The 72,089-nt window shown below is 46.1% G+C and overlaps 2 protein-coding genes and 1 pseudogene across 2 annotated transcripts; all 3 read right to left on the bottom strand.

Annotated features, from left to right (window-relative positions):
- Nucleotides 1-18,889: 18,889 nt before the first annotated feature.
- LOC123064603 (LEAF RUST 10 DISEASE-RESISTANCE LOCUS RECEPTOR-LIKE PROTEIN KINASE-like 2.1) lies at nucleotides 18,890-20,654 on the bottom strand. Its single transcript, XM_044488050.1, is given in 4 exon segments — nucleotides 18,890-18,995; nucleotides 19,097-20,215; nucleotides 20,451-20,522; nucleotides 20,524-20,654. Coding segments are annotated over 4 exon segments (1,428 nt in total).
- Nucleotides 20,655-23,606: 2,952 nt separating this feature from the next.
- LOC123067237 (LEAF RUST 10 DISEASE-RESISTANCE LOCUS RECEPTOR-LIKE PROTEIN KINASE-like 1.2) lies at nucleotides 23,607-24,365 on the bottom strand. The gene has a single exon (XM_044490127.1). The coding sequence runs from the start codon at nucleotides 24,363-24,365 to the stop codon at nucleotides 23,607-23,609; it is 759 nt and encodes a 252-aa protein (XP_044346062.1).
- A 30,377-nt stretch (nucleotides 24,366-54,742) lies between these two features.
- On the bottom strand, nucleotides 54,743-63,543 carry LOC123067236 (LEAF RUST 10 DISEASE-RESISTANCE LOCUS RECEPTOR-LIKE PROTEIN KINASE-like 2.4; annotated as a pseudogene).
- Between the last annotated feature and the right edge of the window lie 8,546 nt (nucleotides 63,544-72,089).

Below are 72,089 nucleotides of genomic sequence, written 5' to 3'. Positions count from 1 at the left end.
GACAATCTGAGCACAAGCTCAACGATTGAGCTTTTCTCCCTTAGTTTGCCGGCTAAGAAAATCGTCGGAGGTCTTATACCTCTTGACGTGGGCACAAGCCTGAAATCCCAATTTTAGCCCTCGAAACATCTCATATGTTCCGCGACGTTTCAAAAACGTCTTTGGTGCCTCTACTCTAAACCATTTAACTGAACTATCATGTAGTTATCAAAACGTGTATGTCCGATGTTCGCAACATCCACAGACGACGTTTGGGGTTCTGCACACTGAGCGGTGCATTAAGGACATAAGCTTTCTACTGATCGCATAATCGCTACTATCAACTTTCAACTAATATTTTCTCTAGGAACATATCTAAAACAGTAGAACTAAAGAGCGAGCTATGACATAATTTGCAAAGATCTTTTGACTATTTTCAGGATAATTAAGTTCATCTCATGAACTCCCACTCACATAGACATCCCTCTAGTCATCTAAGTGATTACATGATCCGAGTCAACTAGGCCGTGTCCGATCATCACGTGAGACGGACTAGTCATCATCGGTGAACATCTTCATGTTGATCGTATCTACTATACGACTCATGCTCGACCTTTTGGTCTGTTGTGTTCCGAGGCCATGTCTATACATGCTAGCCTCGTCAAGTTAACCTAAGTGTTTCGCGTGTGTAAATCTGGCTTACACCCATTGTATGTGAACGTAAGAATCTATCACACCCGATCATCACGTGGTGCTTCGAAATGACGAACTTTCGCAACGGTGCACAGTTAGGGGGAACACTTTCTTAAAATTTTAATAAGGGATCATCTTATTTACTACCGTCGTTCTAAGCAAATAAGATGCATAAACATGATAAACATCACATGCAATCAAATAGTGACATGATATGGCCAATATCATTTTGCTCCTTTTAATCTCCATCTTCGGGGCTCCATGATCATCGTCGTCACCGGCATGACACCATGATCTTCATCATCGTGCCTCCATGAAGTTGTCTCGCCAAATTATTACTTCTACTACTATGGCTACCGGTTAGCAATAAAGTAAAGTAATTACATGGCGTTGTTCAATGACACGCAGGTCATACAATAAATAAAGACAACTCCTATGGCTCCTGCCGGTTGTCATACTCATCGACATGCAAGTCGTGATTCCTATTACAAGAACAAGATCAATCTCATACATCACATATCATTCATCACATTCTTCTTGGCCATATCACATCACATAGCATACCCTGCAAAAACAAGTTAAACGTCCTCTAATTGTTGTTTGCATGTTTTACGTGGCTGCTATGGGTTTCTAGCAAGAACGTTTCTTACCTACGCAAAACCACAACGTGATATGCCAATTGCTATTTACCCTTCATAAGGACCCTTTTCATCGAATCCGTTCCGTCTAAAGTGGGAGAGACTGGCACCCGCTAGCCACCTTATGCACCAAGTGCATGTCAGTCGGTGGAACCTGTCTCACGTAAGTGTACGTGTAAGGTCGGTCCGGGCCGCTTCATCCCACAATGTCGCCGAATCAAGATTGGACTAGTAACAGTAAGCATATTGAACAAAATCAACGCCCACAACTACTTTGTGTTCTACTCCTGCAAAGAATCTACGCAATAGACCTAGCTCTGATACCACTGTTGGGGAACGTAGCAGATATTCAAAAAATTTCCTACGAGTCACCAAGATCTATCCATGGAGAGACTAGCAACGAGGGGAAGGAGAGTGCATCTACATACCCTTGTAGATCGCTAAGTGGAAGCGTTCAAGAGAACGGGGTTGAAGGAGTCATACTCGTCGTGATCCAAATCACCGGAGATCCTAGTGCCGAACGGACGGCACCTCCGCGTTCAATACACGTACAGCCCGGTGACGTCTCCCATGCCTTGATCCAGCAAGGAGAGAGGGAGAGGTTGAGGAAGACTCCATCCAGCAGCAGCACAACGGTGTGGTGGTGATGGAGGAGCGTGGCAATCCTACAGGGCTTCGCCAAGCACCGCGGGAGAGGAGGACGAAGAGAGGTAGGGCTGCGCCAAGAGGGAGAGAAACTCATGTGTTGGCAGCCCTCAAGACCTCAACTACATATAGGGGAGAGGGAGGGGGTGCGCCCCCTCTAGATTTTCCACCCCAAAGGGTGCGACTACCCCCAATCCCATCTAGGGTGGCAGCCAACGGGGTGAGAGGGGAAACTTGCCCCCCAAGTTAGGTGGGTGCGCCCCCTCCCCCAACCCTAGGCGCCTTGGGCCCTTGTGGGGGGGCGCACTAGCCCACCTGGGGCTGGTCCCCTCCCACACTTGGCCAATGCAGCCCTCCGGGGCCGGTGGCCCCACTTGGTGGACCTCCGGGACCCTCCCGGTGGTCCCGGTACGTTACCGATAAAACCCGAAACTTTTCCGGTGACCAAAACAGGACTTCCGATATATAAATCTTTACCTCCGGACCATTCCGGAACTCCTCGTGATGTCCGGGATCTCATCCGGGACTCCGAACAACATTCGGTAACCACATACAAACTTCCTTTATAACCCTAGCGTCATCGAACCTTAAGTGTGTAGACCCGTAGGGTTCGGGAATCATGCAGACATGACCGAGACGTTCTCCGGTCAATAACCAACAGCGGGATCTGGATACCCATGTTGGCTCCCACATGTTCCACGATGATCTCATCGGATGAACCACGATGTCAAGGACTCAATCGATCCCGTATACAATTCCCTTTGTCTAGCGGTATTGCACTTGCCCGAGATTCGATCGTTGGTATGCCGATACCTTGTTCAATCTCGTTACCGGCAAGTCTCTTTACTCGTTCCATAACACATCATCCTGCGATCAACTCTTTGATCACATTGTGCACATTATGATGATGTCCTACCGAGTGGGGCCAGAGATACCTCTCCATCACACGGAGTGACAAATCCCAGTCTCGATTCATGCCAACCCAACAGACACTTTCGGAGATACCTGTAGTGCACCTTTATAGTCACCCAGTTACGTTATGACGTTTGGTACACCCAAAGCATTCCTACGGTATCCGGGAGTTGCACAATCTCATGGAAGGAAAAGATACTTGACATTAGAAAAGCTTTAGCATACGAACTACACGATCTCTATGCTAGGCTTAGGATTGGGTCTTGCCCATCACATCATTCTCCTAATGATGTGATTCCGTCATCAATGACATCCAATATCCATGGTCAGGAAACCGTAACCATTTATTGATCAACGAGCTAGTCAACTAGAGGCTTACTAGGGACATGGTGTTGTCTATGTATCCACACATGTATCTGAGTTTCCTATCAATACAATTATAGCATGGATAATAAACGATTATCATGAACAAGGAAATATAATAATAACTAATTTATTATTGCCTCTAGGGTATATTTCCAATAGAAAGAAATGCGGGAGTTAAACTTAGGGGTCCACCAACTCGGTCCCGGCGGTTACAGAGTGGCGGAGCCTATATGGGACAAGGAGGACGCGGAGCGTGCCGAGCAAGGCCTACCGCCCTGCTTCGAGAAATACCGTGACAATCAGTTCAGGAACTATGTCAGGGCCCGGTACAAGGAGTACCCGGTAACAAAGGAGCTTACCACGGATCCGAAGACCAAGGCGCTTGAGCGTGTTCTGGTAAGGAATACACCCCCGCGTAATTACCTCCATATGGTTGCATTCTAATTAATGAAGCCAAATATCTAAATGGTTCACATTCCTTCCGCAGGAGACTGAAAGCAGTAGCGCGGGGTCGTCTCAGAGCTCCCCTTGGAACAACACTCTAAATAGAGCGTTGAACATAATGAAAAACAAGGATAAGCTCAGTAAGCTATCGTTAGTTGGTCGTGTGGCGGGCAAAGGCTTGTCCACAAAATGGTCGTCATACTACATCGCTCGTGGGCGAAAGGAGAGAAAGACCAGCTCGGAAAGCCAGTCGCGCGAGGTTCAAGAACTCAAGGCACAAGTGGCGCGGATTCCGGAGATTATCCAAGAGCAAGTGCAACAACAACTGGGAACGACGCTCACCGCCATTGTGCCTACCTTGATTCAGTGGCTGACGACGTGGATTGCGGGCGGCCAACAGGGGCCGCCCCCGGTTCCCAGCTTCACGGCTAGCAACTCGCACAACGCGCACGCGACACCATTGCTGTCTCCAGCGGAGGCGGTATTCGTGTTTCCGGCGCAGGCACGAGCATTGGAGCTTAATGTACCCGGGTGTACACCGGCCGACACCTAGCACTAGTAGAAAAGGGGGCAATTGTCCAGGCCAGGTCAGCCCATTGGTCCCGGTTCAATCCAGAACCGGGACCAATGGGGGCATTGGACCCGGTTCGTGAGCCCCGGGGGCCGGCCGGGCCACGTGGGCCATTGGTCCTTGTTCGTCTGGACCTTTTGGTCCCGGTTGGTGGGACGAACCGGGACCAATGGTCCTCGCTCCTGGCCCACCACTGTTGGTCCCGGTTGGAGGCATGAACCGGGACCAAAGGGTTGGTCCTCGTTGGGCCAGAGTTTAGTCCCACCTCGCCAACCGAAGGGGGCTCACACCTGTTTATAAGCCCCTCCCTCAAAATGAAAATAGATGCCCTTATACGGGGAATTTGACCTAAATTCATACTGAATTTCTCTGAAGTTAGTAGAAATTTATTATGAATTTAGGTTGAATTTTCTCTATAAGCGCATCTATGCTCATTTTTTTAGTAAAGTTAATCACAACTATTTTTTCTTCTATTTATTTCTGAGTAGTTTTTTATATAGTTTTTTTTCTTTTTTGTTATATTTATTTTTGCTATTTATTTCTTTGTGGTAATAAGTCATTAAAAATAAGCATCTATGCTCACTTTTTTAGTAAAGTTAATCACAACTATTTTTTCTTCTATTTATTTCTGAGTAGTTTTTTATATAGTTTTTTTTTCTTATCTGCTATATTTATTTTTTCTATTTATTTCTATGTGGTAATAAGTCATTAAAAATAAAAAAGAGGCGCAATGCTAGTTAATTCGCTTCAAGCCTTTCGGAATAGTGTAAACTACACTTCACATAGCTCCGTGCAGTCTACCCTATTCCTCAAGGCTTGAAGCGAACCAACGTGCAGGTGAGCATTGAGCCTCTTCTTCATCGTCTCTGCACTCAGGGCTTATAAACAGCTGCGAGTGCCTCTCGCTTGGCAAGGTGGGACTAAAAAAATAGCTGCAGAAAGAATCAACTAAAAAACAGCTGCACAAAATAAATAAGTAATTAGACGGGTCCATTGGTACCGGTTGGTGGCTCCAACCGAGACCAATGCCCCTCTTTAGTCCCGGTTATTGGCACCAACCGGGACCAATGCCCCTCTTTAGTCCCGGGTGGTGGCACCAATCGGAACCAAAGGTCTTTGTTTCCCGCCCTTTGGGCTGCTGAAAAGTGGCCTTTGGTCCCGGTTGGTGCCACCAACCGGGACTAAAGGGGGCATTGGTCCCGGTTTGTGCCACGAACCGGGACCAAAGTCTTTGCTATATAAGTAGCACTTAGGAAAATTTCAGAACCGCATCCCCACTTTGATCTCTCCTCCTCTCTCCCGACGCCGCGGGCCGTCCCCTGCCGCCACCTCGCCGTCGCCGCCCCGCCCCGACGCCGTCGCCGCCCCGCCCCGCCCCGACGCCGTCGCCGCCCCGCCCCACCCCGCCCCGACGTCGTCGCCGCCCCGCCCCGCCCTGCCGCTCCGACGTTGCCGCCCCGACGAGCGCCGCCCCGCGCCGCATCTCGCCGTCGCCGTCGCCGTCGCTGTCGACCTCGCCGTGAGCAACTTTTTTTTATTTTTGTTAGATTTTTTTTGTAGCCGCGCCGCACCTCGCCGTCGCCGTCGACGTCGCTGGCGACCTCGCCGTGAGCAACTTTTTTTTATTTTTGTTAGATTTTTTTGTTAGATTAGATGTGTAGTAATTTAGATATGTAGTTCATAGTATGTTAATTTAGATTGTGTAATTAATTTGTTCATATTGTGTTAGATTTTTTTTTTGTTAATAGATTTTTTTGGTGATATTATTGTTGAATATGCATGTTTGGTGATATTATTGTTAATAGATTTTTTGGTGATATTTAGATTGTGTAATTAATTTTGTTCATAGAATTTTGATGAATTTTTTGTTCATAGTATTTAGAAAAAGGAAAAAAATAAGAACAGAAAGTGTTTAATATAATTAGTTAGAAAAATACTAGTTTATTTTTAGTAAGTACTATTTTATTTTATTTATAGTAAGTGCTTCATATATAGTTGAACTAGCTAGTTGATTTAATAAACTATTTTTTTTAACTATATATCGAAGTAGTTTGTTGTAAGTGCTACTTTATTTATTTATAGTAAGTGCTACTTTATTTATTTATAGTAAGTGCTACTTTGTTTTTAATAAGTACTACTTTATTTATTTATAGTAAGTGCTTAGTAGTTGAACTAGATAGTTGATTTAATTAATAAAACTACTTTATTTAACTATATATAGAAGTAGTTCCCGCATCGACGTCAGCGATGCCTATCCTGCATCCTCGTCGTCGTCGACTCGGTGGTGGAGGCCTACTTGATCATGGCCATGCTCGGGACTGGGCTCCGCCGGGCTGGTATTGGGAGGTGCTACCTTCCGGGGGACGTATGTTGGTGAGGAGGCAGCCCGTTGTTGACCCGATCCTTGTTTGGTAGCGGTCGCGTGTGCCAGTGACGGTGCTGAGGCTTCTAGACACCGCGGAGGTGGTACGTCACCGTGTCAGCGAGGAGGACGAGCACATCCGTCGCTACATGGTTGCATTGGAGGGCAGGTTCGATAATACCTGGCAGGTTCTTCAGGGATCTCAATGGAGCTATGATCCTGTGATGGTTTCTTATCTTTGGGTGTCCACTGCCCGCGACGATATTCGTCGGACGCTACGGTTCTAGTTATATTAGTGATGCTAAATTAGTGATAATATTCGACGATGTACGGACACCAAGAGATGATGTACTTTTGCTTATAATTATTGAATGCATGCTAATTTGAATACTACTTTATTTTATGATTTGGTTTTGCTTATTGAATGCTTATATTGGATAAGTTCTCCTTCATTCCTGTGTGCTACACAATTTGGTGTAATAATGCACTCGGGAATGAAAGGAGGAGCTACGTACATCACCGATAGTCAACCCGTGATTAATAATAATGATCTAGTTTAATATTTGAATTATGAACATAGGCCGGAAATGTCGTACTCGGACGACGAAAACCGTCCGGGGGAGTGCGACTGGTGCCACGACGACCGAGGTATGTGCGACAGGTTCATTGGGCTGGACGAAGATTGGCGCTTCAGCATTAAGCTCGAGGAGACCTTCGATGTTCATACAGTACGCAACGACGACAATAGTTTTTTTCATAATTAAGCACGACTTCAACTATTTTAACGTGTATTTTTCATCTTTTCCAATTCGACTAGCTTATCACATGCTTTGCTAGACGCTATGTCTTGGAGAGGATGGGTTTTGAAGATCATGAAAGTATGGAAACCAAAACAATTATCCTAAGTACCCATCATGGTGTGGATTTTCAAGTAAAGTTGTACAATGCTCAGAGTGTAACCCATTTTGGTTACAAAAATTGGGAAGCACTTTGCAAGATGTATGGTTTTGATGAGGGTATGCTTGTCACCATGGATTCTGGTGATCCTACAATCGAGTAAGAGAGACCTTCGATTTGCGTCCTTGTGGATACACCTCCAATTCTTCCCCCATGTGAGCTTAGCATAGTTATTAAGTAATTTATATTGTTTATTTCAAAATAGTTGACAACTTATTTCCATTGACAGCTTATTTTCATTCTTCAAAGAATGTGCGGAATATGATAGACAAAACCTACTACACCGAAGGCTCCGAATTAACTTATCAGGAGAAAAATCATCTGGTCGCATTTTGTACTGATCTTGAGAATTACAATATCTACAATCAAACTCCTCAACATTATGGTCAATACGTGCCACTAGTGCACGTGTTGAACTACGGTAACTACCATGGAGATACCCTGGTAAGATTTTTTACTATTACGATATCCGTGCATCTTTTTGCACACTTCTAAAACTAGTACATCATTGCTAACTATGAAGTTATTACTATGTTTTTCAATAGATAATCCCGAATGATTGTGTGTCTCATCTGATGTATACGCACGGTACCCTTCATGTTTTGAACATACAACCAGGTCTTCCTACGAATCTCAACTGTCCATACCAGGTTTCTAAAAGAAGTGGAGACATGACAATCAAAGAATGAAAAAAATATATGGACAATTGTAAGGAGCTTCTTGGAAGCAAAAAGCAGCGAAGGGCAAGAATTGGAGACAGGATGATCGTCATTCTTCATAACGGAGAGTCAGGGTCTATATGGTTTTATGCTATTTTACCTTAAGGGTGTTTAGGTCCTACCTGATACTGATGATCATGTGCTAACAACAATTATGTAGGGATGGGTTCGATGACTATGAGGATGATGATCATATCACTTATTATTAATAACGAGTAGAAGTTGTATAATGATGCATGATTAGTAGGACTTGTTATTATATATGATTATGTATGATGCGAGTATGCATGAGTTATTATATCAACGGGGGAAATGAACATATATCGCAGCAGCGTTGGTAAACCAAGGATGAAGATATAAGAGAGGACACTTCTCTCTATTAGCTAGCTAATAACAACCTAAAAATAACCCCCAAAAAACCCTAAAGCAACCACTTTTCTAAAAATAACATGGACTTTTGGTCCTGGTTGGTGGCACCAACCGGGACCAAAGGCCCCCTGACTGGGCTCGGCGCACAGGCCACGTGGAGGCACATTGGTCCCGGTTCGTGTTTGAACTGGGACTAATGGGTGGAGGTATTAGTAACGACCCATTAGTCCCGCTTCATGAACCAGGACTAAAGGCCCTTACCGGGACTATTAGGTGTTTTTCTACTAGTGTAGGCAGCAAGCGGCCCCTTCGTCAGTTGCACGCCCGCCGTGGCAGTGCCTCGACATTAGCCGAGCTCGACGCCATCACGGTAACTAAGCCTCTCGGCCGATGACTTCATCTCCTTGCCTTTGACTGGGAATCCCTTACGCCCTACATGTTTTCGCAGGGCGCCGCCGATGTTCCATGCACTCTCCTGCACTTTGTGGGCGGCGAGTTGATCGATGTCGCCAAGGGAAAAATCGTTCAACCGGGCAACCCCGTGTTCCACGGTACTCCGATGCCACCCACCGTGTATAGGGTTGAGCTGGTTCGGGTGCTGCCAGGCTACGACGAGTTGTTACCTCCGATTCGACCCGCTGGGGCGACGAAGATGATGTGATAACCCTCAGTGCCTGCGTAAGCTGGCCCCTGCTTTGGCCGAAGAGCCGGATTCGTTTGGAGGCAGGGGACACCAACCCACAGACAACACCGCCAGTCGTGCCGGCGCCAAGCCATGGCTAGACCGCCGCAACGCTACCGGACATGCCGGACATCCCTATGGCACAGGATCCGGACATGCATATGGCACAGGATCCGGATGACGACAACAACGACGATGGTACATTTACCAACGTGGATAAGTACTTTGCCGAACATGGGTACGGTGACGAATTCTTGGGGCCTCCTTCTCAAGAACCCAACCCTGAAAAAGACGACCTCGATCTAACTGGTATCGCAGAGAAACCCAATTGCAACAGGCATCGTCTGGCGTTGAGTTCTCAGGAGATGCCTCCAGCTGTCGCCTTCACCGAGCCTCAGATAGCCGAGGTGCGAAATATTATCAGCCCAACACACTCAAGAAGGCGGTCTCTGAGCAGAACTCGATCCCATTACAGCAGATGAAGAAGAAGGGACAGAAACGTAAGAATAACAAGGGCGGTGCGAGCTAGCCGGCACCGAGTACAATCCGTGATGCACGACGGGCCACCTTCACCTAAGGATATCTCGAGGAGGATGCATGTGGCGGGTAGGGCGATGCTACCGACTAATCTGCTCAATGCTGCAACCGGTGCTATGCGGAGTATGCATGACAGTGTTCTTTCTTTGGAGAAGCGGCGTCTCTCCCAGAATGATGTCGCATACCCGGTTTTCGTGGCCAAGGTGCCAGAGGGCAAGGGCTTTGTGGATAACGCCATCGGGGGTACGATCATCCTGCGGTTTGATGATATCTTCGCTATGTTTAACCTTCATCCGCTGCACTACACCTTCGTTCGGCTGTTTTCGCTGAGTATGGAGATGCGGATCATTAGAGAAAAGACCCCGGACATTGTGATAGTCGACCCCTTCTACATGCGTGCCAAGATCTTGGGCAGCGCTGGGGACCGGCAAGTCGCGAGTTCCCACCTCGAAGGCGTCATTCTGGCAAATCCAGATAAGGATAACTTCCTCGTGCCTTACTTTCCCGAGTAAGTTATCCCCTCACCGCCCCGTAACATATGATTTCTTAGATTTTGATTGTTCTTTTTTTCTTCTGACATTCCGTGTTTTGTGCAATGACACACATTGCACACTCATCCTCTTAAGCCCGAAATATTCCATGGTCCACGTATTTTGACCCGGACCGAGAGTCGGAGGTAGACTACAAAAATATCAAGAAAGTTCTTGATGATGCTCTCCCCGGCTACGCCAAATCTGGAGGCACCTTCAAGAGGTCAGTTCGTAGGTACGGCAAGCACGTGTTCACCCACAATACGACGTTCCCCTACGTCAAGCAGCCGCCTAGCAGTCAGAAGGATGCCTACTACGCCCTCCATCACATGCGGGCGATCGTACGGGACCATAATCACCTTCTGCTACCAAATAATCTCAAAGATTGGACCACAAGCTTGTCGACAATCCAGGACACGGACATCAGACAAGAATTCTTTCGCATCCAGTCGGAGTTTGCGGAAATCATCCATCAAGATGTCCTTCGTACCTCGGGACAGTTCTACCTCAGATCTCAACCGTCCAACAGTGAGATAGAAACAACGCTACAAATGCAGGCTGACAACGCCCGTGATTTCATGACCATCACGAAAGACGACGGCTTCATCCACGCTCCGGTCCCTGAGTCGAGTCGCAAGTAGTGATGCTATGTAGTTCTGAAATGTCGATTGGCTCATGTTGTAATATTAAACTTTAATGAACTTGTATGTCTCTTTGCTTTGGACAGTCGTTCAACTTATATGTAATCGATGCTATCTATTAGTAGGACCATGAATCGTGCTATTAATGTGTTGCTTTTCTCTTCCGATCCTTTTGTTGCATACTTATATATTGCTTATGTATTGTTTGTGAATCGTTACTAACGTTTTGTTTGGCTACTGCATAGAGATGTCGTCGTATGTCGTATACAAGGGTAAGGTTTCCGGAGTCTACGACGACTGGGACGAGTGTCGGAGACAGGTTCGCCGTTTCAGCGTAATAGGTACAAAGGGTATACCACTAGGGCGGAGGCAAAAGTTAGATATGCGCGCTATCTAGCGGGAGAGAGGAGGGAGCGTTGGAGGAACCGGATGAAGACCAGTTTCATCGCGATTATGCTCATCATGATGACCGCAGCTCTCTTCTATGTGATGGTAGATTAGATGATCGATGTCGACTTGTAATGTGAAGACAAACTCGCTACTCGCGGTTTCAATACTTGTAATGTTCTAACTTTGTTCGGTATTTTAAATTCGGACATTAATATGATGAATTGTATTCGAAGACTAATCTTCTATTGTATTCGATAAATCTGTTGTTTATATGTTGTGCTCTTTATATTCTGTGTTGTAATATGTTTTGTAACCTGTGCAAATATGAGAAAAGAAAAGAAAATAATCCTGAATATTCATACTAATGGCGCACCACTCAGCACACTAATGACGCACTGCAAAAAGGACACTAATGACGCATCACCCACTAGTACGTCATTAGTAAGCCAAAGCACATGGATAAATATGGCCACCTGGAGGCATATTAATGGCACACTGTAAGCTATACTAATGACACACTGCCTGATGCGCCATAAGTAAAAAATTCTAATGACGTGGTGCTTGTGACGCACCTGTAGTACGTCATTAGTAGGCAAAACAGGTGCGCCACTAGCAGGCGTTTTCCTAGTAGTGGGCTCAAGGCTGGAGCTGTTGCGGGTAGCGCTGCACGCGTCCGGTGCACCCAATTAGCCGAGGCCTAAGCTGTGGCAGCTGCTCCCATGACCCATGCTGCTGTTTCCGCCGGTGTCAACCCGCTCCCTGGGTGAAGCCGGAACGGAAGCGCCTGTTGGTGGTATGCTGGTACGCCGAGATATGGTACGAGCTCGCGCAGGTGCACTTGTGGGAGCTCGATGCAAGCTCCACAAGCAGAGCAGCAGAGGTGAGTGCTATTTCATCTACACATGTACCAGCTCAAGTGGTAGAAACAGAGGATCAGAGAGTATGCACGTATTGAAGTTTGATGTCCAGCTTCACCTATCAACTATTCTTAGTTTTCAAACACACGAGCGCAAGGGAAAATGCAAATTAGGTTTAGCCTTTTTGTAGAGTGATCATTTGTATTTCCACCTGCCTCGCCCACATTTGTGGTCTTATGGTCTAAACATCATAAAAATTAACATACACTAATTAGTTCTATTGCTACTTGCTAATATTAACTATTAAAAAAGTATGTTCGTCGTAGATTGTCTCCTCCATATGATAGTACTCCTAGTTTGCAGATTCAAGGCCCAACAACATGCATGTGTAAGAGGAAGTACGAGGATACCCTAGGTCGATGGCTCGCAACGCATCCCCAGGTTCAACGCCATCTAAACCGCCAGTCACGGCACCCCCCCCCCCCCCCCCGCCTTCCGGACGGCAAGCTCACAACGCCGTCGCTGAGGCATTTCTAGCAAATGTCGACGAGCTCGTAGCACCTGCCTGCCCTCGGCCGGTTGGGCTCACTAAGTTGTCGAGCAGGCTCGCATCATGTTTCTCCCCTTGTCACAGGGCCAGCATCATCATTGCCGCCCTCACTAAAACATCCTGGTCGTTATCGGTCTTCACATCTCTGCCTTGTCAGTTGCAGCATCGAGCGCCTATGTTGTACTTCGTTGTTGGGTTCAAAAAAAACAAACAACATGCATCAAATTCATCTACAAAATATAAAGTTGAAGCAATACAAACCTTGCAAGCGTTTTGTCAAACACCTTGTGGGCGCAGAGCTGCACACGGCCGTCGGGCGCTGTTCGTCGGAGGAATGGTGTGCTCGAGGGACGGTGGCGAGGAGAGGAAGTGGAGGAAGCAGTGGTGGCGCACGGGGATAGGAGGGGGAAGTGCCAACGGGTCGCCAAAGCAAACGGGGAAGGTATAGGCGGCAGCGCCGGCGCCTGGAGGTCTCAGATCCGGCAGTTGGTCAAGTCGCGCGCGAACCATCGCTGCCCATCGCGCGGGAGCGGATGCAACAAGTACACCGCGTGCGATGACGTTTTTCTCCGCGCGCTCAACCAAGTTTACCGCACGTGTGATTATTGCGCGGCTGCTGGAGCGTCCGTTTCGGCTCCGCGCGCGCAAAAAAGCGGTTTTCTTCAGCGAAGGATAATGTATGGTCTCGGATGAAGGGAGGTGCAAAAAGCTATGGATGCCGTGACCTCCGGGGCAGGCGCATATACTAGCGCAGTTCCAGCCGGATCAGATCATTTCCAGCCGCTGAGCGAGAACGGTGACCTTTCGGCGTGCAGGTTGTGCAGCAGGAATAAGCATGCGTGTGCTGCTAGGGCGGAGATCAGTGCTCGTGGCAACGGGGGATGCATCGTGGGTGGCCGTGGTGTTGCGTTGCGTTGCGTGGAACAAGGCACGTCGGCGGGGTTGTGTTGGTCATTTGGTTTCGTGCGTGCGTGCTGATTAGCTAGCCCAATGGTTTGCGTGATTTTCTCGTCAGAAGATTGAGCAGTGCTAGGTGAGTGAGCCGCTTCGTAGGATTGACTTTGGACCAGAAAAATTGGAGACGAAAATCATCTTTTTCACAAAATCAAGTATGGAGAAGGGAAAATTCACGTGGGCTAACACTTTGCAAAACCCAACGTATGAGAAGCTAGATAGAGTCCTAGCAAGCGTTGAGTGGGAACAGAAATTCCCCCTGGTTACAGTACAAGCATTATCCCGCGGTATCTCAGACCACACACCTCTGTAGTGGATTCTGGGGAGGCAACGCATGTGGGTAACAAAAATACTTTCTCTTTCGAACTTGCGTGGTTTGAAAGAGAAGGGTTCCTGGATCTGATAGCCAGAGAATGGGCGAAAGATGCAGGAGGAAGATCTCCAATTGAGAGATGGCAGAATAAGATTAGGAACTTGAGAAGTTTCTTGCGTGGTTGGACTAAGCATTTTAGTGGGAGTTATAAGATTGAAAAGGAGAGACTCCTTACTCTTACTCAGTCCTTAGATGTGAAAGCTGAGTCCACAATTCTGCAGTCCGCAGAGCTTCATGCTAAAGTGGATGCGGAGATGAGATTGAAAGAGCTGTTGAGAGAAGAGGAGTTGAAATGGGCATTGCGAGCTAAGGTTCGTAAAGTTGTCCAAGGGGACGCCAATACTCAATTCTTCCATACTCAGTTTGAGCAAGACGAGGGTACGATCATTGGACAAGAGAACCTAAAGCTTTACATTACCAACTATTACAAGCAGCTTTTTGGGCCTCCAGAGGATAACTTTGTGTCCCTGGATGAGTCGAGAATTGAGGATGTGCCTCAGTTGGCTGCCGACGAAAATGAGGTATTGACTGCGCCGTTCTCGGAGAAAGAGGTGTTTGACGCGATTGCACAGATGAAGAACTATAAGGCTCCGGGGCCGGATGGATTTCCTGCTGAGATTTATAAGAGATGTTAGCATATAATTAAAGGGGATCTGCTACCGATGTTCCACGATCTGTTCTCCGGTCAGCTTCAGCTGTATCATTTGAATTTTGGAACAATTACATTACTACCAAAGAAAACAGAGGCTGTGAGAATTGAGCAGTTCCTGCCTATCTGTCTTCTTAATGTCAGTTTCAAAATTTTTACCAAGGTTGGGACTAATAGACTCACACAGATTGCGCATTCTGTGGTGCAGCCGACCCAAACTGCTTTCATGCCAGACAGAAACATCCTAGATGGGGTTGTAGTCTTGCATGAGACCCTCCATGAACTCCATTCGAAAAACACTAGATGGGGTTGTTTTCAAAGTGGATTTCGAAAAGGCGTACAATAAAGTTAAGTGGCCGTTCCTACAACAGGCTTTGCGCATGAAAGGTTTCGACCCAGCTTGGAGAAAGCAGGTTGAATCTTTTACGCAAAAAGGGAGTGTTGGAATCAAAGTGAATGATGACATAGGTCACTATTTCCAGACACATAAAGGCCCGAGACAAGGAGATCCGATGTCACCTATTCTATTCAACATCGTAGCTGACATGTTGACCATTCTAATAGGTAGGGCAAAGGATGCTGGCCAAGTAGGTGGCCTTGTACCTCATCTAGTTGATGGAGGGGTGTCTATCCTACAGTACGCTGATGACACTATACTTTTCGTGGAGCATGACTTGGCAAAAGCGCGAAACATGAAGCTGGTGTTATGCTTATTCGAACAATTGACGGGCTTAAAGATTAACTTTCACAAGAGTGAATTGTTCTGCTTTGGAAGAGCCAAAGAAGAACAAGAAGCTTATAAGCAATTGTTCGGGTGTGAAATTGGGAGTTTACCTTTTACGTATTTAGGTATACCAATTCACCATCGTAAGCTAACAAATAGAGAGTGGAAGTGTGTTGAGGATCGATTCGAGAAGAAACTAAGCTGTTGGAAGGGCAAGTTGATGTCCTATGGGGGCCGGTTAATTCTTATTAATTCGGTCCTCACGAGCATGCCTATGTTTCTTTTGTCGTTTTTTGAGATACCAGTTGGAGTTAGGAAAAGACTGGATTTCTATCGATCCCGTTTCTTTTGGCAAAGTGATGATTCCAAAAGGAAATATCGACTCACTAAATGGGATATTATTTGCCGACCAAAAGACCAAGGGGGTCTTGGGATTGAAAATCTTGAGGTGAAAAACAGAAGTCTTCTCAGTAAGTGGCTGTACAAGTTATCCGTAGAGTCGGAAGCCTCCTGGGCGTAGATTCTGCGCAAGAAGTACCTTCATTCCAAAACTTTGTCACAGGTGACAGTGAGGTCGACGGACTCACCTTTTTGGAAAGGGCTGATGAGAGTTAAATCGGTCTTTTTCAACAGAACAAAGTTTATTATCGGAGACGGTAACAATACTAGATTCTGGGAGGATACATGGCTAGGGGAAACTCCTCTCGTGCTACAGTATCCGTCTCTTTATAACGTCGTGCAACGGAGAGACGCTCTGGTTGCAACCGTTCTTAAGACTGCTCCCCTTAATATCCAATTTAGGAGAACACTTGTCGGAGCTCGTTGGGAAGCCTGGCTACATCTGGTGAGAAGACTGATGGCTGTTGAGCTTGCTCAACGGCCGGATTCGTTGAGCTGTAAATTAACCAGGAGTGGAGAGTTCACGGTTAAATCGATGTACTTAGATGTCATCAATTCTAGCTCTATTCCCCTCTCCAAGCATGTTTGGAATGTCAAGGTCCCTCTGAGAGTTAAAGTGTTTATGTGGTTTGTTCATATACAAGTTATTTTAACCAAGGATAATTTGACAAAACGCAATTGGACCGGCTCTAAGAGATGTAGTTTTTGTGATCAAGACGAGAATACCAAACACCTCTTCCTCGATTGTCCTATGGCGAAGGTTCTTTGGCGGACTGTTCACATTGCTTTTAATATTACTCCACCGAATAATATCAACATGTTATTTGGGACGTGGCTGGATGGGATAGAGGCCCAAACGGCTAAACACATTCGTGTAGGAGTATGTGCCTTACTCTGAGCAGTCTGTAACTGTAGGAATGATATGGTTTTTAACAGAACAACATATACTCATTTTTTGCAGGTCATCTTCCGAGCTACTACGCTGATCCGTATGTGATCGCTACTCACTCAAACGGAGGCCAGGGAGCATTTGGTTACTGGATCTGCCCGATGGGAGATGGTAGCTCGGGCTATTTTCAGCCGGTTTGGATGGCGGACATGTAATAGGATAAGCAATTAGTTTTCTTATCTTTATTTTGCATGCCGGTTGTGGCTTTTACTTTGCTGCTCTTTGTGAGCCGTTTGGGGACTATTGTCTAACGGAGTTACAGACCTTTGTTGGACCTATTTTATTTTAATAAATGTGGCCGTATGCATCTTTCTGATGTAGAGGCCGGGGCTGCGCCCCTTTTCCAAAAAAAAGTATGGAGAAGGGAAGTTTTTTTCCGAGACAATTATGAAAAAAGATAGGATTGCGCTATCTGAACGAAAAGGCCCATTTGGGTCCCATGCGGCCCGTTATGTGGCTCTGATCTGTGTCGTTCGGTCGACTACGTGGCCTTGCGGGCCCTTTGCAAAGGCCTACAACCCAAACCCGCCGAGGCGCCGACGTCTCTTGTTGGTTCGCGTCGTTATGGCGCCGCTGGCTGGCCGGTAATGGCATATTGCCCTCGATTTTCTAGGCCCTCACCGGTGCAAGCGCCGCCACAGCCTGCGGGTCCACCATGGCCCGCACAGAGCAAAGTCAGTAACCTCCACCCCCTCGAACTACCTTAACATTGGTTAGGGCGGCGAATGGGGAGCCACGGTAGCGATTTTGCCTGAGAAGCAGCACAAACCCTTTTCTCGCTAGCAGAGGAAGATTAAAATCGGAGCAGGGGGCGGTGGTCGCTGGCGGGGTTCTGCGTACGTGAAGCAAAAGCACAGTGCTATTCCTCGAGTAGAAACCACCTACCAAGCAGAGGACCAAGTAAGTATACCGCCTTCAGCTTCTGCTTGCTACGAATTGGCATATGATCACTCCCATGTTTAAATTATATCCAGATTTAAAATTTTAGGGCCACAATTAAATCCTAAATCGCGTTTAAAGTTTTTAGGGTAAATTTTACTCCGGAAGATCTGTAACTTGATTGGACAGACCGGTTTGGTTTCACGTTCTATGCAATGGAACCGGGGAAAGTTCCCCTGATCTTCGAAAATTATAGCCTGGAAGGTCTTGGTAAGTCTCTGTCTTTGGGATAAGATCCAATCCTTTTACCTATTCGAACTTGTAAGGCTGAACACAAAGTACTACTTCCTGGAATACAGTGATAGGAGGCTTCGGTTATCACCTAGTGACATGCAAGTTGTATAACCTTGGTATGCGCTAGTACAAATATGACACACATTTAGGGGCCTGTCGAAGAAGAAAAAATGATTGGCCTTGACATCTCCATATGCAAGCTAATTTTCGTTTGTTGCAGAACTATAATGCACGCCTGTGACATTGCTGTGAGTGTTATCAACAACAGGTTTTATGATAACCGGCTATGCAAGTTTGTTGTCGCCACTCATAATGTAAGATGAATCAAAGGTATGACATTGTGCCTCTTATGTTTGACACGCCATTCCCAACTACCAGCCTGAAAAAAACATAATGTGTTAGTCAATATAACCCCCATCTGGTGATGCAGTGATTATTTCCTTACATGGACAATGTTTTTTCGTAATGGAACTTTAGCTCAACAAGACATTTATCCGAGTTTTATTTATAATCAGAAAAGCATGCTTTACAGATAGAGCCACCCATTACTCTAGGTCATTCAGACACAACACATGTAATAAACGTCTATTGCACATAAACTAAATCTTTTGATTTCACCACAGCTAGATTTCCATCACATGGCCCTTCTCTATAATCTTAAAGCGCTTCTTACTTGGTTTCTTCAAACAAAATTGGAAGACTGAGTAATTTATATATTGGAATTTCTAGTCAATTATGCATTAGCAATTCCTTAATGATTATCATACAAGTCAAACTTAGTTGAGCCTGTTCAGTTTCTAAACATACTCTGCTACAGGTTACCTTCTCAAAGAGTTGGAAATTGTTGTGTATTTCCTGAATTCACAAGCCTTATCTCCTCGGATGTCATAGAGCTTGCACTTTCTACATTCATATTATGAGCTGCATTTTCGCTGGAATTAGGGATAAGCAAGTAGGTCAAGTTACAGAAAGTATTAAAAGAAAAAACAACTTCACCAAAAAAGGAACACAAACAGATGTAGAAGCATCTTACAGTAGTCCATTGAAGTTCTGCTTCGGTGGCATGGCCATATCATCTAAGCTTCTGTCAAACATTTCTAGAACTTTTGTTATAGTAGGGCGATACGCAGGTAATACTTGTATGCACCACAAGCCAATCAAGGTCATCTTTCTTGCAATTTCCTCAATGTCACTTGTAACTTCACATGCTTCTAATCCATCATCTTGAGCAAAGTGGTCATAAATCCAATCTGGGAAATACTTTTCGCTGGATTTTTCTGCCAATGATTTCACATTTTTCCTTCCTCCAACAATCTCTAGCAACATCATTCCATAACTATAAACATCTGACTTTGTTGAAACAAGTCCGAAGTTTCGTGAGTGAACTTCTGGAGCAATGAATCCAATTGTTCCTCTAGCACCAACCATTGAAAGCTTGCTCTCCTTGGTACCGCACAGTTTAGCAAGACCAAAATCAGCAATTTTTGGGCAAAAATCCTGATCTAGAAGGATATTTTGAGGCTTAATGTCAAAATGGACGATCCGTGTATTACAGCTATGGTGCAAATATTCCAGTGCACGAGCTATCCCGGTAGCTATTGCATAGAGCCTCTCCCATCCTAAAATTTCTTTTGGATTCTCTGAGTAAATGTATCTATCCAGAGAACCATTGCACATGTACTCATATATAAGAGCTCGTTTTGATCCCTCCAAACAAAATCCAAACAGGCTAACAATATTCACATGAGAGGTCCTACCAATGCTCATAACCTCATTAACAAACTCTTCCCCATTTCCTTTGCAATCATGCAAGAATTTCACAGCAACAAGACGACCATCATGTAGCTTTCCTTCGAAGACCACACCATAACCACCTTTACCAAGCTGCTTATTGCGAGAAGACGTTATCTTCATTACTTCTGAGTAAGTGAATCTCTTTGGAGCAAGGGATCCATAAGATATTATCATGGCCTCGTAATGCCTTTCAGTGGTGCTGCTATTCTTTTTCGAGAGGAGAAACCAGTTCCTTTTCCCCGTCATATACCATATCAGCACATAAATACATGCAAAGAGTAGCGCTGCAGCTGCTGATGTCAAAGCTGAGATTGAAAAAGTAGATGTACCAGGTGTTATAATATGGATATTTAGAGCTCTAAGAACATCGAATGATTTAAATTGAAGTTAATTGGTTCTATGGTTATGGTTTCACATGACCACATGCTTTCAACTCTTTTTTTCACAAAACCACAAGTTCTGTTATAATCTTTCCAGTCTACCAGACAGTCAGTACCAGACCTCCTACTTAGGTTCCTAAGGGGCCGCTTACGTGGTGTTTGTTACACATGGACTTGGACCTCACCAATCAGGTTGCTCTTTCCTCTCTCTACCTTGTCCCTATTTCTACATACAACTCCCAATTTGGGACACTATGCTCTTCTCATCTTCTGTACGGCTGCTCCACTTCCTGCTTGATCAGGAGCTCTACAAACACCCAAAGCCGTCCAAGAGGTCACCTCCTGGCCATCCCCACTGGGAGCTATACCACTCTGATCTGCATATCCCTCCTCTCCTGCCATGATGTATGACGCCATCCCAAGGCCACTGCTGTTCGTCTAAGAGCGCGCTGGGTCGGACGGCTCCAGGAGGAAGAGGTTGCTAATGGTGCTGGTTTTCAAGGCTAACAACACGTGCTCCAGAATCTCTGACGCTCAACTAAGCACTGTCCCCGCAATGAGGAGCTTCACCACCCAGGATCCAACGGGTTATAGGAATGGGTTGAAAAGGTTGAAAGAGTACAAGGCGGCAAAAGTAGGATTTTTTTTTGTTGAAGATGTAGGTTATTGATCCTAGTTGACTTTTATTATGCACAAACTGAGTGTATTTGTTCCAGTCGAATTATATAGTCAAACTTAAGAAAATATGTATCTTTCTTAACAGAAAAATAGGTATCTTAGAAATCATGGTTTAGGAACTATTGACATTTAAATGATAACATGTGAAAATATGATGCAACTGCTAGCATACCTATTAGGAGAATCTTTGTGCCAACTCTCTTGCTACCTGGAATATCACACAATATTATTTAGTTTAAAAATCAATGACATCAAATATATTATATTGTTTTTTACAAAAATAATAATTAACAGGCTCAATACATAAACACATAAAAAAATGTTGTACGCAATACTGTAAAGAGAATTGACTGCATATCCCACTTCGTTTCAATACTAGTTTGATACAATACTACAGCAAGTTATATGCCCACATAATTTTGGAAAATCCTACTCTGCCAGTTACCATCCTGTATATGTAACTTGTTATCATGAAGACACTCATTCTGAGCACTGGCAAACTAAGTGGAGTATAGCTCTGGCAATCTTATTTTAATGTCACAGACTGATCTAACAACACAAACTGATGACCCACCAAGACACTAGAGTCAAAAGTTGATTTTACATCAATACTGATGTTACCCAAGATCATGTACCAACAACACAACTTGTCGAAAATCTGGAAATAGCGTATTAATATGTAATTATGCAATTCTGAAATTAACATAACTAATGATGGTTGATCAGAAAAGAAGCACACTAGTTTTTTGTTCCCATCAAACTAGGCTGAGCTACTTGTTCTGTCACTAGTTTTGGGTACCCACTTGAAAGTATATATTATGGAAGTTTTAATAATGCAAACAGCTGCCGGCGAGGGCATCAAGTTCTGAAATTTACTATAATGCAAGCAGCTGAGGCTTGAGGCAAGTGGGCCACTTCAAGTGGCCAAGTGCTCCTGATTCTAGACTTTATTTACCGATGAAGATATACAGCATTTAGAGTACTCTATCTTCCAAGGGGAGAGTTGGTCGGGAGGACCCGAACATTGGGGTCCTCCCACTGCTCATACCGGGTGCCTATGAATAATGTCTACTAGTCAATGCCACTGATGGAGCCGCCGCCTCCCTCCCAATCCCCTCCCTTCCGATATGAGCTAGGGCTTCGAGCTGCCACCGCCCCTCTCTTCGCTGCCGCCAGAGCTCCGTGGGGCAAAGCCCAGACACGGGATGATTGCGGCGGCGGGGCCTTCCTTTGCCGTGGCTTAGGGATGTGGTTGCGGTGGAGATTCACTCAGGTGTCCCGGACATGTGCTTCGGCGGTGCAACGATAAGGGCCCCTCTGTCGTCGATGGTTCACCCAGGCGGGGAGGTGGGGCGGCTCCGGTCGTGTAGTTTCTCGGTGGCTAATGTCACCCATGGGTGTGCTAGATGATGGAGGAGGTCGATCTGGTGGTCCAGCCGGATATGAACGTGAATTTGCCAGCGAAAGCTTGGTTCGCCCTCGGCCAGAACTGACAACGGTGGTGCCAGCGGGTGTCGTTACCTCATTGAAGGCGTTGTGGGACGATCTGTGTTTCTTGTGTGCCCCGGGGGAAACCCGAGATTTAGGCTCTCAGTATCGCATGATGGCGAGGTTCCTGCGTTGTCACCCCCATGGGGGCATCATCTTTGGGGTTGTACACTAGCTGGAGGGACAAGTGTTTGGCTTGGTGGTTGGGCACAAAGTGGAGCGGCATGCCATCTACAGTATCGACAACAGCGAGTCTTGGCGGCAAGATGGAGTGGGGTCTAGGCGGTGGATATACCGTTCGATGGGTCTTTGTAGGAGGCATGCGCTAGTCGGCGTCCTGCTGGCGTCAATGGCAGAAGGATCTGCCAAGATCGATACATTAATTACTCCTGAAGATGGGTTTGCGGAAGAAGGCAGCGACGGATTCTACAGCGTGCGCATGCGGTGCATGCTGAGGGTGTGCTAGACCGGTTGGTACTCCCGGCTCGCCGGCGGAGGGCTTGGTGAGGCCACCGGATTTCTTGGTGTGCGTGGCGCCCGGTCAGGGCACATCATCAATCTTGTAGTTAGGGCGACAGTTTTTGCCAGAAAGATGGCTTTGGGTTGATCTATTTATTTATTTTGAAAGATGTTGAATAATGTAATAAAGATGGATGTGTGCATCGCTCTATGGAGAGGCCGCGGTAATAATCCTTTACGAAAAAAGTCAATGGCACCAATTGGGTATATAAGTAAACACCGACTCTTAAATTGTGACCCATTGACTTGACTCAAAGAGAATGTGATCTAGGAAAAAAATACTGAAGGTGTAGTTCAATGCCATGCATATGCCTAGAATGCAATGGACCGGCGGAATCTCACCTAACATACTAGCTTGCACTAGTTTGGCCAAAACAACTCAAGAACTAGGGGAGAAGCTTAACCACCGGCTGCGATGTTTGACCATTCTTTGATTTGACTTCTTCACAAACTAGCAAAAAATTGTCTAAGTGGAGTAATCTGGATGAAAAGCTGCTAAGTGGGTTAATTAGCGAAAAAATTACGAAGTAGAAGGGTAAAAACTGAAATTTACTCTAAAAGATACTGCAGTGACGATGGGTCACCGAAAAGCCAAACGATGGCTTCATCAGTGTGTAAATAAAAGTGATGCCTAGTTCGTCCTAGAAATTACTCTTTCGTTCGTCTTAAAGAAGAAAGAATTAACTAGGGTGCAGAGTCGAGTTCGGCGAACTCACCGCAATCTATTGGTCGCACGCCGTCGGAGCAATTGCAGGAAAACCCGGTGCCGTCGTTGGCATAGCTGCACTGCCCGCCGCTTGTCACGCACTTGGTGCAATCGCCTGACACCACCAACCACTCGAGAAGAAACCCCTGTCTCATGCTGGGGACATAGTCGCTGCCATCAGCGAAACCAAGGACCGGAACCACTGCGACACGACACGATGGAGGGAGCCCGCTTTGTTCACGCTGGTGGTCGCCATACGCCCCACCAAGGCGGTAGAAGGACTCGTCGGCGCAACCCGTGCGGCTGAACCCCGGCGGCGCCACCTGCTGCTGCTGCTTGGTGCAGTTGTAGAGGACGACAACCTCCCTGTTCTTCTTGCTGATGGTGTACGGCCCCAGCCCGAGACCCAGCGAGATATTGAACCACCACGGCGGACAGCCGTCGTCGAGCGGCAGGTTGTTGTCCACGGCGATGAATGAGGAGTTCTCGGTGAAGATTTCAAGGACCTGGTAGCCCCCGAACAAGGAGCGACTGAGGAATGCTTGGCCGCCGTTGCAGTTGATCTGGAAGGACGGGGACCCGCATGGCGGCTGACCTTCATCCTCCAACCAAAACGGGTAAGCCACGATCAGGTTGCCGCATGCATTGGGCGAGCATGTAGCCAAATCTTCCGTGCTAGCCACCGGATGCAATCGAAGCACGAAAGCCAAGAGCAATACTAAGAGCGGGATTATCATATCGTGGATCGTGGATGAGCGGAGCGGGGATTAGACGCGCATGGCGTGAAGATTATACGAATGGCCAGTGCTAAGAAGATGCCAGTGACCGCAACTGGTTCTGACGCGAGCCACGAAAGGGGACACACATCACATGTAGGACAGTTTTCTTGCATTCTTTTGTCTAAGTCCACTTTCATATTTGAAACATGGTCAGCACTTTTTTTTGGGAATCACCCGGCGCAGCACTTTTGATGACGACTTTGTCAAACGTCTAGCATCCTCACTAAATTACTACCGTTGGCGCGCTAAATAATGTGCAATTGAAAAGAAGTGTTAAAAAAAAGTGGCCTGCACGGCTGCACCAGTTCATCGTCCTGCAAATCACATGACTTGCACATATCCTAATCCTGTTGCTTTTAAAACGGGCGACATTGTTATATGGTCAAAAAGAAAAACTTGACTAATGAACATAAGCTTCTACTGTCAAAGTTTGAAGAACTCGTCTCTCATCATGATTCATGAGGCTCTTTTTATTTGATCATCAGAAGCTTAATTTTGAATTCCCCAAAAGGAAGCAAGATCTCGAAAAGATGGTACTGCCTTATGAAGTTATGATGTGTTAATTATTGAGAACCACTCCTTGCTCGCTCAGCAAATTAGTGTCTCTCAAGATGAATTTGTTCCTTCGTGCTCAAAGTGCATTGAACATGAAAATGATAATTCATTGTCTGGATCCCCAAATGCTTCTGATATTACTATCTCAAGTCCTTCAAATGGTACTCTGGTTACTAACCCCTCATCCAAGGAAACCACAAATTTCTTGAATAAGAATGACAGGTTGAAGAATTTCCTCGAGACAAAAATGTTCAAAAGTACTGAAAGACAACAAACCCTCCATGATGTTCTCAAGAAACAAATCCTAAAAAGGAAGCCTACAAACGAAGCGATTGGCTTTACGAGGAACATAAAGGCTGATTGTACCAGTGGAAACTTGAGCAATATCCCAAGACCACATGGGTGCTTGGAAGATGGAAGGATGCTGATCCCACACTTCTATATGGTTATGATTGCAAGTATTGTTTTGCCACTGATTAGTGACTATAACTATAAACTATTCAAAAATAAATGTGGTGAAATATTTGCTCGTTACATTAGAAATAAGTGCAGTAGTGGAACTCCAGAGGAGAAAATCGGTACTCAGGAGCTTATTGATAAAAGTCATGTGAAATTTTTTTTACCCCATAGGGTGATAAGCAGCAACTCAGCAAGAAATCTTCTCAAGCTCAAGGGCAAAAGTCCTCATATGATTGTAGGTCAGACAATGGGCATCTTGACAAGTCCTGTGAGGGCAATGCGGGTTCTTTCTCATACAAATATGAGTGTTATTGTTCGAACCATTATGCTAGATGCATATAAGTTCGAGACAAAAGACACAACCCGACCGGCCTAGGTAAGGAGGCAACCGGTGTTATTTCCGTGCGTGAGTCTCGCACACTTATATGGTCTGTTACAGGCTAGATCTATGTGCGTACACCCTAGGTCCCGACAGTTGGTTAGTTATTGCCAAAGTAATGCTACACCTACAGGCAAGTTACGGTACTAGCCACTGGGACACATTACGGTACTAGCCACTGGGACACCCTGTTGAATTGGGGTGGGTGGGGGTGGGGGTGGGAGGGTTAGACGAGTAAAAAACATGAGAAGTCAGCACGTAACCTCAATACGTTAAAATATGGGTTAATTATACTTTTGCCCTCAATGGTGTCCATGTGCTCAGTTTTGTCCTCAGTTGCGAATCGTGCTCAGTTTTGCCCCTAGACTGTGCGCAACTACTATGACGAGGCCAAATGGGTAGTTTTAAGTCAATTCCGTCTATTGGCGTTAGTGGTAGTGGGTCTGGAGCTTACATGGGGTACCGCGTGGACGTGGGTCAGGAGCTTACATGTGTGACCGCGCAACAACGTCCCCAAATCAATCCTAGGGTTCTAACCGGGCCACTAAACGCCAATATGTCCCGTCCGCCGCCTGGCCGTATTGTGCCGCCGCCACCACCTGCGCCGCCACCAGCTGTGCTACCGCGGCCGCGGCTGTCCTGGTCCACCACTACCTGCTCCTCCCGCCACCTTCCTGCGACGCCACGGGTGCGGCGCCCGCCACCTGCTCGACCCGCGGCATGGCCTCCTTTCGTGCGCCCGGCTGGAGCGCTGATAGGTAGGGGCTGGTGCACACAGAGGAAGTACGACGGTAAACCCAGGGCAAAATGGCGAGGGGCGATGACCCCAGAGTATTTGGCGAGGCAGACATCGGGCTAGAGATTTGTCGCGTGCACGACTGGGTTCCCGAGGGGTAAGTCATGCCTCCTGTTTAGATTGAGCTTAGTTGTGCATTTCAACAGTCGATTCGAGTTAGTTTGCCCGGTTAATTTAGCTATTGGTGTGCTGATTGCGTCTCTGTTTTTCGTCGGTTAGGATGGAGTTGCGGTTTGCTTTCTCGGTGCACATTAGAAGGGGCCGGTACATGCTGAATGCAAAGAATAAGAAGAAGTTACAAGGAGGTTTTGATTATCTGTTGCCAATGGCTTGTAATTGGAGTTTCAGACAATTTGGGGAGGTAATTTGCAGCCACTATCCTTGGGGTTTGCTTGATGAAGTGGAATACAAATACTACGATGGGAAAAATAAATGGGTGACAGTTAGTAATGATGAAGAGCTGGCCACCATGTTTGCTAGGCATAAGGAGAAAGAGAATTTTGATGTGAGGCTGCAAATTGATATGCTTGAGCAGGCATTTGGACCTAGGATGGTGGGTGCACCTTCTCGGGCAGAACCAAGTCATTGTAATGGCAGCTCTAGCCAGAACGGTTCAGTTAGTGCATGGCGACGTGGTGGCTCGACAAGCGTGGTGATAACCCACAAGTATAGGGGATCAATTGTAGCCCCTTTCGATAAGTAAGAGTGTCGAACCCAACGAGGAGCTAAAGGTAGAACAAATATTCCCTCAAGTTCTATCGACCACCGATACAACTCTACGCACGTTTAACGTTCGCTTTACGTAGAACAAGTATGAAACTAGAAGTACTTTGTAGGTGTTGTTGGATAGGTTTGCAAGAATATAAAGAGCACGTAAATAAAAACTAGGGGCTGTTTAGATGAAGACGCAATAAAGTTAGTATAGCGAGTGTGGAAAAGTGGTGGTAGGAGTTGTGAAATTGTCCCTAAGCAATTGACTTCTTTACTAGACCGATAGCAAGTTTTATGTGGGAGAGGCCACTTCTAGCATGTCATCCCTGATTTGGAATTCTATGCACTTATGATTGGAACTATTAGCAAGCATCCGCAACCACTAACGTTCATTAAGGTAAATCCCAACCACAGCATTAAGATATATTGGTCCCCCTTCAATATCGTATGCATCAATTTCTATGCTAGGTTGAAGCTTCTATCACCCTTGCCCTCCAATATATAGTCCTATGAATATACAACTAACCCTATGGTGTGATCCACGCACGCGCTCATATGATGGGCACCAAAAGACAGCAACATAACCACAAGCAAATTAAACCAATCATAGCAATTCACCAATTACCGATAGGGCTACAAAAATTTACTCACACATCATAGGATGGTGATGTCTACTACACAACCTTCTTCTTGTAGACGTTGTTGGGCCTCCAAGTGCAGAGGTTTGTAGGACAGTAGCAAATTTCCCTCAAGTGGATGACCTAAGGTTTATCAATCCGTGGGAGGCGTAGGATGAAGATGGTATCTCTCAAACAACCCTACAACCAAATAACAAAGAGTCTCTTGTGTTCCCAACACACCCAATACAATGGTAAATTGTATAGGTGCACTAGTTCGGCGAAGAGATGGTGGTACAAGTGCAATATGGATGGTAGATAAAGGTATTTGTAATCTGAAATTATAAAAACAACAAGGTAACTAATGATAAAAGTGAGCGTAAATGGTATTGCAATGATAGGAAACAAGGACTATGGTTCATACTTTCACTAGTGCAAGTTCTTTCAACAATAATAACATAACCGGATCATATAACTATCCCTCAACATGCAACAAAGAGTCACTCCAAAGCTACTAATAGCAGAGAACAAACAAAGAGATTATGGTAGGGTACGAAACCACCTCAAAGTTATTCTTTCGGATCGATCTATTTAAGAGTTCGTACTAGAATAACACCTTAAGACACAAATCAACCAAAACCCTAATGTCACCTAGACACTCCGTTGTCACCTCAAGTATCCGTGGGCATGATTATACGATATGCATCACACAATCCCAGATTCATCTATTCAACCAACACAAAGTACTTCAAAGAGTGCCCCAAAGTTTCTACCAGAGAGTCAAGACCAAAACGTGTGCCAACCCCTATGCATAGGTTCATGGGCGGAACCCGCAAGTTGATCACCAAAACATACATCAAGTGGATCACGTGATATCCCATTGTCACCACAGATAAGCATGGCAAGACATACATCAAGTGTTCTCAAATCCTTCAAAACTCAATCTGATAAGACAACTTCAAAGGGAAAACTCAATTCATCACAAGAGAGTAGAGGGGGAGAAACATCATAAGATCCAACTATAATAGCAAAGCTCGCGATACATCAAGATCGTGCCATAGAGAGAACACGAGAGAGAGAGAGAGAGATCAAACACATAGCTACTGGTACATACCCTCCGCCCCGAGGGTGAACTACTCCCTCCTCGTCATGGATAGCGCCGGGATGATGAAGATGGCCACCAGTGAGGGATCCCCCCCTCCGGCAGGGTGCCAGAACAGGCTCCCGAGAGGTTTTTGGTGGCTACAGAGACTTGCGGAGGGAACTTTCGATCTATCTTCGTATTCGATGTTTTTAGGGTACATGGAGTTATATAGGCAAAAGAAGTCGGTCGGGGGAGCCTCAAGGGGCCCAGGAGACAGGGGGCGCGCGCAGGGGGGTTGACGCACCCTCCTATCTCCTGGCTTCCTCGAGCCTTCCCTGGCTTGAACTTCAAGTCTCCCAGATCATATCCTTTCCAAAAATTATGCTTCCGAATGTTTCATTCCGTTTGGACTCCGTTTGATATTCATTTTCTTCGAAATACTGAAACAAGCAATAAAACAACAATATGGGCTGGGCCTCCGGTTAATAGGTTAGTACCAAAAGTAATATAAAAGTGTATAATAAAGCTCGTATTCATTCAAAACGGATAATAAAATATCATGAATGCTTCATAAATTATAGATACGTTGGAGACGTATCAGCATCCCCAAGCTTAATTCCTACTCGTCCTCGAGTAGGTAAGTGATAAAAGAAAGAATTTATGAAGTGTGAATGCTAGCAGGGGCACAAGTTTGATCAATGATAGTTTCAGTCACCTTTTCTAGCATGATTATAAGTCATAACGGTAGTTCATCTCATAAAACTTCTCAAGATCAAGTAACAAGCTATTCACATGTTAAAGCATAGACCATAAACTAGCAAACTTCATTCTCAGTCATCAAACAATTGCAATTCATATTATTTTCAGGAAGGGTCTATGTCAGAGCTTTGATTTAGCAAACTCCACATACTCAACTATCATATAGTCTTCTACAATTGCTAACACTCACGCAATACTAATGGTTATGGAGTTTTAATCGGACACTAACAAAGTAGGGGCTTATAATGTTTCCTCCCAACATATTCACCTTTGGGTGATGTCAACAATAATAGTTCATGCTAACTTACATCCAATTGGATATATATATCAGGATCTCTCCAACACGAGGTGCTTGCCAAAGGATAAAATGAAAAAGGGAAAGGTGAAGATCACCTTGAATCTTGCATAAAAGTAAAAGACATAAAGTAAAAGATAGGCCCTTCGCAGAGGGAAGCAGGGATTTGCAGAGGTGCCAGAGCTCAATTTTGAAATAGAGATAAATAATTTTGAGAGGTATGATCTCATTGTCAACATAACAACCAAGAGTTCCCAATATCTTCCATACTACATACATTATATATAGGTGGTTCCCAAACAGAATGGTAAAAGTTTTTACTCCCCCTCCACCAACAATCATCAATCCATGGCTTGCCCGAAATAACGGGTGGCTCCAACTAACATCAAACCTGGGGTAGTTTTGTTTGCAATTAATTTTGATTTGATTTTGATCTTTTGATCATGGGACTGGGCATCCCGGTTACCAGCCATTTTTCTCGTGAATGATGAGCGGAGTCCACTCATCTTGAGAATAACCCACATAGCATGGAAGATACTGACAGCCCTAGTCGCTACATGAGCGATTTAGGCATACAAAACAGATTATTATTTGAAGCTTTAGAGTTTGGCACATGCAAATTTACGTGGAATGACAGGTAAATACCGCATATAGGTAGGTATGGTGGACACTCATGGCAAAAACTGGGTTTAAGGATATTTGGAAGCACAAGTAGTATCTCTACTTGCTACAAGGAATTTTGGCTACCATGAGGGGGAAAGGCAAGCTCAACATGTTTGAATGATCCATGACAATATACTTTAACTGAGATGTGAGAAAACATAACCCATTACGTTGTCTTCCTTGTCCAACATCAACTCTTTAGCATGTCATACCTAATTAGTGCCCATAATTATAAAAGATGTCTAGGATAGTATATTTATATGTGGAATCTCTCTTTCTTAAATATTCTTTCATGAATTGTTCAAATGACCAATACAATTCTTGCTAACCTTCAATAAATTTACAACCTCTACTTCTTAGATGTGAAGTCATTACTCCCCATGGGATAAGCAAATGAAACATATATAATTTCAGATGTATGACTTTCAACTCATTCAACCATTTACTCATAGGATATAAGTGAATCAAAGGAGTAAATGACAAACTACTCCAAAAAGATATAAGTGAAGATCAATGAGTAGCTAAATAATTATGTAGCTATGTGAAGACTCTCTCTCATTTAAGAATTTCAGATCTTGGTATTTTATTCAAACAGAAAGCAAAGAAAAATAAAATGGCATTGCAACGATAGCACAACTCATGTGAAGAAGCAAAAACTTAGGCTCAACCGATACTAACCGATGATTGTTAAAGAAGAAAGGTGGGATGCCTACCGAGGCATCCCCAAGCTTAGATGCTTGAGACTTCTTGAAATATTATCTTGGGGTTCCTTGGGCATCCCCAAGCTTGAACTTTTGTGTCTCCGTAATTCCTCTCATATCATGGTTTCTCTATTTCTCAAAAACTTCATCCACATAAAACTCAACAAGAACTCGTGAGATAAGTTAGTATAAAACAATGCAAAACCTTATCATTTTCTAGTGTAACAAATCACTAAAATGATTATTCAACATTGCATACTAAATGTCTCTGCATATGTAATACTCCTATCCTCAAATAGAATCATTAAACAAGCAAGCATATGCAAACATAACAGCAATCTGCCAAAACAATGCAAGATTCATCATACTTCCCTAACTCCTGGCTTCCTCGAGCCTTCCCTGACTTGAACTCCAAGTCTGTCGGATCATATCCTTTCCAAAAATCATGCTCCCGAAGGTTTCATTCCGTTTGGACTCCGTTTGATATTCCTTTTCTTTGAAATACTGAAACAGGCAATAAAACAACAATATGAGCTGGGCCTCTGGTTAATAGGTTAGTCCCAAAAGTAATATAAAAGTGTATAATAAAGCCCGTAATCATTCAAAACGGATAATAAAATAGCATGAATGCTTCATAAATTATAGATACATTGGAGACGTATCAGATGGCAACACATCATTGAATAATAATATGAAGCATAAAGCACCATGTTCAAGTAGAGGGTATAGCGGGTGGCGGGAGATGATGGAGATGTTGGTGAAGATGATGGAGGTGTTGCTGTAGATCACGGTGATGATGATGGCCCCGGCGGCGTTCCGGCGCCACCGGGAGAGAGGGGAGAAAGCCCCCCTTCTTATTCTTCTTCTTCCTTGACCATCTGCTTAGATTGGAGAAGGGTTTCCCCTCTGGTCCATGGTCTCCATGGTATGGGAGGGGCGAGAGCCCCTCCGAGATTGGATCTGTCTCTTAGTCTCTCTCTGTTTCTGCATTCCTAATTCTGCCCTTTCACCGTTTCTTCTATTCCCGGCGATCCATAACTCCGATTGGACTGAAACTTTGAACATGATTTTTCTCCGGACATTAGCTTTCTTGTGGCGAAAGAAGGGCAACAACCGCCTTACGGGGTGTCCATGAGGGTCAGGGGCGCGCCCACCCCCCTGGGGCACGCCCCCTGCCTCGTGGGCCTCTCGATCATCGTCTCACGTTGATTCTTCTTCCCAAAATTCATAAATATTCCAAAAAAAATCTCCGCCCGTTTTTATCCCGTTTGGACTCCGTTTGATATGGATTTTCCGCGAAACAAAAAACATGCAACAAACAGGAACTGGCACTGGGCACTGGATCAATATGTTAGTCCCAAAAATAGTATAAAAAGTTGCCAAAAGTATCTAAAATTTGTAGAATATTGGCATGGAAGAATCAAAAATTATAGATACGATGGAGACGTATCAGGATCCCCAAGCTTAATTCTTGCTCGTCCTCGAGTAGGTAAATGATAAAAAAGATAATTTTTGATGTGGAATGTTACCTAGCATAATCTTGATCATGTAATCTAATCATGGCATGAATATTAAGACACAAGTGATTCAAAGTAATAGTCTATCATTTGACATAAAAGAAATTAATACTCGGGCATCCCAACAAACAATCATGTGTTTCAAAATATCAATGCTAAAGAACGTTATCCCTACAAAATCATATAGTCTTTTATGCTCCCTTTTCTTAACACAAGGTACCCCTCATGCCCATCCCGGTGTCAGCCAAGCAATTGGTTCGTACTTTTTAACGCGCTTCAGCTTTTTCAACCCTCACGCAATACATGAGCGCAAGCCGTGGATATAGCACTACAGATGGAATAGAGTATGATGGTGGAGGTTGTATGGAGAAGACAGAAAGGGAGAAAGTCTCACATCGACGCGGCTAATCAACAGGCTATGGAGATGCCCATCAATTGATGTCAATGCGAGGAGTAGGGATTGCCATGCAACGGATGCACTGGAGCTATAAGTGTATGAAAGCTCAAACTGAAACTAAGTGTGTGTGCATCCAACTTGCTTGCTCATGAAGACCTCGAGCATTTGAGGAAGCCCATCATCGGAATATACAACCCAAGTTCTATAATGAAAAATTCCCACTAGTATATGAAAGTGAAAGCATAGGAGACTTTCTCTATGAAGAACATGGTGCTACTTTGAAGCACAAGTGTGGTAAAAGGATAGTAGAATTGCCCCTTCTCTCTTTTTCTCCCATTTTTTTATTTTCTCTTTTTTATTTTTTTTTATTTTTTTGGTGGGCTTCTTTGGCCTCTTTTTTTATTTGGGCTTCTTTGGCCTCTTTTATTTTTCATAAAGTCAGGAGACTCATCCCAACTTGTGAGGGAATCATAGCTTCCATCATCCTTTCCTCACATGGGACAATGATCTAATAATGATGATCATCACACTTTTATTTACTTACAACTCAATATTACAACTCGATACCAGAACAAAATATGACTCTATATGAATGCCTCTGGCAGTGTACCAGGATGTGCAATGATATAGCATAGCAAAGATATAAAAAACGGACAAGCCATGAAAACATCATGCTAGCTATCTTACGATCATGCAAAGCAATATGAGAATGAATGCTCAAGTCATGTATATGATGATGATGGAAGTTGCATGGCAATATATCTCGGAATGGCTATGGAAATGCCATAATAGGTAGGTATGGTGGCTGTTTTGAGGAAGATATAAGGAGGCTTATGTGTGATAGAGCGTATCGTATCACGTGGTTTGGATGCACCAGCGAAGTCTGCACCAACTCTCCAGGTGAGAAAGGGCAATGCACGGTACCGTAGAGGCTAGCAAATTGCGAAAAGGTAAGAGTGCATATAATCCATGGACTCATATTAGTCATAAAGAACTCATATACTTATTGCAAAAGTTCATTAGCCCTCGAAGCAAAGTACTACTACGCATGCTCCTAGGGGGGAAGTTGGTAGGATTTAACCATCGCGCGCCCCCGACCTTCACGCAAAGATAAACAATCAAAATACAATGTGCGCCAATTTGGTTACATAGTTAGGAGACCATACGTGCATGCTTCAGGAATCACAAACCTTAACACCAATATTCTTACTAAACACAACCATTTACTAGAACCTCTCACATATTATCATGTCTATATCGCAAAACTATTGCAATGAATCAAACATATCATATTCAGTGATCTACAAGTTTTATGTAGGATTTTATGACTAATCATGTGAATGACCAATTCCTGCCATCTCTCTAAATAGATATAAGTGGAGCAAGAGAGTTTAATTCTTCCAACAAAAGATATGCCCACGCTCTAACAAATATAAGTGAATCAAAAGAACATTCTACAAATGGCGGTTTTCTATGTGAAGAGAAATAGGCAATCCAAACTTCAAATGATATAAGTGAAGCACATGAAGCATTCTATAAAGCCATACTCAAAGTATTTAAGTGAAGTGCAAAGAGCATTCTATAAATCAACCATGTACTGTCTCATACCAGCATGGTGCATAAAAGAAAGTTGAAAATTAAATGCAAAAGATGTTGATGAATTTCTTTCAAGCCTCAACCCGCTACAACTAGAAGAATACAACGTGTATGTAAAGATGGGCTATGAGTTCGATGTAATCAAAACATGGTTGACTGACCATGAAAGCTATGAATTCAACAAAGATGCCATGTCGTATCTGACAATCTTGCAGCAAGAATCAGGTGAAGATTCAATGGCTCAATCATCTGAGAACAGCTCAGACAAGAAAATCTCGGTCAAGAAAAGGCCGGTAAAGCCTTCAAGAAGGCTCCTTGGAGAAATCATGATTCCTACATTTGTCCCAGGAGATTTCAAATTCATGAACAAAGCCAGAGCACTCCATGAATACCTATTCAGCAAAGAAGGACAGGACGAATGCGGAGAGTAAGTACTTTCTCTTGCATAAACAAAAAAACAAACAAATGTTGCCCCTTTTTAAACCAACCTAACTAATGTATAAACTTTTTCTTCTTGTAGTCTAAACATATATATTAGCTCGACGCGACCCGATTGGATTACAGGAAAACAAATAATGGAACAGCTAAAGAAAGGAGATGGTGGACAGATGGAGGGCTCCATCGCAAACGCAATGTTCGACGAATGGACATCGCAGCAACAATACAACACAACCGATAAAGCCATACTTCCCGCAGAATTTGCAAACATGTGAAATCCAATTTGACAAAAGCACTTGCATCATTTCAGTGAATACAAAGATTGAAATAAAAAGTAGAAAACTTTTTGGTTGCAGCTCGTGCTCGGTGTTAAAATTGGAGAAGGAGGACTAGCAGAATTCAATGAGCAAGAAGCATTGAAAGAGTTTGCACCCCTTATAACAGGGAAGGAACTTTTAAAGAAAAATTTGGTGAGTTAATAGAAATATAGAAACATAACTCATTCTTCCTACAGACTGCACATTCACATGTCATTTAATTCTCCTGACAAGAATGAACTTTAACTCACTCTGTCTCCAAACATTGCAGATTATGATACCTCACAACACAGATAAACACTACACACTGTACGTGCTCAACAAGTACACAAACTCCATCGACATACTTGACTCACTGAATTACAGACACGGAGACGAAAAAAACATGCAAAACACACCATAAGGACCACCAAGAACTGGTACATCAATTCAACCTTGTTTTCTAACTGGTTTTCCAATTGCTGCATTCCCTTTATTAATGGCAAACCCAACAATAACACAGATTAAAAGGATGCACGCACTCATGAAGAAGCATTACGGCGAAGCGGAGCTACAAGCCAACAACGAACCAAACTGGTCGAGGATAGCAGAAACACCTAACAGAGTTTGCGTGCCAAAACAGCAGGGTACCCAATGCGGACACTTCATGGCTCAATTTGCAAAATACTAGAATGGCATTGAACTCATAAAAGATGATGAGGATTTCAATGTAAGTGAATAGTACAAGAGCAACAATTTTAATTTTTACAAGCAGCACTACTTGAATACTTCAATTATCTCATGAAAGAAAAATAAAAGAATATCCAATGGCCTCCATGCAGCAAAGCAACGTAGATGCCGAATGGAAACCGGAGTTCCTTTTTACAGCCATATTTGGTGAAACAAACGAAGTAAAGTGGGAGCAACTACCTGGAAGAATCAAAGAATTCAAACCAGAAACTTCAAAGTTCTTTTCCAGCAAAAAAGGTAAGAAAATCATTTCTACTTATCTTTTTTTGTAATAACCTACCCATCCCACGGTATTCACCAACATCTTTCGTATCACGAGAGCTTACATATTACATATCTGCTTCCGCTGACAGAATACGATGAAACAAAAAGGAAAAAAAAAGACAAAGCACCAGTCTATATCCAAAACATTTCCATTGCTTCCAACACACAAAGGAGACATCCGACCTCTTCCATCTAGTCATGAGTGACAGCTGGCAGGAGGAAAACAAAAAGTGAGTTGTTTTCTATTGCACCTCAAAATAATTGGACAGAGGCCAAAAATAATGTAAGAATCTGTTTCTCACTAACCGTCACCTCCAAAATTATTTTATCTCCCCTGTCGCAGCAAAACTATATTTAGGCGCATCCACAGGGAAAGTGAAAGCACGCAACTTACTGGAGCACAGCTGAAGGCAGTATTTGGTCCAAGACCAGCACAGACGAACATACCACATCATATGGAAAAGAGGATCCGCGATAACATAGCAGATATCTGGGAAAGCAGACAAGAATCAAAATAGAGTGACAGAGTAATATTAGGCCCAAACTTTGCAGAGATAAACTTTTAAAAAGCAAAATCTTGTGTATATTGCAACAACTACTCTTTTTATATTCTTACACGACTCTTTTTTCTAACAGTGTTTTCATCATAAATATTGTTTGCAGCATATATTGGAGTTAAAGAAACACACAACTACTATTACAAAATTTAAAAATGAATTGCAAAGAACAAAGAATCAGCTGGTTCCCATGTATCAAGGAAAATCAACGGAAAAAGCTCTCAACAGCAAACATGGTAACAACCCTTTCTTCCATGAAAAAATCAGAAAATATGTTTCTATTAAATTACTTTATATTAAACTGTCATCTAAGCAACAAGTATTTTGTACGCAGATATTCATTCCAATGGAGAAGCATGACCGCTATGTACTATATGTGATGGACAAATACAAACACAAAGTTCACATTATTGATCCTCGAGAAACAACTCACGAGGAATTTGAGAAAGAAAAGATAGACACCGACAAATTGACAGAACAAGAAGCATGTTGAGTTCTTCAGGAAAATGAAGATGCTAGAGAAGAAAGAGAAAGACAGTTTCAGGAATATCATGTTCATAAGTCGGGAGTGGTAAGCATTTATACATAACAATTTTTTCAGTTTTGCAAGTTGCAATGTAAAAACAATTATTACAAAATACAATATTCTCAGGTACCTAGGTTTAAAGAAGTCTTCAACATCATACTAGGACAAACAATTAATGCCAAGGGTACAAGATGGCAGACTCATACCGTGCAAGATGTTCCAGTGGTAGAAAAGGGCGAATCAACATTTGCTGTTTTAAAGCTTGCATTCCTCTACAATGGTGAAAAGTTTGTCGAAGACCTGGAAGATTTGACAATAAGTTTATATATATTTACTTATAAACAACTTATATGCACAAACTCTAATAATATACTTCTCTTCTCGGCAAAATTTCACAGAATGAGGTCGAAGACTGGAGGGCAGAGGCAATGTACATTCTCTTAAATAGCGAGATGAATCAAGTCAAAGCTAGCGAAATGGGTGACGAGATTAGCAAGTTCTTAAGAAAAATGAAGACTAAAACTTTTGATTTAGCCCGCGAAGCTAATTCTATTTAGACGTGACAAAACAGTTTGTCAATAATTCACATTTATATGTAATGTAGTTAAAAATTGCGTGTTCATGTTGAAAAAAGAACTATTTCGACAACAGTGCGTCTTACAACATAAGAGAGTGCCAGTAAACTATAAACAACAATGCCTCTTCTTATTTGTACAACAGCAGTGACTCCCAAAACAAACCCTTACGCGTGACTCTGGAAAGCACCGTCCCGTGCCTCCAGAGGCGACATGGCCTCGTGCCACCAAACCCTAGGTCATCATGCCTCCGGGCAATATCCACACACACACATACCCTTACGCGTGACTCTGGAAAGCACCGTCCCGTGCCTCCAGAAGCGACATGGCCTCATGCCACCAAACCCTGGGTCACCATGCCTCCGGGCAATATCCATACACACACATACCCTTACACGTGACTCTGGAAAGCACCATCCCGTCCCTCCAGAGGCGACATGGCCTCGTGCCACCAAACCCTGGGTCACCATGCCTCCGGGCAATATCCATACACACACATACCCTTACGCGTGACTCTGGAGACCACCCTCAAGTGCCTCCAGAGGCGACATGGCCTTGTGCCACCAAACCTTGGGTCACCATGTGCCTCCGGGCAATATCCACACACACATACCAAGAGCGCCTCAATCATGGCTAGCTCCTACGCACACGTGACTTCACATGCTTTAAACCCGTGCCTACGGAGGCAACATACCAATGCCTTCGTAGTATGCACACATGTGCATGCACACACAAACCAATATATCGTCAATAAAGCATAGCTCTTAAGCAGACGTGACTGCATATTCTTCAAACCTGTGCTTTCCGAAACAAAGCAGTTTGCCTTTGGCCCGACCTGTTAGGAGGTTCCCTCGCGCGCTCACACCGCGAGGGACAACGCGTCGCACGAACCCGCAAGCTGCACGACCAACACACACTTCGACCTATGCCCCCCCTTCAAGATGTTTATGAAAATTAAACGAGCCGAAGGCGAGCAGGAGGTTCCCTCGCACCGGAGGCGCCGTGTCGCACCACGAGGGAGAACGCGCAGCCCGAACCAGCACGCTGCACGACCAACACACACTTCGACCTATGCCCCCCCCCCCTTCAAGATGTTTATGAAAAATAAACGAGCCGAAGGCGAGCAGGAGGTTCCCTCGCGCCGGAGGCGCTTTTCTTCAATTTGGTAAAGTTATACACACGTGCCTCTCCTATAAAGAAGTCACACGATTGAACAATTCTAAAGACTGCCGTTTTACAATAAAAAGTTGCTTTTTTTCGTTACTTGAAAGGCCATATTTGATAGTGTTGGTAGTCCCCGCCTGTAACTACCCCATAAATCTCCATTACCCGGAAATATAATGGGAACAGAAAGAGAAACAGGGAACCAAGGGAACTTTATTCACGGAAAGGTAAAACGAAAAAATGTGATAGTATGAGGGTCAAAGTGTAAAACACCCAAAACCACAAACCTGAAAGGAAAAACTGGGAACCAACCACGCCACATGTTTTTCCCTGGCGGGAGCGCTCCGCGCGCGACACTTGTCACGCGTGGAGCGCTCCCGAACCGCTCGTTACGAGCGCTCCGAAGGAGCGCTCGTTAACTAGTTGCTCTCACTATGTGCGCAATAACCAGCATCATCGGGTTTTCCACGCCATAGCTATATCTCGCCTACTCTGAGATCTAACTATGGCTCACCTATGGAGTCAGGACGAACGGCCAGCCTATTAGCGTGTTTTTTTCACTCGGTCGCTATTCGTTTGCTCGCTGGCTTAGTATTGTGTTTTTTTGTGTTTTTTTCATTGTCTATATCTATCCTTTTTTGTTTTTATTTCTTTTCTTTACTTTTTATTATAAAATTTACAACTTTACCAAATTGTTTAGCAATTTCAAAATAATGTTTCCATTTTAGAAAAATCTCACCAAAGTTTAAAAACTGTTAGCAAATTTTAGAAATATGTTTGTCTTTTAAAAATTTGCTCGTGGGTTTCAAAAAATGTTCACATTTCAAAATGTGTTCACAATTTTCAAAAAACATATTCTTGTTTTAATTTTTTTTCATGTGTTTCGCTAAATGTTCCCATTTCAAGAATAGGTGACAAATTTCAAATAAGTTTGTGTTTCAAATTTTGTTCAGGACTTTCAGTAAATGTTTAGAAAACTTTCAAAATGTTTATATTTTCAAATTATGTTCACGAGCTTCAAAAAATAGTCCCACTTTTCAAAAATTTCATGTATCCAAAATCTATTTCTGAATTTGAAACATGTTGCAGTTTTCTTTTCTTTTCTTGCATTTTCAATTTATTTAGGAGAGTTTAAAACAATGTTCACGTTTCCAAAAAATGTTTGCATTCTTCAAAATGTTTGAGTTTTTTCAAATTTTATTAAAAAAATTAAAGTGCTCGGGGTTCCATAAAACATCACATTTTTTTAGAATAATGATTTGCGTTATTTTTTTAAAAAAAATCGGATGTTCTCTTCGTTTTGTTCTTAAGACTTTGCGCTGTATTGAACACAATATAGCTTGCTTGTTTTTTTTAAATGAATATAGCTCGCTAGGTTGGCTGGCTAGTTTACTTCACCGGAAGCTCCCGGTCTTGGGTTCGAGCCCTCCGTCGCGCTAGCCTCATGGGGCGGCCTAGTCAAGAGACCCGCCTGTGCGTGAGATCGACATTCTGACGTAGAGAGCAGCATATAGGAGCTCTCAGTTCCGTGTTGATACATGTGACACATCCCAGTTCCTATTCAGCGCGGGATATAGTTCAAATCCCTAACTAGGGCGCACCCTTCATTGCACTCTGAATGGGCCGGTCATCTATGTCTTTGTTTTCACCCGTTCTTTGGGAAACTTTCTCCAATGATTTGTACTGTTTTTTCTAGGTGGTTTTCTTCTGGTTTCTTCCAGCCGATTTTCTCATTTTGTTTTGCATTTTTTTACTTTTGGTATTATGTTTCTTTTTATTTGTTTTTTATTTTATGTTTTTATCAAATTCGTGAGCTTTTCTCAAATTTGGCTATACTTTTTTACAGATTTTGTGAACTTTTTTAAAGATCTATGAACCTTCTTATTCAAATTTATCGAACCTTTTAAAATTATGAACTTTAATTTAAATCATCGTGACTTTTTTTCAATTTCGTGAATTATTTTTATTTTTGCGAAGTAGTCCGATTGTTATAGTTCCAAAGGCTGCGTACTATAGACCCAAAGTGGTCGGACCCTTCCCTGGACCCTGTGCAAGCGGGAACTACATGCACCAGGTTGCCCTAGTCCGATTGTTATAGTTCAGATTTTTTTTTCTCTGAGCGGTAAAGGATACTTTACTGATTCAGGGGAAAGTTCGTAGGAGTACATGTGGTGACATGGGTTTAATAAAACAAGGAATTTAAGCAGACTATGAGTTCTTTATTTGTGTCCCTTCCTTCATAGTTGATATCACATGTTTCAAAGAGCTGTTGATTTCCCTGATCTTCGAAACAATAGTATCGTTCCTACCACACGCCTCATTGTTTATGTTCTCCACTATGCCTTTATTATCACATGAAATAATGATCCCACTGAGGTGCAAATATAAGGCGAGCGCTTGCGCTTCTCGGCGGGCTCACGCTTCCGAGCAAGATGGGTCCGTAACTCCAGGAAAAACCATAGACGAGGCTATAATCCAGATATATGTCGACTTGTCAATGGGCTGGCCCAGCTGGAGGCCGCCTGTCCGTTGCTTCGACAATCTGCCGCAAAGAGTGGCAGATAGGAACTCCTTTTGATGTTGCCTATTTGATGCGTGTTGCTTCGATTTTTTTTATTAACGTGTGTTGCTTCAAATAGTTGACCCTTTAGCACACGTATGAGCGAGCAACCGATATATTGGGCCGGCCCATTTCAGCTGTTACATGCAAAACACTCTCGGTAATAAGGAACCTTTTCCTGTCCAGTTTTATCCGTTTTGGGAACCTTCTGGAAGGTCCTTGAACCTCATTTTTTCTGTTTTCTTTATTACCGCGTCTTCCATTTATTCAGGTTTTTATATTTTTTCTCTCTATTTTCCTTTTCTTGTTTCATTGTTTCTGTCGGTGCGAGGACGACACCTATGGGATCACAAGAATCCCTACTACGGTTGCGGGGCGCGGGGTTGTGAGAAGGGCGGATCGAACAGATAGCACACGGGTTCTTTATCCAGGTTCGGGCCGCGAGAATGCGTAAAACCCTACTCCTGCCTTGATGGTTTGTTTATCTGTGTTCTTGAGCTAGCAATGGGGCGTGAGGAGCTCCAAAAAGCCGAATCCCCCTCCTGGTCGCCTCGGGTCTCCTTTTATACGGAAAGGGGTTGCCACAGTGGCACCCAGGAGGTGGAAAGGGTACAGTGATGCGAGTTTATCCCTCGCATTACATGACAAGGCGCATTTAATGCGTCTTGCTTAGGTGTTCTTGCTTTATCGGGGACGGGGGAGAGCCCAGTCTCGTCCGTCGCCGCTCCCTTTCGTCTCGACACACGCCCTAGCCAGCGGTGCCCGTGGTGCCATGTAGGCAGGCAGGCAGCTGAGGTGGTGCAGCGCTGGGTCTCCACAAAGATCCTTTCGCCGCCATGCAGGTGCCTGCCCAACTAGTTGGGTCGGCAGCTGCGTGTGAACGATGGTGGAGGTTTGGATTGGTGTGGGCCTGATGGTGGCCCTACGGGTGTCCTTGGCAAGGGCCTTGCTGTAGCCCCGGCAAGGGTCTTGCCGGGGCGCCTGCTGTCATCCCCGGCAAGGCTCTTGCCGGGGGCCTTGTGGTCTTCCTTGGCTGGGATCCCGCCAAGGGTCGTCATCTTCTATAGTGTGTATCCGATCTTGAATGTCTTCACAAAGATCTGCATGCCACCACGGGGATGTCTCCCGAGTCCTTGCCCTTATGGGGGCAGTTGACTCAAGGGTGATTCGCTCCGTAGGTGTGGGGCGAGCTGCCACGGCAAGGGTCTTGTCGGGTTTGCTAAAACCGCCCCTCGGCAGGCATCTTGCCGGGGGAGTCCGCTTCGTCCCCTTTGCTCTTTGTGGTCTTGGTCTTGGCGTCGTTCTGCTCCTTTCAAGCCCCGGCCTTAACCTTGGCTCACCTCCCTTGCCTTGCTCAGTGTGGTGGTGTCCGTGGCTCAGACTGCCCGTGCACAGTTATAGGGGTACAAAAAGTGTACTCCTCTTTTTGTACACCGACAGTTTCTAAATCACAAATTTAGATAAATAAAATCTTTAAAATAGTTTGTGTTTTACAAAATTTGTTCAAAAGTTAATTTTTCCCATTTTCCAATTTTTTCCATTTTAAAAAATCCTGTTTTCAGTAAAAATTGATTTTTTTTCAAAAAATGTTCGCGGTTTCATATATTTTCAGAAATTGTACATATTTTCAACAAATGTTTGGAATCCAAAATTTGCGCAAAATTCAAAAATTAATTCAAAAATTATTTATGTTTTTTGCTTTGTGCGAATAATCTTCTAAATGATCGTGTTTTTGAATATTTGTCTGTAAATTTTGAACCAGGCGCTACTGTTCTATTGCTACAGTAACGCATCGGTTCAGTGAACACCGTTATAGTCCCTCTTGCTACAGTAAGCCAACGATTCAGTGAACATTGCTACAGCGCCTACACTACAGGACACAAAGTCCACATAAGTGACAATGATTTCTCTCACAATGCTAGCATATTTCCGGCCCGAGAGCGCACTATAGCAAGCATCGTTAAGGTGATCGTTCGATACAGCGCCAGTGGGCCGTCGACCTATAGCCAAGGTTTTGGTTACCGAATGAGGCAATTTTACCGTGGGGGATGGGTAAACATGGTTACCACGGTTACCGGGAAATACCGAGAAATACCGAGAATATTTCGAACGACTTGTATATTTGAATTTTGAATTCAAATAAATGAATGAACGAACATTCGAACCAGAGACCCGTCAAAACAGGAACTAGGTTGCTACGAACACGTCAGAATCAACTCTCATGACATTAATTAGATCCTACGCCCTTTAACTACAAATGGACGTTTAAATTCAAAAATTTCAAAAAAATGGTATTTTTTGCTCGGTATTAGGATTTATCGGGGGCACGGGAATATGCGGTAACCATGGGAAATCTTGAAATTTCGACCGGTAACCAAAACCTTGCCTATAGCACGTTGTTGTTGGACGCACGATTGAGCTGTCTAAAATAAACTTGGGCTTTTGGCAAGGATAGCCACTTCCCGGAGTATCTTCTCTAGTATTTTATGATGCAATAACAAATTTTGCGCTTCGTGAATTTCTCACTGATCATCATATAAATTTTGGATTTAGAAGACTAAGTATCTGCCCAAAGACAAGGCAGTTCTTTCTAATGAGATAAAATGGGAGAAGAGCCGATTTCTAGTAATAGGATAGTAGGATTTGTCAATTCACAAAGCGTATCTCCACGTATCCAGCAGAACTTGCAGTTTCGACTTCCATATCATGAGCTGACTTAGAATATTTGAATTCGCATGTCTTATCTCATCAAATCCGGTAGAACTTGCACTTTCTACATTCATATTGTGAGCTGAACTTTCACTGGAATAAGCACACAGGTCAAGTCATTGCATAATAATAATTGCATAGAAAAACAAAGGAACAACATGGGAGTAATATCTTACAGTAATTCACACAAGTTCTGCTTTGGCGGCATGTCCAGATCATCTAAGCTTCTATCAAACATTTTAAGAACATTTGTTATAGTAGGGCGATGCATAGGTAATACTTGTATGCACCACAAGCCGATTAAGGTCATCTTTTTTGCGATTTCCTCAATTCCACTCGTGACTTCACATGCTTGTAATCCATCTTCTTGCTCAAAGTTGTCGTAAATCCAATCTGGGAAATACTTTTCACTAGATTTTGTAACAATTGATTTTACATTTCTCCTACCTCCAACCATCTCTATCAGCATCATTCCATAACTATAAACATCTGACTTAGTTGAAACCACCCCAAAGGTTCCAGAGTAAACTTCTGGGGCAATGAATCCAATTGTTCCTCTAGCTCCCATCATTGAAAGCTTTCTCTCCTTTGTATGGCACAATTTAGGTAGACCAAAATCAGCAATCTTTGGGTTAAAATCATTGTCTAGAAGGATATTCTGAGGCTTGATATCAAAATGAATGATGCGTGTGTTGCAGCTATGGTGCAAGTATTCAAGGCCTCGAGCAATCCCGATTGCTATCCCATAGAGCCTCTCCCATCCTAAAATTTCCTTGGGGTTCTCAGAGTAAATGTATTTATCCAAGGAACTGTTTGGCATGTACCCATATATTAGAGCTCATTTTGATCCCTCCAAAGAAAACCCAAATAAGCTAACAACATTAATATGAGAGGTTCTTCCAATGCTCATAACCTCATTCACAAACTCGTCCCCGTTTTCTTTGCAGTCATGCAAGAATTTTGCAGCAACCAGACGACCATCATGTAGTCTTCCTTTAAAAACCACACCATAACCACCTTCTCAATGCTGATTGTCGCGAGAAGATGTTATCTTCATTACCTCTGAGTACTTGTATCTTTTTGGAGCTAGGGATCCATGGGATACTATCATGGCCTCATAATTCTTTTCAGTGCTGCTGCTAGTCTTCTTGCAAAGGAATCTTAGTTTCCACTTTCTGTGACATATCAACACATAAAGACATGGAAAGAGCAAAGTTGCAGCAGCTGATGTCAAACCTGAGATGAAAGCAGATGTTATTTGTGATTTCCAAGACCATCAGTAGTTTAAATTTCTCTTTCCGCAGGAGGACATGGTGCCAAAGTAGCAACACGCTATCACAATTTGCTCAGTCTTGTATTATGCACAAACTGAGAGTTTCTTGTTTCAAATTTTACTTTCAGAATCAACTTTCAATTATTACAGATACGATAAATTTCAAAGTTGCTATTTTGTCATAGAAAATCACTATTAGTAAACCGCTGATATTTAAATCATTACATGTGAAAAGATGGCAAAATTTTTGGCGTAACTATTTTCATAATCTTCTTCCCTTTCCTGTTGCTACCTGGAATTAATATAAATAAACATTTATGAGTATTATTAACTGGTATTTGTACTCTAATGGCCATATATAATAGCATTTTTTGAAGTACACAAGAACCACTGGAGTGGCATATTTCAAAAGCCGTTTTTTTAGTGGCGTTTCACGATTTCGAAGAGTTGGCAGGTGGAGTTTTTTTCATTACCCATTCTTTTGGTGTAATAATCATACACAATATTTACAAAAGATTGTACTTAAACAGCCTAGTGCATGCATGTAGGTTGGTTCCATCTATGTCAGCACGTATGTAAACTGATTTTGTAGATCTTTGCTTAGTAAGTGAGAGCACTGCTCGTTTAGGGTTGGTTCATCCAACATATATACCTGTTACTTCAAGTGTTCAATTTATAGCGTGTTGTCAAATTTTGAGTTTTACAGGCATTTCTGATTTTGAAGGCTTGCCAGCGCACGTCGACTCGTGCAGGTTGCCAACAGAGCAGAGGCAAGCGAAGGCGGTGGACCCATTATTATACCGACATTGCCCGCCACTCGCACTGCAGGCAGAGCAGTCCCCAGCCCTGGTGCCTATCCAATCCAGGACGAACCCGCTGTCCAGGAGTTGATTGTAGTTTGCCGCCGTCGAGATATCCGCGACCGATCCAAGCACCGGGTGGTAAGTCTACATGCAGTTTCCGGTGGGTATTGCGGGCGGCATGTTCCGGTAGTAGCTGCCGCCGAGGTACACGGAGATGGGCCAATTGCAGCTGGGCACGCCTATGGTGTTCACGTAGTCAGGCCCACGCGGCTCCGTCCCGTTGCAGCCGTAGAGGAAGCACAGGGCCAGGTTGGTGGGGCTGATCTCAAACGGGGCGAGAGTTAGGATGGTCGACATGTTGAAGTCGGTGCAGCATACGGCGTCGGTGCCATGGGTGACTCAGTCGTGGGACACAAGGAAGGAGCTGGTGTCGTAGTCGATATCGTGGACGTGGATGCCAGAGGCCCTCAACGAAGTCGAGGTGCTGTTTTTTTTAGACAAGAGGCATATTTCCCGGCCTTAGGATAAGACCCTTACAAAGGAAAAGCGCAACACGCGCAAAATAGGAATAGTGACGCAGCACTATTATACTTAGGAAACCTGACAAGGGTCTAGCACAAGCAAAAGTGCCGGCTTAGGTATTATTGCGTCTAGTCTCCACAAGAAGCCGATTGCACTGAACCCGAAGGCTGTCGATGAGCGCGCCCGTGCGGCCCTGGTCTTGCCTCCTACCAAGGGGCTTCCACAGCTGCAGGAAGATAATCATCTTGTAAACCAGGTCGGCGGGCTGCTTGAACACCTTTCCTTCGATGAGGGCTTTGTTCCTCGCATTCCACAGGGCCCACGTTGTGGAGGTGCTGTTGCCGGTGCACCGTAACTCGAAGGCCGGGTGGCCGCAGGAGGAATTCGACGGATAGCTTGGGCCGCCGAGCCAGAATGGGTACTTGATGGGAAGTTCCCCGCATGTCACTGGTTCACACTCAGCATGCGTGCGTTGATGGAGTAGGAACAGTGAGAACAAGATGGGGAGCAGCGAGGTTGGATACATGCCAATAGTCTGATCTCAGGAGACAGATTTCGTAAACGAGGAGGATGGCTCAAAGCTCAAGTGAGTGAAGGACGAAGACAAGGAGATGATGAGATAATATATATAAGCAGTGTTAGCCAACGATTTTTTTTTCTGCCAGGATTAGGCAACGACTTGGATTGATTCTGTCAATGTTTTTTTCTTTTCCATACCAACTAGACAGAGTCAACATGAAACGGCAACAAACCTAGGGTGGTTTGTCGACGTCCAAGTCTTGATTAATATTTAGTTGGCAATGTTCCACAGTTTTATGCCAAACATATTTCCAGAACTATAATGCATTGTTATGCTTAGAGCAAAGAGAAGTTGTCGTAGAAGATGCCGATGATCTGGACATTGTACTGCATGCATGGTTCGTTATGAATGCCACACTGTCACTACTCACTACATTTCCATAAATTTTTCGAAGCAGGTAGTGGAGCATTGCTTGTGTCGGGTCTATTAGACGCGCTTTAGGTTTTCAACTGGCAATGTGCCGTCTAATTTTATGAGTTTAACAGGTATGTGAATTGAGAGGCAATCGATCGTGCGCTTGGTGGGTTGGGAGGAAGAAGGAAGGAGGCCATGAGCCAGAGCATGAGCACGACCGGTTGCATCATGCATGACGGATGGCGCAGGTGAAACCACATTTTACATGATATCACATCTCAGAATTCAATTTGGAAGTTTTCAAAAAAAAATTGAAAATAATTTTGACTGTTCATAAGTGTGTCGACAATCCCTAAGAGTTTCTTTATACGGTGTACAAACTGACACCATATCTTTTTCTTTTTGCTAATAACTGACACCATATCTTATCAATATTCACAATTGTTTTTGTTTTTTCGCAAATTTGCAAATTTGAATTTTGAGGAGTGGTGTCATATGTGTGGTATGATGGTATCATGTGATATTTTTCCAGCTAGCTTCTTGGTCAATATATATGTTGGTTGTGCAGTACGTCTGGTTGGCTTCTTCTCTATATGTGGACTTCCTTTTATCAACAGAATTGGAGGTCAGTGCTTCCTCGGACTATTTCAGGGTTGATAGAGCAAAAGTTAACTCCAGCTTGTGTGGTTCTAATTACTAATTTTTGACCAGTACTATTTCAATTTGGGAATTTTCCGGGCATTGGTGGGAGTTTGTGTGACTGTGGTTTCCCTCGTTGTACAAGTAACAGATACAACGACTGGTCCATTACTAATGCATGTATATTTGCTGTTGCTTGACTAACGAATGGATCAATATAGTTGGACATTTTGAGAGTTGATACGTTGTCTTCTATTGGCTCCCTGTATATGTAAAAGACAGAACTATCTTTGTATGGGCAATCACACGCTGATTTTGGTGTTAAAAATGATGCATGATCTGGGTATGTTATTGTACATTGCGGCTGCTAAATGAGTGTATACTAATTCAGAAAGCTTACTAAATCAATCGCTAGCACTTATTCAAAATGACTACTAAATCAATCACTAACACTAGTCCCTTCAATATAATCATGTTTATCACCAAGTCTTTGTGCTAGGCTGCTAAGCATGCACAATAGTGGAAGAAAATATAGTAATTCTACGTGGGAGACGTCTGCTGGGTTGTCTCAGTGCGGCATCCCAAGATTCGCAGCGTGATAAATCGGATGACGCCAATGTTTGTTGACCTTGGTGGCTTGGTTTTGAATTTGGTGCTCGATGTTGGCCTTGGTGGACTAATGCAGCTTCTTGTGGCTTTGTTTTGAATTTGGCGGCTCGCTTGTTGGCATCCATGTGTGTCCTATCTTGGAATGGTAGTGGAAGTAGATCAAGAGGGGTGAGCCGGTTGAAGCCGTACACCACCTCGAATGCGGTCCTGCGCATTGTAAAGTGGAGAGCACCGTTCTTGGCCTACCTTTACTTATTATAGTATAATTCTCTAGTTGATAACAACTTAGCGTGGGAAAGCACGATTCAACAGATTGTTAGTATGCACTTGGTAACTAAAATATGATGCTATAAAGCTTCAATAAAAGCATGCACGCAAGCAAAGTAAAGATGATCATACCGGCCTTTCCGGTCACCTCACTGTATATCATCATTATTGCTCAACACTTTCTCAAATTGATGTCCAATGATAAAAGCAAGTGCAACCAAGACCATGTGCTAGAGTATCCGCAAAATAAAGACAACACAAAAGATAAGATTTTTTTTGGGATTTTCATTAGCTCAAAACATGAAGAAAAAAGAACAAAAGGAAATATTTTTGTTGTTTTTTCTTTTGTGAAGCACGAAGTGCATCAAGATGCAAATGAATGAAAAATATTTTTGTGATTTTCATTTGAAACATAACAACTAGCAGTGCAAAACCATTTTTGGTCTTTTTGAAACATAAAAAACAAGGACGGCAAGAAATTCAGAGGGTGTTTTTGCTTTTTATTTTTAAAAGGAAAAAATATATCTTTTTTGATATTTTCTAGAAAAAAATTGTACAGCTCACAAAATAAATTTGAGAAAATATTTATGATGTTTTCTAAGGTCATAAGAAACTAAGAACCAAAATAAGAAGAAAAACATATTTTTGCTATTTTCTCAAGTCATAAGAACACATTGAAAATAAAACAAAGACACAAACAAATTAATGCTTTTGTTATGTTTGGGCTTTTAGTGAAGAGCAAATGAAACAAGGAAAAAAACAAGGCAAAGAAAGCAAGGAACATGAAGGTTATCTTAATTATTCTTCTTGTATTTTGCGGATATTTAAGTAGAAGGTACAATCATAATTATATTAGTTTTTTCAAGTAAGAACATCACATTAATATAGGTTCAACCACACAACAATTATCAAGGAATGAACGTTAACTCGGAGAAACTAGATTAAACTACTCGGTGAAATTCGGGTTTATACTCGAGAGAGAGCTGATCCCTATAAGTAATAACTTTGTGTGTTCGTGCTGGTCAGCAAGTACCATGCTTTACGTGATGCTTGCATCACATATTGAGATTGGCGATGGTAGGTGATTATGCACCTTTGCCAGGATCGAATTCAATCGAAAACTAGAGAGTTTCGGGAGCATTGTTTTTTTGTGATGCATCCTATTTGAACACCACCTAATGGGCCGGCCACATCACTATAGAGCGACTCTGCTGGTGATCTAGGGCGTCGCTAGTGTCTTCTTGTTGTCTTCTTCGGAGGGCTGGCGGGGGTTAAGAGTGTGTGGTTGGGGCTACCATGTAGGCCTTGGATCATGGATAGCGGGCGCTGTGTGACCCGATGAGGAGGTGTGGTGGCAACTGCTACCTCGATGATGGATCGCATGTCCGACTCAATAGGCGACCACTATGGTGTGCTATAGGGGGGCCGATGCCCAAGGCATGGCTGACTGGAGCTCCAATGGCAACATGTAAATGTGTGGTGTGACTGGGATCTTCCCAATGACTTGGCGGCGGTCTTAGATCAGAGAAGACCCACCATAACTTATATTGGCACCATTCCTCCTATTGCGGGAGGGAGGAGGCACTCATCCTGGGGAAGCGGTCAACCAGTTGGCTCCATGAGACAAGCGTGGTCGTGTAGTGGTGATGCGACGGCGGGGCTCAAGTGTGGTCATATCAATTGCATGCCCATGACAATATCTGGATAAATGTATCCCGGGCACTCCCTTTCATCGAGATGTGTGGAGACTAGTCTCAAGAAGTGGATGACTACCAATTGAGTCTGATCTTTGATCTGTTGGTGAATGGTCGTGAGGAGTTCCCGGTTTTGCTTGCAGTTATCTCTAGTGAAAATCATGGTAGTTCTATGCGCAGTACTGGGTGATACGACTTTCGGAAGACATGTTGCTAATATGGTGGCTAGAACACACCACTTTATGGCGGGGGCGAAAAATCTGTGATCTGGTTTTCTGTGGCTAGATCCGGTAGTGATAAACGTGCATCGTCTTTGTGCCATTGTTTCAACTTTCATTGGTTGCCCCCTTCCACCGAGGACGAAAATCGATGTATCGGTCACCTCAGGCTAGAAGCAGCAACAAACAACACAAGTGTGTCATCTCATTGAAGGTGGGTGATAGAAGGCGACGTAGTCATAGGTGTTTATTTCATACCTTTGTTATGGTTCTACTCCCTCCGTTCCGAAATAATTGTCTTTCTAGAGATTTCAACAAGTGACTACATACGGAGCAAAAAGAGTGAATCTACATTCTAAAACATGTCTACATACATCCGTATGTTGTAGTCCATTTGAGATGGCTAGAAAGACAATTATTTCGGAACGGAGGGAGTACTATTTTTGTCCATCGCACGTAGTTTATTTAATGATGACCCTTTGTCCAGTTACCTAACATCAAGTTTAAAATAGTATGAATGCAAACCCACCCCACCCCCCCCCCCACCCCCGCGCAAAAAAAAGAATGCAAAAATTCTACACACACGGTCCTTTTACAGAGTGTTACATATATACATTACCTTAAATTCTCTTCACGCGCCCTGGATTTCACCTGGGTGGTGCCCCTTACTCCCTCTTAATCCATTCAAAACATGTCAATTCAGCAGCAGCCCATAAATGTTAATTAATTTTCCGTCGATATAGCATTTCTCGTACTATGAATGTGTGCATCCGCGGACCAGAGCCTTGGAGAAGCCATTCTTTTCTTTTTTTTATATGGAACACTGATATTCCATTAAGACACGGCCTGATCGCCGGTCACCGCACTGATTACATCATCAGGATAGCTGGTGAACCATTCCCTAAGTTCACCATCAGCTAGGCCTGCACCCATATTCGCCAGCACATGCGCTGGTTTATTACAGTCTCTTGATGCATACACCACTTTGTTGTCAATAAACGTAGTTCTAAGTCTGAATCTTATGTCACTAAAAAGCACACCCAGGGGTGCAAAATCATAGGTGCTAGAGGAGGTGGCTTGCTGCAGGACTTGACAGTCTGTCTCAAAAATTACACGGCCAACCCCAATACTGTCTGCCCATTGTACTGCTTGATACAGAGCTAAAGTTTCAGCATGTAGAGCACTCGACAGACCATGCTTAGCCCCAGCAGCTGCAAAGTGCAACTCCCCTGTATTGTCTCTGCAGATGAAACCCCAACCTCCAGTTCCTGAGTTTATTGAGAACGCAGCATCTGAATTGATTTTTACCATGTCACTTGGGGGCTTTTGCCAGTTCACTTGTTGTGTTGGAATTGTCACCGTGGGCTTGGGGCTGAGAAACTCCTGCCACTCGGCAACGTGACAATTGATAGTATAACAGAACCTATCCACCTCCATTCTTTTCTCCCCATGGTTGCCCCTATTCCGTTCTGTCCACCAACACCATAAGAGAGCTACCACCTGAAGCTTTTTCTCTGCTGGCAAAGCAAAAATGGTTGACAGCGTTTCTTTGGCCGAGGTACAGTTGAGAAGCATTAGCCTAACACCTTCCAAAAACATGGCTCTCCATATGTACTTCACTTGCTTGCATTTCAGAAATAGATGCCCCCCATCCTCAAAGTACTTCTCACACACAGTGCAACGTGTGTCCAGATCCACACCTTTGCGGTTAATATTCATATACATCGGATGACTATTGTGTGCAAACCGCCACAAGAAATGATGAACCCTTGGAGGGCAGTTTACCTCCCAAATCGCATGAAAGACTCCATCATGTGTGTCAACAGGTACAGAAGTAGTTCCTTGTTGCCTGGTCGCCTCCTCTTTCAGCAACTTCACATGAATCTTATATGTCGACTTAACGGAGAAAATCCCTTTACTGTCAAAATGCCAGGCTATAAAGTCTTCCCCTTGGTCACAAATTGGGATATTTAGAATAGTTTGGACATCATCTGGGTGGAAACAATCTGCAACCAAGCTGCTGTCCCATCTGCATGTATGAGGATCGATTAATTCAGACACTCTGGACAGAAGATTTGCTCCTTGGTGTGAAACTGGTCTGCGGGTTGCACCCCTTGGTATCCATGGATCATCCCAAATTCTCACACTGGTTCCGTCGCCAATTCTCCATATAATACCCTCCTTCAACACCTCCAGCCCTCTCAGTATGCTTCTCCACACATAGCTCATCCCATCCCAGCAACCGGCACCGCACTCCAAACATTGCCATTTGGTTAGTACTTGGCCCGAGCAGGCCTATAGCCTGCCATCTTCTAAAAAAAGCATAATCAAAAAGCGATCTTCTAAAAAAAAGAGCAAAAGGGAAGGTAAGGTCAGAATTGGGCTGCGAGAACAAACTGGGCCTGGTTGCTTCCTGGGTCATACTTAGCCTGCCATCTTCGAGAAGGCCTATAGCCCAAAACCTCCGACGTGGACTGTCTGGCTGGTGTGTGCCCCCAATTCCCCGCCGCGGTCGCTCCCTTGCCGGAGCACGCTGCAGCGTGCGGCTGCCGTCGTGACCGGCGCAGAGAAGAGCCTGGCCTGTCGCCGCGGGGTCTTATGGCGCGTGGATCTCCGACCAACCGCTGCGGACCCGCTCGGCCTTGGCGGCGGCTACGGCGGCGAACGAGGGGCCGCGGAAGCGATGTTGTTTGAGAAGCGGCGCAATCCATCGGCGCGCTAGCGGAGGGAGAGTAGTATGTGCGCGGAGTTGGGCGGTGGTCGCCGGCGAGGTGCGTACGCGTCAAGGAAAGGCACGGCGCTACTTGATTGTGTGGATATAATCTACGGAGAGGACCATGTAAGTATGCACCTTCCGCTTCCAGGATTTAATCTGCTTGCTATGAATGGGCATATAACATCACAATGTTTAGACTCATATGCATCCGGATTCTGAAATATTCAGTTTTGGGGGAAACTTACAGTCAAGAAGTTCTTGGTGGCTGTCTGCCTCCGATGCCTTTTAGCAGTTGGAACACAAAACTCATGAGAATACATTTTATTCCTTCTGTGTTCTGTAACTTAGGGCGCTTTCATGCGGATGCTCTTGACTCTAGGTCATGCATACATGGAATATGTTCTACTACAATGCCGAATTTCACTGCGCCTATTCAATTTCTGAATGTACTCTAGTACATGGCCACCATCTCACAGGGTTGAAATGAATGTAGGTTCTTTAATTCAGACGGCCTATCTGTCAAAGAGTTGGCGATTGTTGTAGGATTTTTGAATTCACAAGGCTGATCTCCTCAGATCTGGTAGAGCTTGAACTTTCTACATCCATATTGTGAGCTGAGCTTTCACTGCAATGAGAGATACACATGTAGGTCAAGTTATTGCATAAGCATTGTTGCCTAGAAAAACAAAGGAACAAACAATATGGGAGAATATCTTACAGCAATCCTGAGAAGTTTTGCTTCGGTGGCATGTCCATGTCATCTGAGCTTCTCTCGAACATTTCTAGAACTTTGGTTATGGTAGGACGATATGCAGGCAATATCTGTACGCACCACAAGCCAATTAATGTCATCTTTCTTGCGATTTCCTCAGTTTCTCCTGTGACTTCACATGCTTGTAATCCATCATCTTGCGCAAAGTGATCATAAATCCAGTCTGGAAAATACTTTTCGCTGGATTTTGCAACATTTGATTTTGTATTTCTCCTTCCTCCAATCATCTCCAAAAGCATCATTCCATAACTATAAACATTTGACTTTGTTGAAACCACCCCGAAGGTTCGAGAGTGAACTTCTGGAGCGATGAACCCAATTGTTCCTCTAGCTCCAGTCATTGAAAGATTGCTCTCCTTTGTATGACACAATTTAGCTAGACCAAAATCAGCAATCTTTGGGTTAAAATCTTTGTCTAGAAGGATATTTTGGGGCTTGATATCGAAATGGACGATACGTGTATTACAACTATGGTGCAAGTATTCGAGGCCACGAGCAATCCCGAGTGCTATCGCATAGAGCCTCTCCCATCCTAAAATTTCTTTGGGGTTCTCTGAGTAGATGTACTTATCCAAGGAACCGTTGGGCATGTACTCATATATAAGAGCTCGTTTTGATGCCTCCAAACAAAACCCATATAAGCTAACAACATTAACATGAGAGGTCCTGCCAATGCTCATAACCTCATTCACAAACTCGTCCCCATTTCCTTTGCAGTCATGCAAGAATTTCACAGCCACCAGACGACCATCATGTAGTCTTCCTTTGAAAACCACACCATAACCACCTTTCCCAAGCTGATTGTTGCGAGAAGACGTAATTTTCATTACCTCTGAGTACGTGTATCTTGTTGGAGCTAGGGATCCATACGACACTATCATGGCCTCGTAATTCCTTTCAGTGTTGCTGCTAGTCTTCTTGCAAAGGAGAAACCATAGTTTTTTCCCCTTTCTATGCCGTATCAGCACATAAATACATGCAAAGAGAAATGTTGCAGCTGCTGATGTCATACCTGAGATGGAAGCAGATGTTATTTCCTTTTGTAAAACAGAAGTTATAATACTATGATTTCCAGATCGTCAGTAGTTTAAATTTCTCCTTCCACAAGAGTACATGGTGGCAAAAGTAGCAACAGACTAATTGCCATAAATTGACCAATCTTGTTATTAATCACAAACTTAGGTTGCTTGTCTCAGATTTGAGACTGATTTTTCTAAACCCAGGCGCACTGCACCCCTTATCTGAGCTGTCCGATACTGCTTTGATGTGTGCTACTCAACTAACTTACTACGTGGAAGTTTCTCTTTTTGTTTCTCTCAAATGAAAAACCATATAGACATCAGACTCTGCAGATCAACAAAATCTTGGAACTACAATGTGTGAAAAATTTCGTATTCTTTTGGTCCCGAATAAATATACGAAATCAGATTTTTCGGTTAAGTAATATTATTTTGTTGACCTGCAAACTTTCAAATTAATATGTTGTTTCATTTGAGAGAAACAGGAAAAGGGTAAAGTTCATGCACGGTCGAAAAGCAACAAGTAGATGGTTGGATAAGTGGGTGCAGTGTGCCTGAGTATAGTCACAACCTTCTCTTCAGATTTTCTATTACAATTTCAACGATTACAGACATGATAAATTTTTGATAAATGTTTAAGTTCCTATTTTATCATAGAGAATCACTATTAGTAACTGCTTATATTCAAATTGTTATATATGAAAAGATGGCAAAAAATTACCGTACCTATTACCATAATCTTCTTCCCTCTCCTCTCGCTACCTGGAATATAATTTAACAATTATGAGTAGAAACAATGTCACCTAATAGTACTACATTGGTTGTTTTTCCAAAAGAAAGAGATAAGCATTGTATATGAATATCCAATATTCTGCCGATGAAGTATACCAAAAAAACACATTGCAAGATAGTGATGAAAAATACAACATGAGCTTTCTTTTAACTGAGCAACTATGTCGCTCAAATATACATGTTTAACAAAATATATACTTTAATTATAGGCTTGTGTAGATTTGATAACCAATATAAGAGATTGCATAAACTGTGAATTATACGGATCTGTTTCAATGACATTGCAATGAACGGTACATCTCAGTCCACATTTTTCACGGTGCATCAAAACCGAAGAGTAGGGTACAGAATTAGACCGGTTGCACTAGTTAGTAGTACATTTTAGTACGCAGTGTAGTAATTAGCAGGTGTAGATGCATGATGGGTTCACTTCTCCTGTAAATCTCCTCTATACCAGAACTTACTTATTTTCAAATAAAGAAAAGAACTTACTTATCTTGCCAAAATTGAACTAAACCGGTGCATCGTTTTTGCACAGGTCAAACTCACTGTCGGTCTGTCGCTATTATACGTGCGAAGCTTACCGTAGATGTTGGACGGAGACACGCGGTCTGTGCAGTGGCACTCGAAGATATCGTTGGTCTTATTAATCAGGCAAAGCCCTCCACTCTCCTCGCACGCCTTGCAGTCACCCACCATGTACTCCAGAAGAAACCCGCTCTGCATCAGCCGCCCGTGGTCCGCCCCGGACGCGCCCTCGTACCCCAGCACCGGCATCATGGACACCTTGCAGCCCCCTGGCACCGGACTCCATTGGTTGTTGGGGTTGTACCCCCCCGGCAAGCCATGTGAATGAGTTGGACATCGGCAAGGTGAGTCCATCCGAGCAGTTCGCAGGCGCCCACGCAGGTGGTGGCGGCTGCGACCGGAGCTCGGTGCAGTTGTTGAGGAAGAATAGCTCCTGGTTGGTCGCGCTAATGCGGAAGGGCGTGAGGCTGAGGTCGGAGGAGGCATTAATGTTGAGCTCGGTGTCACAAATGTCGTAGTAGGAGATGTCGGGGTTGATGGCCCAGAATGAGTTGTCTTCGTAGGAGATGTCGAGGATCTGGTAGGCTGGAGGTAGGCCCTGCCATCTATGCACCTGACCCGGAAAGCGCTGTAGCCGCACTCTGCCGGGTGTGTGCCGTTGAGCCAGAAGGGGTACGCGATGCGCAGGTCCCCGCACGCCGTGGGCTTGCAGGACGACAGTTTTTTGGCACTAGTGGTGGTGCTAGAAAGGAGGGTGAGGGTGAGCAGAACATGGCAGCTGCATGACGTGAAATGGATCCATCTCCTAGTAGTAGTAGTAGTAATAGTAGTAGGTGGCTGGAAGCTAACAAGGAGTTGAAAGACTTGTTAACGCGGCTTAGTTATTGCTGCACCAGTTCACGATCAAAGTATCGTTGCCCTTTAGTTATGAACTTTGGGATGACTATACAAAATCTTGAGTAATCATTTTGGTCAAAGTATCGTTTCGATTTTCCACCGGCATTGACCGACTGCTGCAGGTGTCACATCTGCACTTATTTTTGTTGTTGAGAAATTCTTTTATCACTCCATCTTGTTTTCAAGTTTCAACTATATGCTCCAGCTTGTACGAAACTGATGGTTTGATCGTCTTAGTGAATAAAATTGCTGCGCCGAAGCATGTGATCCTAGACACCTAGCTAGTACTCCCTCTGTAAAGAAATATTTCAGTGACCTTACTACTAATAAATGTCGAGAGAGGGGGTTGATCCCATGTCAGGAGGAAGACATCGCCGATGAGCCGCTCGTAGTCGCTCGCATGCGCCTCGGCCGACAAACCCATCACCGGCATGGCTGTGGAGCTGCAGGCGTCCCAAGCGTAGCTGCCGTCGACCCCGCCTGTCTCATTGTAACGCCCTCCCACACGGACAGACATGTTATTGCGGCATGCCGTCCCCGCCGTCCCCGGTGCCGGTGCCCTGGTGCAGTTGTAGAAGATGAGGTTCCGGTTGAGGGTGCTCATGGAGAATGGAGGCTCTATGTTGGTGACTGTGTTGGTCCTCGGGACATGGCAGCCTTTGTGGCTTGAACCATCGAGATCTCTGAGCTTGTTGACGTCAGAGACATGCAGGGAATTGTTGCCGTAGAAGATTGCGAGGATCTGGAGGCTATACCCGCGGTCGTTGTACCCGGGGTACGGGACGCCGTCGGTGCTGCAGCGGACCTGGAAACTGAAGCGCGCGCATCCCCAGGACGTGAGACGATCCCAAACGGGGAGGAGATGGTCAAGTTGCCGCATGGCTCCTGCGCGCATCCATTGTCTGCCGTCGCGAGCATCGGCGCCACCCTGGGAACAGCATGGCCTGACACATGGGAACACACGAGGAGAATTTGGGTCAATGGTTTTGGTGAGGCACAGGTCTATGGCGCGAGGAGATAATTTTTTGGCGGGAGGAGATATGAACCAAACCTGAACTGTATAATTCATGGTAGGAGGAGGGTATATGAAGAGGGAGAAATTGCGCGGATGATACCAACATAAATAAATGGAGGTGAGATGCAGAACGAAGGACCAAAGAAGGGAATACAGTGAGGCTGAATACATGCCAACAGTCCGATTTGAAGATGTAATATTGATTGGAGGACGATGACAAGGGAGAATAAGTCTGATTTGAACATAGTGCAAGTGGTGCTAGCCAACAAGTTTAACTGGTTCTGTCGACGCATTTACTTCTCCATACCCACTACCACTATAGAGAGTCGATGCTGTCGTGCTGTTTTGAGTGCTAGTGGTGGTGCAGGATGGTGAGCAGAAGCCTGGCTGAGTAGAACATGGCAGCTGCAGAGAAGTGGAATGGATCCATCTTCTTGCTCTTGCACATGGCAATAGCGGAGTATTACATACAAGTGGGCAAACTAGATGAGAGGCAAGAAGGTCTCACGTTCAAAGTAGTTATCTTTACTTTCTGATGACTTCAGAATCTTGATTGGTCAAATATTTTCTTGTGTGTAGTGCGCAGATTGGAAGGACCACGTGTCGCTGCCTAAAATATTTATTGGCATAGCCGCATAGGTCGACGGTGCCATTTTGGCACTAGCAATGCCTGACCGTGACAGGTCTGGCATCTCTCACTTGTTTTCTAGGAATGCATCCATATCTCACTAGTCATCTTAAACGTATTCTCATTTCTAATCAAATCTTCAACTATGCTCCAGGTTCTTTGAAATACGGGACTCGGACCCCAACGGTAGGCGATTTCGATCATCTAAGTGGGCAGAACTGTTGCCTGGAAGCGTCTAATCCTGGGCACTTATCTAGTGCCTGGCGCCAAATTGCTTCACTAAAATGTATTTGACGACAGACGAGGACGAATAAGCTTACCACTGCGGTAATTTGGCAGCTGCCATGTCACGAGGAAGCCATCGCTGATGAGCTCCAAGTAGTCGCTGGGGTTCGCCTCTCCAGACGGCCCCAGCACCGGCATGGTAGTGGCGTTGCATCCCTCCAAAGCATAGCTGCCGTCTATCACGCCCGACGGGTTATAACGCCCTACCGCGCGGACATACGTGTTGTTCCGGCACAACGTGTCCACCAGCCCCGCTCGGGCCGCCGGCGCCCTGGTGCAGTTGTAGACGACGAGGTTCTGATTCATGGGGCTTACTGAGAATGGATGACCGATTTTGGTGGGCGTGTTGGCCTTCGGGACATGGCATCCCCTCTCGCCAGGGAGATTGAAGTCCCCGAGCTTGCGGACATTGGAGACGAGCAAGGAACCGTTGCTGTAGAAGAGGTCGAGGATCTGGAGCCGGAACCCAGCCTCGTAGTACCCGAGGTATGAGACACTGTCGGTGCAGTGGACCTGGAACCCAAGTTGGGTGCACCTGTTCTCGTCCGATCCCGAGATGATGCCGAACGGGGATCTGACTGTCAGGTTGCCACATCGCTCTGATGCTTATTTATAAAGGTAGCTGTATGCATCGTTCTGATGCAGAGGCCGGGGAGGCCCTCTTTTAGAAAAAAAAGAAAAAAAAAGGTTGCCACATCGCTCAGGTTGGCAGGCTGCTTGTGCCTGCACGCCTAGTCTAATGTCTGCCATGCAAGCCAAACATACGGACAGGAGGAACAACAAGCTGGTTGGGTACATCTGGAAAGGTTGGAGATCTGGTGAGAATTGGGTTGTCAATATATATGCAATGACGAATAGAAGGAGGTGGGGGACATCCAGAGTCCGAAGGAATTGACTGGCTGAGTGATAATTTTTCAAAAGAAAATAATTAGTTCTGCAGAACCCATGGGATAAGTCTTGACTAATGAGATGGTGTGGTGCGATGTGACCGCCAACCGTGGACTAAAGATGGACTAGAGGACTGAGTCTGCTACAGACAGCAGCAACATGGACGACCAAAGGACTCTGTGCTCTGCATTTCACTTTTAAAAATTTGTATTTCAGCTTTCTTGACATAATAAAGTTATTGAAGTAATGCAAATTATGCGTTGCAGTAATTAATCGTGGTTGAGCATTAGTTAACCACTTGAAAGCAAAGAGAAGTGGTGATTCGTAAAATATCTAACTAAAACAAGCATGTTGCAATTTGATTGATTCCTTGTTCGATAAGGGAAATCCAAGCAAATTAGGCATTGCGCCCTAGCTCACCTAAGAACTAACTAAAAGATGATTTGACGAGTGAACTTACGTGGAAGGGTAGAGGGATTAAGCGGGGAATCCCATATCAAGAGGAACCCATCAATGAAGAGCTGCTCGTAGTCGCTCGCGTTTGCCCTGGCTGACGAGCTCGGCACCGGCACCACGATGGCGGTGCAGCCCTCCAGAGCATAATTGTTGTAGCTCCCGGTGGCGTCGTGAGGCACTCCCGCGCGGGCAAGCACCTCCCACTCGTTCCCGCACCTCACACTAGTCTGCGCCAACTCTGTGTCCCGACGTGCTGCGGCCGCGGCTCCGTCCTTCTCCGTGCATTTATACAGGATGAGGTTAAGGTTGACGGGGGCGATCCTGAACGGGCGGTTGAGCTTGACTGAGGTATTATAGAACGGGGCAAGGCAGCTGTTGCTGGCCTGCAACAAGTTCAGCTTGCCGAGATCAACTGCATGCAAGCTGCGTTGCTCGTAAGAGATGTTGAGGATTTTTGAAGCCCTTGTTGAAAGGTATAGAGCTCCGTAGAGAAGGATAACTGTTGTTGTTACTACAAGAGACATCGAAGTCCTGGTAGGGAAACGCACCGCATGATCTTCCAGTCTGTATGTCGGTGAGCCAGAACGGGCTGGAGATGCTGACGTTGCCGCACTTCTCGTCCGAGCAGTCTCCACCCTGCTGCAACTCGGCCGCCACGAGCATCAGTGGCCGCCACCACACCGTGACCAAGACCAAGAAACAGCAGGCCTTAGGGCATCTCCAGCCGTTCGGTCCCCAGGGCGTCTAAATTCGGCATCCTGGGGGCGTGCCGGCGCTAGCTCGGCCCCTGGGAGCGAGCTAGCTCCCAGTCGCGCACCCACGCGCCGGCCCCAGGACGCGGTTAATTCAAACTTGGCCGTTCCCGCTCTCATAAAGATGCCGCAAGTCCGGCGATCGGGCATATAGTCTGCCGTTACAAAAAAAGAGCGCCGCCGCCTCGGCGGGGTCATTCATCACTCGGCGGGGTTGGTCCCAGGTGTTGGCGGAGTCGGCGTGCGCGGGCTCGGCGGTGTCGGAGCTGCTTCGGTGGTGGGCTGCGTCGGCGCGGCTTCGACACTGCTGGGCGGCGACGTAGAGGCTTCGCTCGGGCTTGGCGTCCGTGCGGCTGTGGGCGTCGTCGGCGTCGTGGGCGTTGCCATCGGCAGCTCGTTCAGGATGAGGCCGCGCTGAACCAGGTACCACGCCTTGAGCTTCTCGTCGTTGCTCTGAAGCAAGTCCGCCGCACCCATCAGAAAAGCCATGTCGGTGTTCCTCTTCTTCGCGGCGACGTTCGTCCGGAGCAGGTCGAGCTTGATGGCGTTGTTCTTCATTAGCGCCGACCACCGCGCGTCGGTCTTCTCTTCGCGTAGGACGGCCCGGGCCTGGACGTCGGCGAGGCAATGCTCGATGGACTCCTGCACTCGCGCGGTTGCCGCGTCGGCGTTCTTCCCCTTCTTGGCCAATTTGTGGCCGTCCGGCTGCCCTTCCGACGCACCCGGAGTCAGCGCGTCCGGCTTGTACGTCTCCTTGGCCTTATCGAGGGCACGTCGGACTTCCGCCCACTTCTCGCACTTGTCAATGCACTTGTAGACGTGGAGGTGCTTGAAGTCGGCGTCTTGGTTGTCACCCCGGAACATGGCGAACATGCGCAGCAGCTGCGCGGATGGACGAACAGTTGGCGAACCGCGGGCGCAGGGGACGAAGATGTGCGGGCGAACGGCGTGCGTACCTGATCTTCAACGCTGGCGCCGCTCTCCGGGCGAGCCGCCACCTCCTCGACGATTCCGTGCCATTTGTTGCATGCCAACTGGATATGCCCCCAATGGTTCGCCATCGCCTTGGCCCCGCGCTGCATGTAGACGCCTTTGAAGTAGGGGTCGACGAGCTTCCGCTCGCCGAACTCGGCCTTGATGCGGTCCCAGTACGTCTCCAAGCTCTGGTTCGCGCCGGTGGTCGGGTCGAGGCAGACGACTTTCCACGCTTCGGCGAGGCATTCCGCCTCCTTGGACGTCCATTTGATGCGCGGCTCGCCCGACCTCGCCGCCCGCTTCTTTTTCTGGCGCCCCTTCGTCGGAACAGGAGCCGGCTCCTCCTCCTCCACCTCGTCCTCGTCCTCCTCCTCGGGTTCCTGCGCATCGTCGCCGTAGACGTAGCCGAGCTCGGCCTCCATGTCGCCGCTGAGGTCGACTACCTCGTCCTGGGTGGCGAAACCGGGAGACGAGGCGGCCGCGGCCGATCCTGTCGCGATGATGTCGTCCATGTCGGCTCCCGTGTCGTCGGCGTCGCCGAGGTGCGAGAAGGGCAGCGGCCCGCGGTAGAGATGGGGCGTCGGCGTGGTCGCGTAGGCGGGGGGCGGCGAATAGTTGTATGGTGGGTACTGCACACCGGCGAAGGCGGGCGATGGCGTGCGCGTAGCGGGGTGACCATGAGGGAAGGTCACGTTTGGGTTGAACCCGCCATGCGCGTCGCCGTCGGCGTAGCCGGGCGACGATGACCCCCATGGAGATCCGGCGCCTTGCTGTCCCCAGGGCGTGTACTGGTGGGCGTGGCTGACGACGGGAGCCTCGACAGAAGAGGAGGATGCCGCCGCGCGTGCCGCGTTGTCGCGGGCCTTCTTGGCTATCCCCCGGTTCTGCCTGTCGGCGGTGACTGCTTCTCGACGCTGTACTTCCACCCTCCACTCGGCGTTCGACAGGCCCGGCGGCTTCGTTGGAGGCGCCTCGGCTTCCTCTGCTTCGGTTGGATAACGGCGCCCGTCGCGGTCGCCGCCGCGCGTGGCATTGAGTACTTCTTCGGCGGCATGGCGGCGGGATGCGAGCGGGGTTGGCGGGAGAAAGGGGGGGAGAATGGCGGGAGCAAGGCGAGCGAGCGGGAGAGAAGTGAGAAAAAGCGGCAGCAAAACGGCGGGAAAAGGCCCTCGGGTCGCCTCCAGTGCGGGCCCACGCGCCTTTTCGCTTGCGCCGGCTCCCCAAGCGCCCCCCAGGGCGCCGGGTTCGGCCTGGGTCCGCCGGCACCAGTTTTGGCCCGAGCCGGCGAAAAACGGGCTTCTGGGGGCGCGACTGGGGCCTTTTTTCGGCGCCGGCGCGGCGAAATCGCCTGGGGAGGGCCTGTTGGGGGCGCGGCTGGAGATGCCCTTAGCCATCGGATGATATACCTTGGAATTTATGTCGGCAACAAACAGAACGGAAGCAAACTGAATAGGTGATCATGCATGGGCTGTGGGGAGATATGAGAGAGAATAATCTGGCTAAGAATGAATGACCAAGACCAAGACCAAGAAACAGCAGGCCTTAGCCATGGAACGATGAGCATTGAAATTTGTGTGAACGACAAAGAGAAGGGAAGCAAACTGGATCAATGATCAAGCATGGGCTGTGGGGAGATACGAGAGAGAAATAATGTGGCTAAGAATGAATGACACTTGGATGGGGCAATGGAGTCCTTTGGCAGTCATCGTACGTTTAACATGGGAACTCCCTGAGTATCCCAATTGACGTGGCAAAGGGAAGACCTGGGACAGAATTATCAGTGGCTGCAGATCAACTGGGTGCACGACTTTTCAGACATGTCGATATCGCCATGGTTGCCGACGCTGGCGTCGTTGTTGTTGCTAGGACGGAGAGGAGGGCGTGCAGCAACGGGCGATCCATCGTGCCATTGGATCGGTGGATCCGTGGGTGGCTGGTGGACGTATGGCTCAAACTGCAACGAACAGTATTGAAGCACGAAGATAAGGCAGAAGATATTATGGATGGTGTTAGCCATCTACTTTGACTGATTTGCTAGCCAACGAGTTTGACTGGTTCTCTAGACGTATTTATTTCTCCATACCCACCAGAGAGAGTTAACATCCAAATGTCTCGATCCATGTCTAGTTGGTGCAGTGTTCCACAGTTTTATCGTGAAAATTTTTCCACCATAGAATGCACGGTTATGTTTAGAGCAAGGAACTGGAGGCATGGAGCGTTGTCAATGTCGTATAATCCCATATACTTTTTGAACCAAGTGGAGCACTGCTCATTTTGGGTGTAGTAGATGTACATCAGGTTCTCGACCAACGGAGTGTTGTCTATTTTTGTGAGTTTAACAGGTTTGTGAGTTTAGAGGCAAGAAATTTGGAACAGCAACAACAAGAAGCTAGTTGAGGACATCGGAACGGTTGGAGACAGACCTGGTGATCGATTGCGCCCTGATGAGTTTTGATCAAAAGACAAATAGATGGAGGTGGGATACAGGCTAGTGTCGGAATTGTGTGGATGATGATTTTTCAAAATAAAGTAAATAGTTCAGCAGGTCCCAAAGGAGAAGTCTTGACTAAGGAGATGATGCGATGCGATGTCACTGTCAACTATGGACTAAAGATGGACCCAAGAACTGAGTCTGGTCTGCAGACATCAACACCATGGTATGTTAATTCATTACGTATATTTCACTCTCAACATTTTACTTGTAAGAATCAGTACTTCAAGTTCCATGACATGATAGTAAGGCTGTGTTCGGTAATACTCGGCTCCTTCATCAGCAAGCGGAGCGGGCGGAGCGCCCATTTTGCCGCTCGCCAAAATTCTACTGGATGTCGCTCCGCTCCGCTGCGGAGTTACGGAGTGAAGAGTTTCCGAGCGGCCTCTAACTCAAACATGAGAGCCCTCTTACAGTACCCCAAAAAGTAATATAAGCCAACCATTTAATTAGACCGTTCAAGTGGCCATTATCATGCCGGGGTAATTTTTCTGTACGATTTGCGAAGGCGCACACATTAAAAATCAACAAATTCATTTTGGAACAAGTGTTATCACATTACAAATCGGGAACACAACTATTATTGAAACCATGGGCGTTCTACTTACCAATTACGTGCTGCCACGCATCCCTTTTTTTATTAGCTAGGAGGTGCCGTGCGTGATAGCTATTTGAGTACGGGAGGCGTGCGATCAGACCCCTGTGCGTGCTCATCGGGAGAAGAGCCCTTTGACCTCTATCCGCCGTGCACCTCCCTCCCAACGTCTTCATTAATGGTGCCCGAGCCTCTGTTTCACGGTGTGGCTATGTCTCACTGGACTGAGATTCAAGAGAGAAAAGTGAAAGTTTGAAAAGAAAGTTTTGCACGGATCTTGATGTAAGATCCGACGGACCAATATAGCATCGACTGTGACTTATAGCAAACATGATGAATATAAGGACGATAACAGTGGATAATAATTGTCTTACATATCTAGGAAGATAACTAAAAAAGCCACATGCGTCTACGCCCGAAATACACAAGGGCAAAAGAATAAGGAAGACGCATACAACGATCTCGCTCACTGATCTCTACTTTCTTGACGCGCTGCAGGTCGCAGAGACTAGTTTTCGCCGCGAGCGGCGATGATCTCTTTCATCAGTTTCATATCCTTAATACACTGCTCGGAAGCAACCGCAGATTCCTCCACCAGCCTTTCGCGCTCGATGCGGAGCATGGCATTCTCGTCCATAAGTTTCTTGACGATAACGCCTGAGGGAGTACTGGACTAGGGGGTGTCCGGATAGCCGAACTATATCATCGGCCGGACTCCAAGACTATGAAGATACAAGATTGAAGACTTCGTCCCGTGTACGGATGGGACTTTCCTTGGCGTGGAAGGCAAGCTTGGCGATACGGATATGTAGATCTCCTACCATTGTAACCGACTCTGTGTAGCCCTAGCCCTCTCCGGTGTCTATATAAACCGGAGGGTTTTAGTCCGTAGGACACGACAACAACAACAATCATACCATAGGCTAACTTCTAGGGTTTAGCCTCCTTGATCTCGTGGTAGATCCACTCTTGTACTACCCATATCATCAATATCAATCAAGCAGGAGTAGGGTTTTACCTCCATCGAGAGGGCCCGAACCTGGGTAAAAACATCGTGTCCCTTGTCTCCTGTTACCATCCGCCTAGACGCACTGTTCGGGACCCCCTACCCGAGATCCGCCGGTTTTGACACCGACATTGGTGCTTTCATTGAGAGTTCCTCTGTGTCGTCACCGATAGGCTTGATGGCTCCTTCGATCATCAACAATGACGCAGTTCAGGGTGAGTCTTTTCTCCCCGGACAGATCTTCGTGTTCGGCGGCTTTGCACTGCGGGCCAATTCGCTTGGCCATCTGGAGCAGATTGAAAGCTACGCCCGTGGCCATCAGGTCAGATTTGGAAGTCTGAACTTCACGGCTGACATCCGCGGAGACTTGATCTTCGATGGATTCGAGCCACAACCGAGCGCGCCGCACTGTCTCGATGGGCATGATTTAGCTCTGCTGCCGAACAGTGCCCTGGAGGCCGCACACGAGTCCGCTCCGACCCTTAGTTCGGAGCTGACTGCGCAGATCGAGGATGAGTTGCTAGACACCGCCTCGGGAGCTGCTACATCTACGGCGATGGAGGCAAATACCAACCTTATCCCTTGTGAAGCTCGTGACTCCGAGGTGCCGGACTCCTCGCTGGACTCCGAACCTCCCGCGCCCCCTCTAATCAAATCCGATTGGGCGCCGATCATGGAGTTCACCGCCGCGGACATCTTTCAACACTCACCTTTCGGCGACATCCTGAATTCGCTAAAGTATCTCTCCTTATCAGGAGAGCCTTGGCCGAACTGCGGTCAGGACGGTTGGGATGTGGACGACGAAGAAATTCGAAGCCCACCCACCACCCACTTTGTAGCCACTATCGATGATCTAACCGACATGCTAGACTACGACTCTGAAGACATTGACGGTATGGACGACGATGCTGGAGACGACCAAGAACCAGCGCCTACGGGGCACTGGAAGGCCACCTCGTCATATGACATATACATGGTGGATATCCCAAAGGATGGGAACAACGAGGAAAAGGAAGACCCCTCCAAGAAACAGCATAAGCGCCGGCGTCAGCGGCGCCGCTCTAAATCCCGCCACAGCAAGAATGAAGATTCCGGCACCGGAGATAATAACACCCCAGACAGTGCCAAAGACAACCCCCTCCAGTAAGATTCAGCACAGGAGGACGCAGAAGCCAGCCCTCATGAGAGAGCGGCAGACGAAGAGGTAGAGGAGGATAATTACATGCCTCCCTTTGGAGACGAGGCAAGCCTCGACGACGACGAACTCGTCGTGCCTGAGGATCCCGTCGAACAAGAGCGTTTTAAACGCAGGCTTATGGCCACGGCAAGCAGCCTAAAGAAAAAGCAGCAACAGCTTAGAGCTGATCAAGACCTGCTAGCCGACAGATGGACTGAAGTCCTTGCGACCGAAGAGCATGAACTCGAATGCCCCTCCAAAAGCTACCCTAAACGCAAGTTGCTCCCCCGATTAGAGGAGGAGGCATATAAACCTGCATCACCAGCGCACAATACGGCTGACCGACCACCTCGTGGCCACGACAGAGAGGCCTTTAGGCCCTCCACTAGAACCGTACCCTGGCATCGCTCGAAAAGCACAAAGCCACAGGGGAACGCTCCGGACTTGCGAGATATATTGGAGGATAAGGCAAGACAATCAAGATCGATCTACGGATCGCGTGTGTCGTGGGGAACGAGCACCTATGGGGCAGGGCCCCTTTTCGGTCCGGCAAGGGAGCGGAGGGCGCACGCAGAGCAGATCGAGGCGAAAGCACGCGGGGGATTTTACCCAGCTTCGGAGCTCTCCGGAGAGATAAAACTCCTACTGCTGCTTTGTGTTTCTATTCTGTTCTTGCTTGAAAGCGTGGTGTGTTGTAGTTCGAATGAGTCGAACCACCCTTCTATGTGCGCATGGGCCTCCTTTTTATAGGTCAAAAGGGGTCACCGACAGGTGGCAGCGTAGAGAGAGGGGTAAAAAAGTAAAAACGGGGTTGGTACAACCGCTATCAACAGTGCCCCCTACCTAACTCTGACGGCAGGGGACAAGGGCATTTAATGCCCGTCCGGTCGCCCAAACAGTGCAAGGAAGCGACCGTTAGGAGCGCCACCGCCTGCCACGATGGCCTTCTCGTCATCTCCTCTTGCCACCTCGCACCGCTTGGCTGCACAGCGCCTCGCCACATGCTCCTGGGATGGTCCTGGGGCGACACGTCGTCGGATGCGCTGGAGCTCGGGTGCAGAGTGGCAGCCTTGCCGCGGCAAGCGCCTTGCGCGGCCGTTGTCTTGTCGCACCCGCAAGCTTGCCGCTCGTCGGGTCTTGCCGGGACGCGCGGAGTGTCGCGGCAAGTTTTCTGAAGTGCCTTGGTTGGCCTTCCCGGCAAGCTCCTCTTGCCGGGGTCTTTGTCCTTCCCGGCAAGCTCCTCTTGCCGGGGTTCTGTCTTCTCAGCTAACACTTTGTTCTTGAATGGCAGTAAATAGGAATAGCGGAGGATCTTGGCGGACGCCCGGCAAGCCTTGCCGCGGGGCGCTGCGACTGCCCGTGCACAAGTTCGGGGTACTAAGGTACCCCTACTTTAGTACACCGACAGGAGCCCCCGGGCCTGGGCCATACACGGTGCCGAGCGCTGTTGGGCCAGGCCCAAAACGGGGCACGGGCACGCGCGGCCTGGGTCCAAACCAAATCCACTCCGTATCCACCGCGTCCTCCCGTAACGGCACGCGTCAATCACGGCGTCGTGGGAGAGAACGTGGGCAATACTTAAATCCAGGAAATGCGTAACGTTCGCCTCCCCTGCATCCCCGCCACGCGGCTCCCATGCACTCGGGGTCGCGGATGGTGGAAGTGGGAAACTGGGCCGTTGCGAGCAGAGGCAGCGGGTCGGCCCCGACTCCCTGCTCTTCCCGTGCCCTGATTCGCTGAGCGGGGCGGCCAAGCCCCCACCTCGCTCTTTAAGAAGAGCGGGAGGGGGGCGCAGAAGCCCGCACTCTCTCATCTTCTCCTTTCTTCAGCCTCTGCTCCCCTTTCTCTCATTCGCCATGGAGGAAGGGAACCCTGGCCCTTCATCGGTGGCGGCGAGGGTCGCCGCCAGACAGCGCACCCCTTCCCTATCCCGCGCCCGTGGTGGCAGAGCCAGCCATAAGGGGAAGAGGGAGGGGGCGAGGTCGTGGACGAGGTCGAGGACGAGGTCGAGGCGCTCGGGGAAGAGGCGGACGGGGCGGCGCGCCATCTCCGCCTCCGCCGGCGGTTCCTCTCCCCACGGCGGTCCATACAGGGGACGACCCTTGCGAGTTCTTCGTCAGGCTGCGCCGGGCGCCTCGTCGTCGCCTCCGGCTTCCAGCTCCGTTTGCGAGCGCGATGGAGTTGGACCCGCCCGAGTCATTGAGACTGCACATGAGGGGCTGTGGATCAGGCACGCGAGTCCGCGTTGTATTCCCAGCCCCTAATGTGATGTATCTTGATCGTGGGTGGAAGACGTTCGCCCGCATCCACAGCCTGATGGCGGGGTTTACCCTCCATTTTAAGTTAATGGAGGGCGATCTCCTCTCCGTCAAAGTCTTCGGGTGCTTCGGCACTCGGGCGAAGTGCTGTGTGGACAGCTCCTCCGATAGCGAAGGCTCCTCCTCGAGCGAGAGTGACGAGGAGGAGAGCGACAGCGACGACGAGGGTAGCGGGCGGCGGGATGGCGGGCCCGACTAGGTGTCGGGCGCCGCTTCGTGCGTCACTGGCGACCCCATCATCCGTGTCGCCGGCTCCTTGAACTCCCCGGGGTCGTCTCCTTGGGTGGCTGGCGTAGGGAGGCTGCGGAAGGGGAAGAGGGCTGGCGACAAGGCCGTCAAGTCGGAGTACGAGGGCGTAGTGCCCTCGACAGCGTGCTGACGTCCTGCCGCCCCGTCTTCGAGCCCCGCTTCCGGCGCCGCCATCACCGTCCAGCCTTCGGATAGCCCCCGGGATGTTCTCTTGGTGTCTTCTGGCATCTGTAGCTCGCCTAGGCGCCCCTTTTGCCCTTTTCGCCTCCTTGACCTACCTCCTGAAGAGAGGGACAGGAAAGGGATTACGGGCATCTTATCTTTTTAATTTGTAAGCCTCCGGGCCTTAGCCGCATCTAAAACTTGTAATCCTCTCTTTCATGTTTTTCATCCTCTATGGACTGTACCTGAGTGGGATGTTTTTTAATGAAAAGGGAATGCTTGTTATGTTATATCCTTTACTCAATTCCATCCCTTGTATGTTTTTACCCTACGCTTTTAGGGAACTTGCCGGTGGGAACACACTTGCCGCGAGCGCTGAGTGCGGAACATCAGCAGCCTGCCGGCGGTGTTGCTTCCGGCAAGAAACCTTGTCGGGGCTAGTTGCAGCACACTTTCATCGTTGAGCGGACTCGAAACAGATTAAGGGCGCAACTTAGCCACGAGTCGATTCCTCCGCGCACAGGTTTTCCATACAAGGCACGGTCGTTCAAGGAATATAACATAAAAATTTTAAAAAAAAATTGACAGTGCTCAAACTTTGACAACTTAGCTTTTCTGTCGTCTGTGTCCCGGC

Source organism: Triticum aestivum, chromosome 3B (assembly GCF_018294505.1).
Source record: "Triticum aestivum cultivar Chinese Spring chromosome 3B, IWGSC CS RefSeq v2.1, whole genome shotgun sequence".
Classification (NCBI taxonomy): domain Eukaryota; kingdom Viridiplantae; phylum Streptophyta; class Magnoliopsida; order Poales; family Poaceae; genus Triticum; species Triticum aestivum.
The sequence above is the reverse complement of the archived record's forward strand: the minus strand, read 5'-3'. Positions and strand labels throughout refer to the sequence as shown.

Excerpts from the sequence above, each read along its gene's own strand:
- LOC123067237 (XM_044490127.1), bottom strand. The coding sequence starts at position 24,365 with ATGATAATCCCGCTCTTAGTATTGCTCTTGGCTTTCGTGCTTCGATTG.